Source organism: Malus domestica, chromosome 04, assembly GCF_042453785.1.
Source record: "Malus domestica chromosome 04, GDT2T_hap1".
In the NCBI taxonomy this organism is placed as follows: Eukaryota; Viridiplantae; Streptophyta; class Magnoliopsida; order Rosales; family Rosaceae; genus Malus; species Malus domestica.
The window spans coordinates 30,542,081-30,611,229 of NC_091664.1; the positions used below are offsets into that span (position 1 = coordinate 30,542,081).

At 37.9% G+C, this 69,149-nt stretch overlaps 9 protein-coding genes across 12 annotated transcripts in view; 4 read left to right on the forward strand and 5 right to left on the reverse strand.

The window, feature by feature from the left end:
* Positions 1-2,176: 2,176 nt before the first annotated feature.
* Positions 2,177-4,273, reverse strand: LOC114821188 (uncharacterized). The gene is made up of 3 exons (XM_029093153.2): positions 3,733-4,273; positions 3,171-3,646; positions 2,177-3,090 (listed from the first exon to the last, which is right to left on the reverse strand). The coding sequence occupies exons 1-3, from the start codon at positions 4,208-4,210 to the stop codon at positions 2,437-2,439; spliced, it is 1,608 nt and encodes a 535-aa protein (XP_028948986.2). The 5' UTR covers positions 4,211-4,273; the 3' UTR covers positions 2,177-2,436.
* Positions 4,274-5,744: 1,471 nt separating this feature from the next.
* On the reverse strand, positions 5,745-7,654 carry LOC103434221 (uncharacterized). Its single transcript, XM_008372538.4, has one exon. It carries the CDS (start codon positions 7,336-7,338, stop codon positions 6,130-6,132), a length of 1,209 nt encoding a protein of 402 aa, XP_008370760.1. The 5' UTR covers positions 7,339-7,654; the 3' UTR covers positions 5,745-6,129.
* A 1,515-nt stretch (positions 7,655-9,169) lies between these two features.
* Positions 9,170-11,323, forward strand: LOC103434220 (plasmodesmata-located protein 3-like). Its single transcript, XM_029101583.2, has 2 exons — positions 9,170-10,031; positions 11,048-11,323. Exons 1-2 carry the CDS (start codon positions 9,266-9,268, stop codon positions 11,197-11,199), a joined length of 918 nt encoding a protein of 305 aa, XP_028957416.2. The 5' UTR covers positions 9,170-9,265; the 3' UTR covers positions 11,200-11,323.
* Positions 11,324-12,082: 759 nt separating this feature from the next.
* Positions 12,083-22,572, forward strand: LOC103434219 (protein CHROMATIN REMODELING 20-like). Of its 2 annotated transcripts, none has more exons than XM_070820076.1 (24): positions 12,083-12,337; positions 12,933-13,110; positions 13,287-13,349; positions 13,445-13,540; positions 13,621-13,713; positions 14,189-14,379; positions 14,460-14,817; positions 15,431-15,514; positions 16,043-16,552; positions 16,815-17,104; positions 17,282-17,372; positions 17,451-17,666; positions 18,064-18,183; positions 18,403-18,569; positions 18,797-18,938; positions 19,230-19,379; positions 19,466-19,521; positions 19,610-19,913; positions 20,153-20,288; positions 20,387-20,439; positions 20,654-20,880; positions 21,069-21,272; positions 21,501-21,833; positions 21,966-22,572. In XM_070820076.1, exons 2-24 carry the CDS (start codon positions 12,937-12,939, stop codon positions 22,342-22,344), a joined length of 4,437 nt encoding a protein of 1,478 aa, XP_070676177.1. In that variant the 5' UTR covers positions 12,083-12,337; positions 12,933-12,936; the 3' UTR covers positions 22,345-22,572. The 2 variants fall into 2 exon arrangements, with proteins under 2 accessions (XP_070676177.1, XP_070676179.1); XM_070820078.1 differs by having other exon boundaries at positions 12,087-12,337; positions 16,043-16,558.
* A 124-nt stretch (positions 22,573-22,696) lies between these two features.
* On the reverse strand, positions 22,697-26,461 carry LOC103434218 (hypothetical protein At1g04090). The gene is made up of 2 exons (XM_008372534.4): positions 26,052-26,461; positions 22,697-24,676 (listed from the first exon to the last, which is right to left on the reverse strand). Exons 1-2 carry the CDS (start codon positions 26,158-26,160, stop codon positions 23,094-23,096), a joined length of 1,692 nt encoding a protein of 563 aa, XP_008370756.3. The 5' UTR covers positions 26,161-26,461; the 3' UTR covers positions 22,697-23,093.
* A 3,146-nt stretch (positions 26,462-29,607) lies between these two features.
* Positions 29,608-37,527, forward strand: LOC103427749 (probable inactive ATP-dependent zinc metalloprotease FTSHI 5, chloroplastic). Of its 2 annotated transcripts, none has more exons than XM_008365820.4 (19): positions 29,608-30,623; positions 30,971-31,436; positions 31,582-31,782; positions 31,861-32,154; positions 32,246-32,515; positions 33,037-33,126; positions 33,215-33,346; positions 33,691-33,864; positions 33,973-34,094; positions 34,288-34,489; positions 34,664-34,792; positions 35,227-35,409; positions 35,501-35,620; positions 35,881-36,066; positions 36,180-36,254; positions 36,427-36,486; positions 36,575-36,682; positions 36,871-36,951; positions 37,174-37,527. In XM_008365820.4, exons 1-19 carry the CDS (start codon positions 29,740-29,742, stop codon positions 37,240-37,242), a joined length of 3,846 nt encoding a protein of 1,281 aa, XP_008364042.3. In that variant the 5' UTR covers positions 29,608-29,739; the 3' UTR covers positions 37,243-37,527. The 2 variants fall into 2 exon arrangements, with proteins under 2 accessions (XP_008364042.3, XP_028957418.2); XM_029101585.2 differs by having other exon boundaries at positions 29,637-30,623; positions 31,017-31,436.
* Positions 37,528-37,666: 139 nt separating this feature from the next.
* On the reverse strand, positions 37,667-41,217 carry LOC103427750 (leucine-rich repeat receptor-like protein kinase PXL1). Its single transcript, XM_008365822.4, has 2 exons — positions 38,317-41,217; positions 37,667-38,228 (listed from the first exon to the last, which is right to left on the reverse strand). Exons 1-2 carry the CDS (start codon positions 40,949-40,951, stop codon positions 37,819-37,821), a joined length of 3,045 nt encoding a protein of 1,014 aa, XP_008364044.3. The 5' UTR covers positions 40,952-41,217; the 3' UTR covers positions 37,667-37,818.
* Positions 41,218-48,786: 7,569 nt separating this feature from the next.
* LOC103434222 (inositol phosphorylceramide glucuronosyltransferase 1) lies at positions 48,787-55,126 on the forward strand. Its single transcript, XM_070820079.1, has 12 exons — positions 48,787-48,882; positions 50,455-50,572; positions 51,090-51,519; positions 51,835-51,955; positions 52,084-52,269; positions 52,766-52,929; positions 53,437-53,544; positions 53,664-53,801; positions 53,874-54,011; positions 54,186-54,453; positions 54,572-54,695; positions 54,806-55,126. The coding sequence occupies exons 3-12, from the start codon at positions 51,259-51,261 to the stop codon at positions 54,945-54,947; spliced, it is 1,650 nt and encodes a 549-aa protein (XP_070676180.1). The 5' UTR covers positions 48,787-48,882; positions 50,455-50,572; positions 51,090-51,258; the 3' UTR covers positions 54,948-55,126.
* Positions 55,127-64,191: 9,065 nt separating this feature from the next.
* LOC139195381 (protein ANTAGONIST OF LIKE HETEROCHROMATIN PROTEIN 1-like) overlaps positions 64,192-69,149 on the reverse strand; it is a 5,769-nt gene continuing 811 nt past the window's right edge. The window contains exons 2-5 of one of the 2 annotated variants that reach the window (XM_070820901.1): positions 67,207-67,255; positions 66,474-66,985; positions 66,154-66,379; positions 65,452-66,059 (exon numbers count right to left, since the gene is read on the reverse strand). In XM_070820901.1, coding sequence (XP_070677002.1) covers positions 65,602-66,059; positions 66,154-66,379; positions 66,474-66,983 — 1,194 coding nt within the window. In that variant the 5' untranslated portion in view covers positions 66,984-66,985; positions 67,207-67,255 and the 3' untranslated portion in view covers positions 65,452-65,601. Of the gene's footprint in view, positions 64,948-65,044; positions 65,404-65,451; positions 66,060-66,153; positions 66,380-66,473; positions 66,986-67,206; positions 67,256-69,149 lie in introns of those variants that run through there. The other variant, XM_070820902.1, reaches the window with a different exon arrangement.

Genomic DNA, 69,149 nt, shown 5'->3' on the forward strand with positions numbered 1-69,149 from the left:
ATACTCCAACATTGAGAAATTAGCTCTAGCATTGGTCATGTCTGCTCGGAAACTTCGCCCTTATTTCCAAGCACACGCCATCATCGTGCTTACCAATCACCCTCTTCGACAGATACTCCAGAGTCCTGACACGTCTGGGCGAATGATCAAATGGGCGATAGCATTGGGTGAGTTTGACATCTCCTACCAACCAAAACCAGCCGAAAAAGGTCAAGCAGTAGCAGATTTCATTGCCGACTTCACATATCCGGTTGACATTGCTTCTACACCTGAAGCAGTGGCTTCATTACCCCCGGAAGCTCAGAAGGTAGAATCAACGACCTCAGCTTGGAGTCTGTATGTTGATGGCTCATCCAACCAACAGGGCTGTGGAGCGGGACTAGTCTTGACTACGCCCGACAAGGTAGCAATGGAGTATGCTCTTCGTTTCAAATTCAAGGCATCAAACAATGAGGCCGAGTATGAAGCCCTTCTGGCAGGATTACGTTTGGCCAAACACCTCGGGGTTAAACAAATTGATATTTTCAGTGACTCCCAATTAGTGGTCAACCAGGTTACCAACAACTTTGATGCTAAGGACAGCTCCATGGCAGCATATCTTGCGCAAACACAACTTTTGCTCAAGCACTTCCACTACCATATCACCCAAGTTCCTCGAGCGGCAAACAGTCATGCAGACGCCCTGGCTCGCCTCGCCTCAGCTGTGGAAGACAAGATTGGAAGAAAAATTCATGTCGAACTGTTAGCAACACCAAGCACCATGGCCGCAGAAGTATGCAACTTACAACAGGGGGATAGTTGGATCACCCCGATCTATAATTTCCTTGCTCATGGCACCCTCCCAAATGATAAAGTCCAGGCTAAGCAAATTCGATACAAGTCTACCCGCTACCTGATCATCAATGATCAACTCTATAAGCGAGGTTTTAGCCTGCCATACTTAAGGTGTCTTACGCCTGCCGAGGCGGAAATCGTCCTTCGGGAAATACATGAGGGAGTCTGTGGAGATCATGCTGGATCTCGGTCCCTAGCACACAAGACTTTTCGCCAAGGATATTACTGGCCAACACTCCACCAGGATGCCATCAAAGTATCCCGCTCATGTGACAAATGTCAACGATATGCAACTATTCCTCATTCCCCTCCAGAGCCTCTTACTCCTATGATCAGCCCTTGGCCCTTCGCCCAGTGGGGACTTGATTTGATCGGCCCAATGCCGGCAGGGAAGGGCAAAGTCTGTTACGCAGTCGTTGCAGTGGACTACTTCACAAAGTGGGCCGAAGTAGAACCCTTGGCAACCATTACTGAGGCAAAGATAGAAGACTTTGTGTGGAAGAACATCCTTTGTAGATTCGGCATTCCCAATGCGATAGTCACTGACAATGGGCGACAGTTTGACAACAAGAAGTTCAGGTTGTTCTGCTCTAAGTTCAACATCAACTTATGCTTTGCCTCTCCAGCTCATCCCCAGTCTAATGGACAAGTTGAAGCCATCAACAAAATAATCAAGCGCACTTTGAAAACCAGCTTGGACAAAGCTAAAGGCTGTTGGCCAGAATTTGTACCCCAAGTTCTTTGGTCATATCGCACTTCATATCGGACTTCAACAGGAGAAACTCCATTCTCACTTGCCTTTGGCACAGAGGCGGTTGTCCCTGTTGAGCTCGAGCAAGCAACATTCCGAGTCCAGAACTACATTCAAAGTGAAAATGACAAACAACTCACCCTCAACTTGGATTTAGTCGAGGAACACAGAAACCAAGCTCACTTGAGGAATGTCGCCTACAAGCAGCGCATCTCTAACTATTATGACTCTAGGGTCAAGCTTCGTTCTTTCAAAATAGGAGACTGGGTCTTAAAGAAAAGATTACTCTGCGACAGAGTCCCGAGTGAAGGCACACTTAGTCCAAACTGGGATGGACCGTATGAAGTCATTGGCATCAGTCGCCCTGGCTCTTACACACTTAGAAGCTCCGATGGCAAGACCCTTGGCCATCCATGGAACGCTGATCACTTGAAGTACTACTACAAATAGACTCACGATGTACAAGTGTTGAGCTATAGCCGTTCGGCATCCTATGTAATGAAGGCCATTTGGCAATGAATTCAATAAAGAGGTAATTTAGCCAACTCAGCCCTCACTCTTTTACATTCCTAGCAAGGGAACACTCAAGTGTTGAAACCTCAAAGCAGATATATCCAACACGAAACAAAATCTAAGTATGTGTCGACAAGACTATACAAAGAAAGGAACAACCAAACAATGGCTTATATCCAAACAATAGATCTATTCATACATAGCCAAACATGCATTAATAATAGTGCAAACACTCATAAACACCTTAAATCCAAAACTCTCAAGCTTATAACATGGGCACATGTTATACACACATCAGACTACTACATCCAGAATACATGCAGATAGTAAAGACACTGCTATTCATTCTCATCTGAAGCCGAACCCCTGGCAGTATCATTCCGCGTCCTACCATCATCCTCTGCATCCCCAAGATCCTCTTCACCATGCTGAGTCTGTGCATCAGCACTACCTTCATTATCAGACTCATCTTCGCTGCTAGGATCAACAGCAAGGACAAATGTCTCGCCCTTTCGATGATGCTCATCTATATCTTCGTGGTATTTTCGAAGAATGCTCCCATCATCATAACGATCAAGGACGGCCATCCATTTCCTTTTTTCAAAGCGAGCTTCTTGAGCACAGTAGGGTTTAATAGCAAGATGAAAGGTCGAAGAACTTAAGTATTCTTGCACAGCAGCCTCCCTTTCAGTTGGAATGCTCTTCTCCAGTTCAGAAATCTCAACTAAGGCACCATCCAATTCTCCCTTAACCTTGGATACTTCCAAGGTAGCCACCTCCAACTGTTTTTTAGTTGCCTCAAACAATTTCTTAAGCCTTAGGTTCTCACCATTTCGCCTTTTCAAGCTCTCCATGGTTTCATCCTTCAGTTGGAGAGCCTGAGTCAAAAGTCCCTTATTCCTTCGGGCCTCGTCCACAAGCTGCTTATTCTCCTTCAGTTTTGCCTTGTACCGCTCAACCTCTTGCAGTCTGTCGTGATACTCGGCCATGACCTGCATGGCAAAACGATCATCACTACCTAAATAATGATAATAAAGAGGAAAAAGTAAGGAAATGACAAAGTAACACTCACATATGAAGACAGCTTCAACATCCGGTCGCAATCCGATTCATCCTTAGCTAAGGGCTCTCCGAGCTCATCGAAGGCGAATCGACGCCCTGCCAAGCAATTGTTGATATCCCCAAAATCCTTTGGCCGCGTGGCAACCCTCAAGTCCTTCCACGGGACACTGCCAGCTCTTTCCTTGCCTTTCCCCTCATGGCGGGAACCAGGATCACTTTCCTGGACAGTGTGCTCCATAGTAAGAGGATGAGGCAACAGTCGGCTCCCTTCTCCTACAACTACGGCAGTAGCATCATCAACGGTCTCGACTCCAGTCTTCCTAAAGGCAGGCCCCTTAAGGACCCCATCTTGGGACTTAGGTCTAACGGATGGTTCCCCTCGGAACTTATGAATTTTCTTATGCGGTAGGATGTCTTCCGAAGGAACTAACACTGGTGCTTTCCTTTTATGGGTGCTAGTCCCTGTTTTCTTGCTTACCTTCTCCACTGCATAAGGAAAATCAAAATAAGAAATACAACTTTCCAAATAAAGTAAGAAATTGAGCTAAGTTTACATGAAGGATACAACTTACTCGATCGTCCCTGGCTCTCGGAAACTAAGGGTTGAAAACCGTACCGACGAAATAAGGGTCGTAGCTTGCTTAAGTGTCTATCCTCTTTGGGCACCCTCAACACCTTCTCTATGTCAGATAGCTCCTGCCCAAACAGTTGGATGGTGCCCCGCGTCACTACATGAAGCAAAGTGTTAGAAGCAAGAAAAGACCACAACAAATAGCAAATAGTACGAACGGTTGATACGTTACAACCTACAGTCTGGAAGTGAGTAAGCACACGTCGCTCAGGCGTGACACCCTTATCATACTCCCAATCATTATACAGAAAGCACCAACGGTTTTTCCATGTGTAGTATGCCTTTTTCTTACCATACACAATACGCTCTCTCTCACTCCGACATGCACACTCGGCATAACCAGTGCATGATTTTGCTGGGCGCATCTTGTAACAGTAACGCCACTGATGGAAGGAAGGCTCACACAACCCACACTCCATCCAAATGATATAAAATCCAATCAAAGTATCCCAGAAACCAGGATTGAGTTGCCCAGGTGCATATCCGATCAAAGATAACATCTTTTGCAACCACAGATGTAAAGGTAGTGCTCCCCAAATTGGTGGCCGGCTTGGGCCGTGGCAGGGGACCATCATAAACTCAGTATATTATCTGATTCAAACCAATTAACTAGGATAAGTGTCAGGGGACCCCTATTGGTAATGTCAAGCCAATTAACTAGGATAAGTGTCATAGCCCATATTTCTAAAAGATGCAACTTTATGGGACCATCATAAACTCAATCTCAAATATATATTGTCTCATTCAAAAAAACTTTAGGACTCGTTTGATGGGTTGTATGAGATTGGTTCTTAAGAATAAGATTTAATTGGCAACGATTAGTTAGGAATGACTTGCAATATGTGTATATGAATAGGTTAGATAATCCACACATTCACTATATTATCTGATTTACCCGACCACCATAACGGATGTGTCTACCCCTTTATATAGGCATTTCCTTCTTGAGGTCTCCTAAACTGCCACTTGTACTAGCTTACTGACAACTTTCCACCTATTCGGACAGACCTTCATCGACGAAGATGTTTTAGCAATCAGATGGCGCGTCTTTTAAGGTTTAGGTGGTCCGATTGTCTTGCTCAAACCTCGGTTACTATGCATGTCGTCGTACAGTTGAGTAGTTATGTGCTTGGAGACTTATGCCATAAAGCTGTCAGCTCGTTCACATATTCACTTGGTTGGGTAGTTTTTCGTCTCAGTTGAACTAAGTACTCAGGTTGGTCCTCTTATAACCCATTGGGCCTTGTGATTATTGGTCTTTCCTTGGGCTTATGTCGTTGCATAGACCTAATGGGCCTAGCGTTAGCAGGATTCATAACCATCATGTTTTGGTCATGTCTATCTCACATTTTGATACAACAAACAATGGACTGGACTCAAGTTTATTTTAAGGGAACTTTAACGAAAAGCACCTGGTACTGTTCGCTTTAACGAAAAACCACATTTTTACACTAAAAAGTCAATCCTGGTACTATTCACTTTATCCTTTATTTTGTCCTTATCATTAAAACTCAAAGTTTTCAAGCCATTTTCATTAGTTTTCCTTTATTTTAATTGGTCACAACCTATCCCAACCAACCCACCAAATATGCTATTAGGGCCCGTTTGGTTTGCCTGATTGGATTAAACTTTAGGGATAAGATTGAATTGGCAGGGATTGGTTATGCATGACTTGTAACCCATGTATACGAGTCTTGTCTACCTCACATTTTAGCACAACAAACAGCAAATTGGATTAGAGTTCATTTTAAATGGTTACAACCTATCCTAACTGGCCTACCAAATAGGCCCTTATGATTCACTCACCTACCGAATGAGCTCTAATAATTATACTAGATAACATCATTTAGCTCACTCTCTCATCCTGTTAGTGTAAATAATATCGTTTGTTAAAAAAAAAAATACTATACATATTGGTATATTTTATTTAATTTTTTAGAAGATACATGTATGTTGAAATTGAAAAAAAATAGTTACATTGTTGAAATCCATAAAAATAAACATTTACAATTCAGTAGTTGAAATTGAAAAGAATCCTATTCAATCTCCCCAATCACAAACGTAAAAGTTGAAGAAAAAAAAAAATTAAAAAGGAGGACGGTTGTTTGTTTGTTTTTCACATCACACCCTCTATTCCTCTCTAATTCTAAAACGCACCAACAATAATTTTCTCCATCCAAACGACCCAATGTTCTTCCAATTCATCAACTCCAAAATAACTACAAATCTTAATTTCATTTTAAAAGGGAGATCCAATAAAACCAGTGTCGTTTTTTACCTCATCAACCCCCCCAAGAAATTTGGAAAACGTGAAACGGTGGCGTTTTGTAACGTTGACCTACCGTATGTACGAGTCGTCGTCGAAAGTTAAATCGGACGGGCTGAGGTGCACTTTCCCGCTCTTCTTGTTAATCTTCGGTTTGCTCCCGCAAGAGATCGAAATCTCGCAACCCAACGCGAAGCAGGAGAACAATCCTTTGCCACTGCTGCGGCTCCGCCGCGTCTTCTGACTGCTGGGACGGCGGTGGGACGATTGGAGTGGCTTCTGAATATGGGAACTCTTTGCGTTGTTCTTGGCGCAGTCGTACACCGGCGGCAGCTCCGTCCGCCACCGTTCTATCTTGGTCTTTAACCCTTCCACGCTGTCCTGGTCCGCCCACTCGTCCAGCAACGAGCTCCCGGCATCATCGGGCGACGGCGCGCGGGCTCCTGTGTACGGCAACGGGTAGATTCCCTTGGCGATTGCGGCCGCAACCACAGAGGGCGAAGGACCGACGTCAGAGCAGAGGGACCCGTTCACGTTACCTTTCTTTTGCCCTGTGCTGAGCTCAGATCCGTTCACGATCGAGCTATTGCAAAAGGAGGCTTGAGTTTTGGGCTTGTAGGCGGCGGCATTGCAGGTGGAGTTCGACGGCCTGATTTTTGTGACGCCATCGCAGATGGAGGATGCGGGCCTGGATTTCGAGAATCCAGAATCGCTGCCGGTCCGATCGCTCTGAGATCGTTGGAAGATGACGAATTTGTCTTGATCCTTGGAGTTGAGGCCGCTGCTCTTCTGGTTACCGGTTTTTCCCTCCATCAGATCCCAGTACCCGACGGCGGAGGAGCTGAGCTCGCTGTAGAGCGGCATGCTCCGCATTGTGCTGTCTAGGAGGCCGAGCCCGATGTTCAGAATCCCCTGCGGGCGGCCGGATGGGCGGCGGAGCTGGATCGCCATGAACCGCATCTTGGACTTGTTCTGCAAATTGTTCACCACCACCGCGGCGGTTCCGATCAGGACGTCTCGGAGCCATGCGGAGGCGTAGATCTCGATCATGATCTTCGACGTGTCGTGGCGGAGGAAGTCGTCGTCAACTCGGAAGACGAACTTCTCGTTCCACGTCGGGTTGGTGTGGCCGGTCTGGTCGAAACGCGTCGTCAGCTTCCGCTTGGGGTTGACCCACGCGACGGCGAACGTCCGCATCGCCTTCGACGCCGGCGTCAGGTCCTGCGCCGAGATCAGGTTGATCTCCAGCAGCTGGAAGGAGGAGCCGAACGGCCGTGGCATGATTTGTAATTAACTCGGAAAACTTAATTACTTAATTTCTTAAATTCTTAATTAATTAATTGCTGCAGCAATCACAGTAATTAAATAAAGTAATTGTTGCAGGCAGCTAATTAACAAAAAGAAAATAAGGCAAATTTGTGAATGGAATTGGTTTGGATTTACGTATTTGTCTCCTGGATTAATTCATGTACGTACTCGTACGGACCGTAACGATAACCCGACTAACTAACCGACTGACGGTCGCTACGGCCGGCCGCCGGAGACGCGTAATCTACTAGGGAAGAGAAGGATGTGCTGCCGTGAGGAATGGTTTGTGGAGATTTGAGGGTTTTTATTGAAGGCTTTTTGCCAGGAAAGTTTGTTACACTTGAATGGTTTTTACAACCGTAATTTTTCTTAACAAATCTAAAATTGTAAAAATATAGACACATCAAACGGGATAAAAACAAAGTAAATAGTGAAATAAACATAGTAATTATTTATTTATTTTTGCTAAGAATAAAATGTGCATAGTTATATTTACTATTTATCGAAAGAGGATCCTCTCTTGAGTTTAGGATGGGGATCTTCCTTACCAGCCAATATAAGCCGTTCAAATTTAATCAAACGGCTCCAAACAGGGAAACCTTCTAAAAGTTATAATAATTGTAACCGTTGAATTAAATTTAAACAGCCCAGATGGGCTGGTCAGAAGGATCCTCATCCTGGGATCCTCTTCCCTATTTATCTGTTATTTACCTTTTTACTTTTTACTTTGTCCGATGACGACGGGGCCAGCTTTCTCTTTGTTGACCACCTTCAAATTAAGAGGTAAATTAGAAGCTTCCTAATACCTCAACACCGAATAATTCTATTGACTTTGTTAATTTAGTTTACATATATAAACATATAGTTACAAGTGCTTGAAAGTACATTACTATTTGGAAACTGATCAACCACTCTCAACCATGATGAATCAACGTCAGTTCGATCGCACTAATGTCATTAATTTATAATACGTGGATTTATTTTATTGTAATCCCACCATGTAATAACACAAATGTTGTCAATGATGGATGGAAATATTTTTTTACGAAATAGCAGGTAAATTGGCATTTTATTGAGCCTTGGTAGGCGTAATGTTATTTGCCCAAGTCATATTGTACACTTATTGACATATGTCAAGAGCTTCAGAGAGAGTATGTCGACTGATGTCAATAGTTTTTGAGTGAGCACGCAAACATATGCTAACCTATGCTGTGAGCCTATTGACATACGCCCATAGCAATGCATACAAATGCATGAAGCTAGTAGCTACCTAGCCAGTGTTCATAAAGGCAATTTGTTGAGCAGTTGAAGAGTAGCTTTTAAGGTCATCTCATATTTTCAAAGGGCAACACCTAAATCTTCCATAGAGAATTTATGAGCTTGATAGGGACAGCTGACCCATGTCACCTTGCTCAAGATGGATCCGCCCATGTACATAGCTTAGTAATGCCATACAATTGATGGTATGACCGTTATCGGATGGTTCTTGCCTAAAGAACATTAATATTATATGAGAGCTTCATACTTCTTGTTTTACATTATATTATCCGATAACTATTATTGACACTTTTAAAAAGTTATTCCGCCTTATTTGAACTTTTAAAGTGTAATTTCTCTTGTATACTTTGATCAAAGCAAATGATCTTTGTTCATGTAACTTACGCAAACTTTACATAATTAATTCTACAACAAGACACCTAACTATATATGTTTTTCTTTGCTGCTGATTTGAAAAACTTGTAACCTCTCTGGTGAAGAAATTCACAAGTCTTCACCAACGTTAGACAGAAGTGGGCAGGAAAAAAACGCTAAATCTCAACTTCCCATATCCCAAAACACAAAAAGAAAACCAAAAAATTGAAAAGTGCAATCTCATTGCACTGCTGATCTTAAAACCCTAATGGATTCAACTTTTCTCCGTTTTGCATCGCTACTACTTCTACTTTCTCTCGCATCATCTGCAAACCCTAATTCCGACTACAACAGTTTGGTATACAAGAAATGTGCAAATCAAACATTTACAACTCTCTCAACTAAATCGCAAGTCCAGCAACAAACCCTTTCATCTTTTTTTCAACAACTAGCATCACACTCCTCCCAATCAAAGTTCTATAAGCACGCCGAAGCCAGCGGAGACAATAACGAGGCGGGTATTTCCGGCCTCTTCCAGTGCCGGCAGGATATCAGCAACGAGGAGTGTCACACCTGCGTGAAAACTCTTCGTAACTTATCGAACGCCTTGTGTAAAGAGTCGGTTTCGGCTCGTGTTCAGCTGCATGGGTGCTACGTGCACTACGAGCTCGATGGAGTCGACTCAAAGCCTTCTAGCCATAGATTAATGCAGAAGACTTGTGGGAAGGATTTGGCAAATGGGGTGGCGGCAGGGTTTGAGAAAATGAGAGCTGAGGCGTTTGCTGCCTTGGAGAGCGGCGTTGCGGACGGTGGTGGGTTTTGCCAAACGAGTTATGAGGCGGTGCAAGTTATGGCTCAGTGTGTCGGGGGCTTGGGGGGTTGCGTGTGTGGAGAGTGTGTGAGTAGGGCGGTACAAACTGCTGAAGAGGAATGTGGTGGTGCTGTTTCTGGGCAGATTTATTTGGAGGAGTGCTTCTTGAGCTATAGTTATCATCCAGATGGGATACCTGCAGATGACCACCCACATGATCGAGGTGAGTTTTTTTTTGGTCAAACGATGTATTTTGTTAGATTAAATGTTAGAATAGTCACCGACGAAGTTTGAACCTACACCGTTATGCAAGCGCTAAATACCTTTATACCATTGTGGTAAACGACCACTTGCATGATCCAAGTGATTGAATTTGAGAATTATTTTTCATATTTTAATAAGTTTTTAATTGGTTAGTATTTTTCATACTCTCCTAAACTTTTTCTTTTGTTAATGTTTTTTTATGATTTATATTCAGTCCAAAAACTAGAAAAAAAAAAAGGAGTAACGACAAAAAAAAAAGTGCGGAAATCACAATTTTTTTTACACTATGTTTGGATAAGGGAAATAAATTTGAAATTTGGTTAAAAGTCATAATTTATAAATTCAATTTTACCAATTCTTTTGTTTGGATTAATAAACATAGAAATTTTTGAATTTCCGACGGTAAAAAAAAAACTTAGAATTTGGGATCTTCAATTTCCAAGTTTAAATTCCATGTAAATAGGTATTGTTTCCTAATTTCTATGATTGAGATTTTAAAAATAATAAATTTCGTATTCAATTCCATTGTTCTTATAGGTTAACCAAATAAGAAAATTCACAAATTATAAAAAATAAAATCTCATCATTTCAATTTCCGTCATTTTAAAATTTATTAGTAATCTTAAATTTCTTCATCCAAATATAGTGTTAAGTGATGGGAAATGTTTTATTTTTAAACATAATAATGCTATTTACACACTCATTTTTAACTTTCGCACACCTTTATTAATTTTTTGTCATTTATCTTATTCAATTCATTCAATCCGACAACTCAAAATTAAGAAAGTGTGAGAAGTGGGTGTGTAGATAGCATCACCCTTTAGATAATTACGTAAATTGTCATGCATTTCTACCTTTTTCACATGAAAATGCACGATTAACTTGAGATTACGTCACAACGAAACTCCTGATACATATATAATTATAAACTTAATTGTTAATTTAATGTTCCCAATTAATTGTTTTTATTTGCAGAAAACAAAGGCGGAGGAAATGGAGGAAATGGAGGAAATGGGGGAAATGGGAAAAAGGTGGCAATTGTTGTGGGAGGAGCAGCTGCTTTGGTTTTTGCCTTCATTTTTCTCTTGTTTGTCAGGTCTTGGTCAAAGAAAGAAGATGATGACTGAAGTAAAATTGGTCCAATTGGATCGACCCGATTTTAGACATTTATGATTTGGGCCGGGTTGCTTAAATTGGTCCAATTGGATCTTCTTTTTCGACCCGATTTCGGACATTTACTATATTTAGGTTTTTTTAAGCTTTTGTTTTTTTGGTTTTTTTTTCAACAGAAAATATATTGCCATTATTTCACTTGGATGACGGACTCATTGTAAAAATACTGCAAACGCTTTTGGTTGGTCTACAAAATAGTGCATGTATGACTTGTATACAAATTTACGACCTCATTTATTATCGAAAAAAGAAATACTTGTAGATTAGAAGTTTGTTGGTATATGACGGCAATTTGAAAATAAAAGCAATGAAGAATTTATAGTTATTGAATCTTTTTGGATATTGAAACTACTAATCAATATCTTGGAGCATTTGAGAGTCATTTTATTAAAAAACAACATTTCGTTATAAAATGAAATTGTTTGCTCTAATCATTAAAACAATCAATAAGTACTTTGAATCTTAAACCATGAAAACAATAAAATTCTTGCTCAATAAAATAAATGTTGACGTGGATCCTCAAGATATGATTTTATTTCAACGTAATTTTGTATTTAGAAAAAAATTGTGGCTAATTATATTTTATAAGTTTCATAAATTCTTATTTTATCTTAAGTACGATAATAATGTGCTTTTTTTAGTTAAATATATAAAAATCTCAAGAGTAGTGACTTTTAATTTTTCAAAGTTACCAATACAATTACAAATTAACCAAATAATCCTCACTTTAAAAACATTTCCAATGGTTTTGTTTAGAGGGTGAACAGTGTCAAAAAATTTGCACGAATCAATGGTTGACATTAAACGCAAAATCGAAAACCCTAGATCTTGAAATTACACAAAATTTGGGGGACCAAAAGAGAAACAAATAGCCACCTGCCTTCTTCCAATATTTTTTTTTTCCGTTTTTTTTTGGGAAAATCAACCATTTCTTTCCTCCCCGTTCAATTCGATTCAAACAGATTCAAACATCAGACACAGTACTACAAAGTACACGGGGCATATTCTGCTCTGCACACACAGAGGAGAGAGAGAGAGAGAGAGAGAGAGAGAGAGAGAGAGAGAGAGAACGTGGGCTTTCTTCCCCTTCCGGTAAGTTGCTTAAGGTTCACTGCTTTTGCTTCATCTTCTTCTTGTTTTTGTTGGGTGCTGTCTGCTGTGAACGCAGAGGGGCTTGGTTTTCTGGAAACAGCACGAAACTTTGATCGTTTGGCTATTTGGGGAAGATAGAAATGTGGTGTTTTGGTTTGCCCAAATGAAAAGTTTTGGTTTTTATGCAAGTTGGAATGTGGGTTTTACTTTGTTGAATCGAAAATCGTCTTGAAAACTTTGATTCTTATTAACCAATTATCCCGTAAAGGTAAATCAATTTGATGAAATCGTAAAGGATGAAGTTTTGGTATGAACTCATATGCCATTTTTGCCTGGACTGTTGGAGATTTATGTGTTTTCAATTTGAGAGTTGGATTAGAATTGCACCAGTTCTCAGCACTCAGCTTATTAAATTGGTTATAATGGTGATGTTATCATTTGGGTTTGTTTTTAATTTCGTTATAGGAGGGTAGGCCGGTTTTAGGTGAGAGCAACTCAGCATTACGAAGTATTAAGTGAGCTGTTTTTTGGCCTTCTTATGTACTTGTTTTGAGGCTTGCTTTTGAGTTTTATGTGCATTGGTCTTGTTGGGCAGTAAAATGGAGGAAAGCCATGAGCAAATGGAGGCAAATGGCGAGCAAGTGGAGGAAAGCCATGAGCAAGTGGAAAATATTGGGAGTGCTTCTAGTGGCAGTGATAGTGATTCTTTTATAGATGATTCAGAAGTTGATGAAGTATCGATATCCGGAGAAGATGAAAAATTGAAGCCAGAGGCAATTCCTCACTCATGATAGTTTTTTATTAGTCGTAATATATTTTCTCAAGGAAGCTATGAACCAATTAGATACTGTTGTCGCATTCTATTGCTATTATCTAATATTTGGAACTTGAAGCCTTTTTTTTTAAATTTTATTTCCAAAAGTATGACGATTTGATCTTTGTTATGCAGGAACCATTATCTGATAAAGAAATAGAGGAACTCATTGCTGAATTTTTGGAGGTTGAGAGTAAGGTATCTATTTTTTCTTTACACACAAATACACATTTATATATGTTTTATGTGCAAGCTGCTTAATTTGTTGGTTTTTTCTTTGATGCTCAATATAGGCTGCCGAGGCTCAAGAGGCACTTGAGAAAGAGTCTCTTGCCAAAGTGGAGAGTGAAGTTAGAAAGGAGTTGGCACAAACTCTTCATGGGGACAATGTTAGTTTCTTCCTCCAAATTCTTCCTTCTCGATTACATTGTCTTTATCAATCATTTATGCATTTTTTTCTTGTCTATAGTTGGAAGCGGCTGTTGCAGAAGAAATGGATACTTTGATAGAAGAGTGGCAAGCTGAGCTTGATGAACTTGAGATTGAGAGTGCTCATTTGTTGGTCTGCTTCTTTCTTCAACCTGAGTAAATCTTTGGTTCCTAATGCATTGTTTAGGGCTCACATGTATTTTGAATCTGATATGATAAATTTATACCGAAAATATAAATCAGGAGAGAGAAAGATTTGCTTCTTCTTGTGACTTATACAAGTTGGACACGAATTTGGCTAATTACCCCTCATTTGGTTATGAGTTCTGTATTTATATTGACGAAAACTCCAAATGATTAGATGATTGGGATTTTAGCACACCTGTCATTTGTTATTGTGGACAATCCATGCAACCTCTTTGTTTATTTATGTTTATTAAAATACGGTTGCAAGTAAAATATATTGCGCCTTTTGAATTAATCAGGTTGCCAAGGGATTGTAACCGCCTTCTTTCTGTAATTCTTTTGCCTTTTTTGATAGCATCATATAAACAAGTGAAGTGTATTTTTATTTTCTGACCTCTTTTATTATATGCTTCTGTAAATAGGAACAACTTGATGGGGCTGGCATTGAGCTACCGAGCCTTTATAAGTGCATTGAAAGTCAGGCTCCTAATGGTTGCTGCACTGAAGCTTGGAAAAGACGGATACACTGGATAGGGTCTCAAGAGACTGGAGAATTTACCAAGTCAAGGGCTGATGCGGAGCAGTATCTCCAAACCCACAGACCTGTGAGAAGGTACAGTTCTTTCCTTTTAGCATTATTGATTATGCAAGGTATGAAGTTGATGGTACATAATTCTGTTTTTGTGGACTTAGGCGACACGGTAAACTATTGGAGGATGGCGCTAGTGGATTTCTGCAGAAAAAACTAGCCATAGATGGAAGCAAGGATGCTGTGACAGCTGATGTTGACTACTGGGGTTCTTTCAACAAATTATTTTCTGATGGTGCAACTGCGGGTGATGCTTCGTTTGGCAGTAAGCACTGGGCTTCTGTTTATTTGGCCAGTACGCCACAGCAAGCTGCTGAGATGGGACTTAAGTTCCCTGGGGTCGATGAGGTAGAGGAGATTGATGATATTGATGGCAATTCTGGTGATCCATTTGTTGCAGCCGCTGTTGCAAACGAAAGAGAACTGGATCTCACTGAAGAACAAAAGAAAAATTATAGGAAGGTATGGTTGTGCTGTCCCAACGTCATATTTAAATATATTTTCATGTTACAATTACACACTAAAGAATTTGGCTACATTTACTTATTTTGTTTTCAGTTTGCATGTAACTTTTGTGATAAAATAAAATTTGTTTTCTTATATAAAACTACAAATTAACATGGAAAGGACTGTAACAGTGTAAGTCATATTAGTCGGGAGATATTTAAGGCTTTTTCACTACTGTCTGGGGTTGTAGACATTCATATAGAAATCCTCTAATAAACCCTCTGTTGGTTTTTCAGTCTCTGTATAAACGTGCAATATTTGCATGAATATTATGTGGTCTTACTTGTTGGACCTAACATTGTGGTTACTGGTATTTGATTAGATGTCTTTCTGTCTAATCATCTGATGTCTATCTTCTTGTTGCTTGCAAACTTTTTTTGGGTACAATGTTGCTTACAAATTGATTCACCTTTTTAGTATAGGAATATGTCAATATGTTTTTTACTTTTTTCACCAGTTGATAATTAATCCTATGTTGCTATTAGATTTAACATAGACACATGTTCTTTTTAACACCCAGTTGAGTTTTACTTAAGTTGATAGTATTTCTGTACTTTTTCATTGAAAGGTCAAAGAAGAAGATGATTTAAATGTTGATCGGAAGCTTCAAATTCGTTTGAAACGGAGGAGACATCGAATGAGAAGTAAACAGGTATCATGTGCTTGCATTGCCCTTTATTTCGCTCCTCAAATTTCAAGTTGCAGTTTTTATAACTTTATAGAGTTTATCCTCGTGCTATTGCAGTTTGAGACAAGTTGTACATGACCAGTACAATTTGTGTTCTTGTAATTAACTCTATTTAAGACATCCTATGGCTTTTCATTTATGGAGCCCTGCTATATTTTATTTCAATTTGTAATTGTTGGGAATTGAACTAGTAAGAGAGAACTGGCAGTCATATTATAGTAGACTTACTTTAATACGAATAAAGGAACAAAAAGCAACGGTCTCTTTGATGGTTTTAAGTGTCAGGGCCTTTTCTGTAGAAGTCACGATTCATGAATGTGTCCAACATTTAGGCATACATTTAACATTCATTAATATCGATGTGTTTTTACTGTTATCTAATTAGGATGTTGCAGGAAGAAGTTTGTCTAGTTGAATCAGGACGTGGATATGTTGTGCATTTCTCCATAAATTTAACATTCATTGATATTGTTTTATTTTTTATCAAATCAGGATGCTGGCCGGAAAGATTTTTGCTTAGTTGATCGGGAGATAGGAAGCAACATGGACCTGTCTTCGTCTATGCTTGACTCTTCTATCAGTATCTCAAATGGGAAAATTGATGAAGATCTGGAAACCGCTAATAACATTGACCAAGAAAGCATAACGAGTAATGGTTCTTCTCCAGTGACTAGTTCCAGTGAAGCAAGAGGCTCGAAGCGTCTGAGTGAGGATGAGGAGCTAAACATTGATAATAAGAGGAGTCGAACTGTGATTATAGATAGCGATGATGAAACTCCACTGAAAGATAATTCAGACTGCAATGCGATAAAATCTGAGGACCAGTCATATGTGGAAGAGAATATCTGCATAGCTGCCACCGGTGGTCTCCCTTCACAGAGTCTGAATGATAAGCTCTACTGCACTGCTTGTAGTAAGCATGCTGTTGAAGTGTGCTCACATCCACTTCTGAAGGTGATTATTTGTGCAGATTGCAGATGCTTATTGGAAAAAAAGATGCAGGTAAAGGTATGGCCATGAGTAACCTTTATGGTTTCTGTAATCTTTATTCAAATATTTTGTGTAACGTTTCATGATAGTGCAGGTAATTAAATGAATTGGCCATGAACAGATATTTTCAGTTAGAAGTATTCTGCGTCTCTATTTATCATATTAATGAATTATAGTGTTACATGATTTTTTTTCTGCATTATTTAATGCTAATACTTCATTTATTTATTTCAAGTAAATGCTAGATCTTTTATTGACCTAAGAAGGTGTGCAGGATCCTGATTGCTCCGAGTGTTATTGTGGGTGGTGTGGACAAAGCAAGGACCTAGTAAATTGTAAATCTTGCAAGACATTGGTTTGTGCAACTTGTATAAAGAGGAATATTGGAGAAGAATGCTTATCTGATGCCCAGACCTCTGGCTGGCAATGTTGTTTCTGTTGCCCAAGTCTTCTAAAGACATTGACATCACAATTAGAGCAAGCAATAAGTTCTCAGGATTTGATAGTATCTAGCTCTGATAGTGATTCAGATAGTTCAGATTCAGAGATAGATGTTGCCATAAGGTATATTTAGTATACTGCTCTCTCTCTCTCTCTCTCTCTCTCTCTCTCTCTCTCTCTCTCTCGTTGCTGAGGTATGTAGCTATTGAATAGGAAGTGGTGAACTTTATTCTTTAGCATTAGATACTTTCGGTTTACTCAGGTTGTTGTGTTTCTGAACATATTTTGTCTTTGTGTCAGTTCTAAGAGGAGGAGAAAGAAGAAAATTCGAAGGATCATTGATGATACTGAATTAGGAGAAGAAACCAGAAGGAAAATTGCAATTGAAAAGGTACCATCTAGTGCTGATTTGTAATCTAAAAAAGATGTTCTGGTACCAGAATTTTTTTCATAAATTTTTCTTCTGTAGGAACGTCAAGAACGCTTGATGTCTTTGCAAGTACAATTTTCTGCCAAATCTAAGATGAAGAGCTTTGCAACTTGTAACGGGAGATTACCCGAAGGTGCCAGCGCTGAAGTGCTGGGCGATGCATCAGCTGGTTATATAGTGAATGTTGTGAGGGAAAAAGGTGAAGAAGCAGTTAGAATTCCTCCAAGCATCTCAGCGAAATTGAAGGCTCATCAGGTTTGCTTGATCTGTTAACTATTTGTTTGTTGGATTTTCTTCTACAAATTCCCTTGTGCTATGTTTGGATAAGGAACTGTCAAGCTGATGTTATGACTTTTTCATATCTGTTATTTTCAGCTATTGAAAAACTGGCAGTGTATTGTTTACCTAGTGTCATGTCAGGACACATTTGATAAGATTTCCACGGCTCACCCTTTTCACTTGAAGTTCATTGTCATGTTCTGTTAAACCTATTGTTGTTTCACATGTTTATCTAATTTGACCTCCTTCACTGAGGGCACTAAGCATCTTCTGTTATTGCTTTATGTGTCATTAACTTTTAATGATTTAGTGCTGTTATCTTGTCATTGTTACAACTTGTAGCATGAAGTAAAGGTCTGATTCATTATTACAGATCACGGGTGTGAGATTTATATGGGAGAATATCATACAGTCAGTCAGAAAAGTGAAGGCTGGGGATAAGGGTCTTGGTTGCATTCTAGCTCACATGATGGGCCTTGGTAAAACTTTCCAGGTAGTATTCTGTCTCTTGAAAACTCTTCCCAAGAACTTTGAGTGTTTATTTAGATGTGCTGGATTCGTTTTGAAATAGGTGTCAGTGCATGTGGAATGACCCTGCAGCCTAGTCGAATAGCAATCGTGCAAAATGCAAGGCGGTTTCTTATATTGTTTTGCAGGTCTTTTAAGTAGTTGAATTATATACTTTGCATAACTTGTCAATTTGCTTTCGCAGGTCATAGCTTTTCTGTACACTGCAATGAGAAGTATTGATTTGGGATTAAATACTGCACTTATTGTCACCCCTGTGAATGTGCTGCACAATTGGCGTCAAGAGTTCATGAAGTGGAGGCCTTCAGAACTGAAGCCCCTTCGCATCTTCATGCTAGAAGATGTGTCAAGGTTTGGTTAAATATTTCTATATTGTCTTATTCCATTTTCATCACTAGAAAACATTTGGTCTAATAGATCGTTGAAGAAATGCCAACGACCTAAGATAATGGCATTACAAAGTGAAGTTGTTCTTTTGACGGCTGTCTTCCATTCATTACATAGACTAATTGTAGCTCATTTCCGATTGGGGAGATGGTGACACCAAGATGCTGACCTGTTTCTCCCTTGTTTGTCAGGGATAGAAGAGCAGAATTGCTTGCAAAGTGGAGAAGGAAGGGTGGTGTTTTTTTAATTGGCTACTCGGCTTTTAGAAACTTATCCTTTGGAAAGAATGTGAAGGATAGGCAGATAGCTACAGAAATTTGTCATGCCTTGCAGGTTGGTTGATGTTAATTGTTAACCTCTGTATTTGTCTTTAACGTCATGCTTTTCAACTATGCATTACAATGTGAATTATTTCTTCTTCAATTTGTTGGACTTGAACCAAACTTTTAGGATTAATCTTATTCTTGTCTAGTTGTTACATAGGTTGCTCTGGTGCAAGTTATGAAATAACTTATTTCGTAAGCTGTTAAACAAATAATGTCATTAGCACACGTCAATACTTTAGCATGATCCAATCGATTTTTTTTAAAGCTTCTTTCCTATTGTTACATTTCCAACTGTCAGGATGGAACAGATATACTTGTTTGTGATGAGGCCCATGTTATTAAGAATACCAGGGCCGATGTAACCCAAGCCTTAAAACAAGTGAAATGCCAGAGAAGGATAGCATTAACTGGATCACCACTTCAGAACAATCTCATGGAATATTACTGTGTGAGTTACTCAAAAGCTATTCATTTTGCTATTTCTTACGCACCTACCTACTGCCTTGATTCATTTAAAATTTTAATCTTTTACAGATGGTTGATTTTGTAAGGGAAGGTTTTCTTGGAAGCAGCCATGAGTTTCGGAATCGGTAAAACTTCATCATTTAAACCCTGTTTTCTGTCTAATTTCTTTTTGTTGTTTTCATGTATCTTAAAATTGCCTCCCATTGCATGCAGATTCCAAAATCCCATAGAGTATGGTCAACATACTAATTCAACTGTGGATGATGTGAAAATCATGAACCAACGGTCTCATATTCTTTATGAAGAGTTGAAAGGATTTGTTCAGAGAATGGACATGAATGTGGTAAAGAAGGACTTACCACCAAAAACTGTGTTTGTAATAGCTGTGAAACTTTCAACCTTACAGAGGAAATTATACAAGAGATTTCTTGTTGCCCACGGATTCACCAAGGACAAGGATTATAATGAAAAGATAGGGAAGAGAAGTTTTTTTGCCGGCTACCAAGCCTTAGCTCAGGTATATCTTAGCAATCTTGTTAAGTTCTCAACTTCCGTTATTCATTATAGACTTACGGCAACATGCACTCACTCACGCACACATCCATGCATGCATGATCGCAAAAGCATACACTCCTAAGTGTTTCGTTAACCTTTATTGGCATTATATGTAATGATAATGATCGTCTTCTAGTCTATTGTGCGTCTATCTCTGTCTTTCATGAGAGTTGTAATATATGAGCTTTATGTTGCTAGTAGATATGGAACCATCCAGGGATCTTGCAACTAAGAAAAGATGACAAAGACTATGAGAGACGTGGAGATGCTGTTGAGAATTTTCTTGCAGATGACAGCTCTAGTGATGAAAACATTGATTATAATTTAGGTTTTGGAGGTATTATATACAATATCAATTTGGGTGAATGCATATTCACGTGTTTGGCAGCAGTTTCTTATAAGTATATAACAAGGGTAACATATTGTGCTTTGCAGAGAAAAATGTGAATGAAATTTTGCCAGGAAAAAAAGATGACATTTTTCGAAAGGTATGGATATGAACAAACTATAATGTTGCTTTGTATTCATGTTTCACTTCTTTACTATTTCTTTTACAGTCTATTTGGCTTAATTTGAAATGCTCCATTGTTTGTATTTTAGTAGGAAAGCTAATAAGAATAAAGGCTTTACTTTGTAGTTTGTGTTGCTATTGTTGTTTTTGTGGAGCGTAATGCTGACCAGTGACCATTTATCACTTTTCAGGATTGGTGGAATGATCTTCTTCATGAAAATGACTATAAAGAGCTTGATTACAGTGGCAAAATGGTACTCCTGCTTGACATTCTAGCTATGAGTTCTGATGTGGGGGATAAGGCATTGGTATTTAGCCAGAGCATACCAACCCTTGACCTCATCGAACTTTATCTTTCAAGGCTACCTCGACATGGGAACAAAGGGAAGTCTTGGAAGAAAGGAAAAGATTGGTACAGGTTGGTACATATTACCAAGAACAATTTACAGTTTGACAGACAGCTTAGATTTTCTTCTCAGCTTCGGTGTTGCCCCAAACCATATATCCTTTTTCTGACTCTATTTCCTGCATATGTAGCTGCAGTGTCTTCTGTATAAAAGTTTTATTTGGGTTACGTTGTTTTTACTAGATTCTTTATTGCTTCAGGCTAGATGGGAGAACAGAGGGCTCAGAAAGGCAAAAGCTGGTGGAACGCTTTAATGATCCCCTGAATAAGAGGGTGAAATGTGTTATAATTTCCACCAGAGCTGGATCGTTAGGGATAAATCTCTATGCTGCTAATCGTGTAATAATAGTTGATGGTTCTTGGAATCCAACATACGATCTTCAGGCTATATATCGTGCTTGGAGGTGAGCTTCAATTCTGTTGCAGTCCTTAACTCAGCTTTTGTGTAGAAAATGTGCCTTGATAAGTGTAGTTTAGGGGCTATATAGCATTGGGGAGGGTTTGTTTTTAGAATTGCCATACAACTTCGAATGTGCCAGACAGCAAGCCTGACGATTATTCCTCCTTTACCAAGCCAACTCTCCATTCTCCGGTATGGCACATTGTAAGTGATATGTTATTTCCATTTTCAGGTATGGCCAAACAAAGCCAGTGTTTGCTTACAGATTGATGGCACATGGAACTATGGAAGAAAAAATTTATAAGCGTCAGGTAACGAAGGAGGGCCTGGCTGCAAGGGTTGTTGATCGACAACAGGTACATAGGACAATATCTAAGGAAGAGATGTTGCATCTTTTTGAATTTGGTGATGATGAGAATCATGTGCTTGACCAAGATAGCGTATTCTTGAACGACAATGTGACTGGTAAAGTGGAAATTTTGCCGAAACACGTAGTGCCTCTTTCTCAAGGAAGTTGCTTTTCTGACAAGCTCATGGAAAGTTTACTTGGCAAGCATTCTCCAAGGTACATTCCCGTTCTATGTTCTCATTTTCTTTAGCATCTGTCGGTAATGGTAATTGCCGGTTACTCTGCCGCAATTGGCAACTCATACCTCCCTCCCTCCGTCCGCTTACGTATGAACTACCTTGTTTTCAGGTGGATCGCAAATTTCCACGAACATGAGACCCTTTTACAAGAGAACGAAGAAGAAAAGCTCACAAAGGAGGAGCAAGACATGGCTTGGGAAGTATACCGGAAGTCATTTGGATGGGAGGAAGTGCAGAGAGTTCCTCTCAATGAATCTGCAGTCGACCAAAAACCAGCTGTATCAAATACTGCCTCATCTGCACCAACGAAGAGCATCCTTGCAGAATCCACGGCGAAGAATGCTTTTGTACAGCGGAAGTGCACTAATCTTTCGCATTTGCTGACGCTAAGAAGTCAGGGCACGAAACAGGGCTGCACCACCGTGTGTGGGGAATGTGGCCGCGAGCTGAGCTGGGAGGAGCACAGTCGAGATAGCAGGCTCAGGTAAACGATATTTCCTTCCGATTTGTTCTCGTAGTTTAGTCCGATGTAAAGTTCCGATTGTATATCCCATTTGCTGTGAGTTCATTGAGTTCATTGCCAGAGAAACAGGCTTGTGTAAATCAAAGCTACAACAATGAAATGAGCAATCAAAATCTTGTAAGTTTTTCCCTTCCATGAATTTGTTGTGATTTTTTCTCAATTAATTAATTAATGTGTAATTATTCTGCACACATTTCTTTATTTGTCCATGCTCTTTTGTTTAATTCAATGCAAAGGCGAGAAAAAGAAAGTACGGAGGAGAAAATTGAATTTTTGAGGATGTAAAAAGAAGAGAGAAAAACAAAATACGTCGTGAATTTTCTAATTCGTAAAAAATTTATAGCGAATTTAGCCAATTTGATCACCGTGTTTCATAATCTTTACAATATCGGTTTCTTTCCAATCTGTCCGATTTCGGAGTAACGTATAAACTTCAGCAGCGTTTAATGCCATTTGTTGCAACTCGTTTGACATGGAAATTGGACTTCCGTACAACGACCTTTGCAAATAGCCGATCGAGTTCCTTCGCTCCTCTCCCGGAAGAGATTATCGGGACCCCTACTGGACTTATTTTTTCCGACGATAACAAATACATCTTGCATGGTTCGACTAATGGAACAAACCTTTCGTAGTAGGGCGGGTCGCGTTACTTCCCGCTTCACGCTATATGCTTGTTACCCAAGTTGGTTACAACATTCTTTCACACAAAAGTAGTTATCTTTCATCTCCTAACCAATTGTCCTTCTCCTTAGGGCCAGTTGGTCCTTCCTCCCCGTAGAGTTGCGTTGGAAACAACTCGATTAAGTTCTCGACCGAGAATCGAACAAAGAAGGGAAGACGATCAATCAACTTATCTAGCTCCTCTCGTCCATCATACACAATGGTCGGACCCCAGTCTCGCATATACTGCAACCAACATGGTTCGGATATAACGCCCTTGCCAAGGTACTCGGCCGCGACAATTTGATACTTGGTGCTCGAATCAATGAAAAACTTGCTCCGACCAGCGTCATTCCTTACCCCTATGTCAAACTTCGATGAACCCTGGATGTAAGTCCCCGGATGAGCGTAGCTGCTATGACCGTGTTTTGAAGAATACACAATCGGCTTATTGCCTTCAATGAACTCCAAGTCAAAAGCATCCACCCATCTGCCACCACTGTGCTCTGAGAAGTACACTTGCCAGAGTTCTCCGGTGAAGTTGTTCACTCGGAGAGTGAAGTGCTCCCAGTCACCGACATGTTCGCCTATCTTGTTCAATGCAAAACTTACCAAACCAATTTTAATGGCGGATGGTCCGTTGAAGGGGCAGAACACCCACATGGCAATATCTGTAAAAGTTCCTCCCAGTGCTGGTTTTACATGAACGTAAAGCTCCGCGCTGTCTATGTTTCCAGCCTTGAGAAGAATTTTAGCTTCATCATCATTTGGCAAATCTATCCAAAAATCACTGTCATCTTTCCCTCCACCAGGCAAATTGGAGCCTCTGTGATCAATCGGTTCACCATTTCCAGTGTCTTCCCGGTACAAAAGTGCCCCATTTTTGAAAAACCATTGTACCGAAGATGGCATATAAACCTCATTAGGATGGAAGAACACTGTGGGACCGTAGTGCTCAATTAGCGAATGAATCTGGTTCAGATTTGGCATTGCGTGCAAGGACGAATCAAAATTCTTCAAGCAAGAAACTTGTAGCTCTTCATTAGAATCCAAGTAGGTACTGCAAAAGAATGTACCAACCGAAACACCAGTGCAGAACATACCTCGTTTGCAGGGTCGTGTATTCCACACCTCAAATTTTGAATCCATTGCAAGTATCCGATCACATGTTTCACAAGTCTCTGTAAGATCTTCTCGTACGCATCTAACTTCTTCGGGGCTGGGTTCCTCAGGCATGTCAGTGACCACAAAACCCATGGCCTTATAACCAACAGGTGGGTTTGGCAACCAAATATAACCACAACCATTTTCACTTAAATCCGCATTGCAGACTAACGAGTAGTTAACCGGTTTTTCTAAAGCTGGTAACTCTAATGCTGAGTCCCTGGTACAACCATCTTCCGCCCTTCTGGCAACTGTTTCACGAGCCACAAGAACATACCCTTGCAATGGCTGGTCATTGGGCTGGCAGTAGTAACCGAGGCAAAAGAAGCCATCAGGGATACCTGCAGGTCTATAAAATGTGACACCCTTTGATTTTCCACGCGACAGATTGCAGCTCCAGATGCTCTCAAACTTGGTTATTTGGGTAACTTCAATTTCTCCGAGGCGTATTCTTCCGGTAGCAAATCCTTCGCCTGAAGAAATGACGGTACACATTGTTCAGGAAATGAGCTCATAATAACACATCAACATTTATCCGACAACAGTAAAATCTTAGCATGACATTGGTGTTCTAGGTTTATTAGTTATAATCTTTACTTTCCTCTTGGACCTGAGTATACACAGAAAAATCAACCTATGCAAATATCAACGAAACTCGAAATCAAGCTCCTACGATGCAGTTTGGAGGCAAGCTTCAAACAGTTTACATTAACCTTCGGTCAAGGAAGAATTTAGAACTTTAGAGATACCTTAAAAATTTGACATAAGAACACCAAAAGTTTATGGGCTCATTTGTAAGTGCTTTTAAAATAAGTAAAAGCGCTTTTGGTGAAAGTAAGCATAGCAAGAAATGTTCTTCTCATGGACATGTATGGCAGAAACACAAAGACAAATCACATAAAAATTCAAAGTTCTCCATGAAAAAAAAAAGACAAAGCACATGCATGAAAGGAATATAGCAGCTATATATGTCCAGACGTATGTTCAAATATGAAAAAGAAACCAACGTGACACAGATGGATTACCAAATAACATAAAGAACAAAAAATAATCTATGTGATACACACATTGGTTTGTTTTGAAGTGCTTCCTGCGCTTCAAGTATTTTTCTAGAATTTACTTGCATATTTACTAAAATTTAGATCCAAAAGCACTCTCATAAAAAACACTTTCAATCATTTTAAAAGTATTTTCCAACGAGCCCTAGCATTGACCTTTTTTTTTTTTGGTAAAAAGAACATTGAAGCTTTCAAACTCCAAGAACTTCAATTTCTATGGCTTTTCAGAGTCTTTCAAGTATTGACCAAGTTCATGAAATTGAGTGCATTTTTAAGTACTCTCACATGATTGATTGCCGTTATATGAGTGTGATATGATCTATTTACTCCACAAATTTTAAAAATACAGACTCATCTAACGATAATAAATGCGGTGACCACAGTTACCACCGCTAATTAAGGGTGACGAGCAAAAATATTTCCGAGGTAAACATTAATTTATTTAAATAAAACAAAGTTGGACCACCAAAATATTGAAATTTTTTTTTGGAGAGAAATGCATATGGGATCAAAGAAATCATGAGTCCAAAAGGATATCGGAGCAATTAGAAGTGAAATCATTTATTATCCATCCTATTATGTTTACATTCTTCAACAAATACAAATTAGCAAATTTCATGACTTCAAGTTGCTGAAAAAAATGAGCTAAAACAAGACAGAAAGCCTTCAATTCTTGAAGAAACGGAGAAAAAGAAAGAAACCCATCAAAAAAGCAGTTGCGAGAGATAAGTGATTAACTGCAAAAGTGCTTCTTGTTTAGGAAAGAATGGATCTTGGTGGGAAATATTACCTTGAGGCCAGTGTGGAAGAGGTGAAGGCAGAGAGAAGGACTGTGGCTCTGAGTAATCGTACAGTTGGTAGTCACGGCTGCTCCACCACCAACACTCACACCCCAACATCTTCACCCTCTCAAATTCAAAAACCCACCAAAGCACTTCCAAGATTTCTGCTTTTCACTCACCCTCTCAAGTTTCTCTGTCCATCCATGTTTCTGAAATATTTTAGAGAGAGAAATAAAGAAAGAACGCTCTTTCCTTTCTCTCTCTACACTTTAGGCTTCAGAGAGAGAGAGAGAGTTGACAAAGAAATGAAAAAGAGGTTGAGTGAATTCAGAGGATGCTTAGAGAGAGAAAGAGAGGGGAAAAGGCAAGGAGCTTATGGATGTTGGTTTGGTTTACTTTGTTGTCTGCTTTTGCGTAAGAGCTTTATAATTGAAAGGCGTTGGTTTCAAGCTTCTTCCTTTTTCTTCGTTAATTTTTCGGAAGCCTTTTATTAATGAGGATATTTATAATTCGAAAACAACTTATATGATACAGATAAACTATCATATATTGTCTCGTGTCGATCAAACAAAAAGATAAGAAAAAAAATTAACATATCTTTATTTTACCAACATGAGTCCTTCTCCTCACTCTCTCCGCTCATGCTCACTATTCATCTTTTGAGATAGGAATTCATCTAGTCACTCTTAAATATGAAGAAGGAAAAAGAAGCTTTTAATTTAAATAATTAATTTTTATTAGCTAATTATTGACGGATAGTTACTCTTAAAAGTTGAGAGTATGATTAGAGTACAACTTTTTTAAAGAGATCATAAATTAACTTTTCGATAATCTTAACGGAATTTTTTTACTTAAATTAAATAGTATGATTGGAAATGATCTAACCATTTTATGATGTTTAGAGACCAAGATTACTCCAATTAATTTAGGGGTAGAAGTTGTAATAAATCAAAGTATCTGATTTTTTGTTAAAGTGAACAGTACCGGGAGCTTTTCATTAAAGTCTTCTATTCTCAAATGAATGTTTTTGCATATTATGTGCAACAAATCATAAACTTTTATAACTTTTACATAACCATTTATATCTCGGTACGCTTAAAATTATTGTAACAATACCCTCAGATGACTTGTAAAAATAAATTTTTAGGAATATCCTCCAGGTGGCAGAATATTCTTTATTTTTTGTGCATTTTACAGATTTTTTTTTAGAGCATAAAAAATTACAAAATTTTATAAAATAAAGTCGAGAGGTGACCCAACCTCATCAGACAAAATGGAGAGTGAGGATATAGAATGATGAGTCATAACTTGAATGGTCGCCGACTCACCGCTTTATTGGGATTTTTTAAGAAAAACTAATGAAAAGGGTTTCAATACTTTAAGTTTGAACGAAAATGATAAAATAAATGATAAAGTTAATAGTACAAGAATTGATTTTTTAGTGTTAAAATATAATTTTTTGTTAAAATGAATAGTACTGAGAGTTTTTCGTTAAAGTTTCAAAATTTTTAATTTATTTAGAATACAACCAGTACATAATATGTCGTAATATACGTAAAAAGACAGTACAAGATATTTGTTTCTCCGTTTGTGTTATGACACGGTCTACTCCTAATTTTAATCAAGCTTTTGTTCTATTTCTCATCCACAATCATAAACAACTCAAAGGCATTCAATATATAATGATTGACACCTAATTTATATACGGATAATAATGTAGTAGTTGATAATTAGATTATTATTTAAATATTAATTAACGTGCTTCTTTTCATTGATGACACATCAATTGATTTACAAATTTAGTTTAAAAATTTGGTCTTTCAATCATTATTTTTTACATACAAGTTTTTGTAATACTACCAAACCAAGCTTTTCAAATAGCACTTATGTGCATGTTAAATATTGTTTGGTTGGTTTGTAAGCGCTTTTGATGAAATTTTATTTGAATCTTATATTTAGTAAAAATTCAAATGAATCATCGAAAACACTTTAAATGTTTCTTGTAAGAAACACATATTTGATGTTTCTTTAAAAAAAAAACACTGCTTTTAAAATCAACCCTTTATTTCAACTAAGGCCATAGATAAGATAAGCACTAACTTATACGTGAAGATGCTTTTTCTTTTGGCGACAAAGATTGGTGCTTTTGGCTTTTGCTTGAGGGTTGCCCTTTACCTTCATGCTATCCTATCAAATCGGGTCCATTTTTAAGTTCAACACTATTATTTCTTGCCTACCAACATTATTATTTGTCTTCCAAATATCTAATGACATCCCTATCTTCAATTCCAAACCACGTGTCAAACATGTACTTGTCAAATGTCTTAGGATGTTTCAAAGTGGGTTCATTTCTGCTCACGATCTTAAGTGGTGGAGAGATTTTTCAGTTTGGCAAATGCGTTGACACATCACATATCATTGTATTATAATATAAGTGGAGGAATACTTGAAAAATAAAACTTCTCTCCCCTTAATATGTGGGGTGTACCATCCTCTATTTCGAGCACACTTGAAAATTTTCTCCAAGTGGTGGTAGTACACATCACTCGTTAGGAAGTGCTTTTCAAATAATTGAAAGCGTTTTTTATGAGAATATTTTGAAACCAACCCTTAATAAAATCCAAGTGGATCATGGAAAAACACTTGAAGTGCTTATTGCAAGAAACACATATATGATGATTCTTTCAAAAAACACATAAAGTGCTTAGACCTAAAATCAATTTCACCAAAATCGTTAAATCAACTTCACAAAAAATTATTTTCAGTCATTTAAAAACATTTTTAAACGAGTTTAGAAGATAATGTGAAAAATATTTCATTTGGCGTGGAATTGGCACGAAATAATTTAATTGATTAAAAGTCTAAACCCGCCAATCGGACTTCAAATATTGAAAAGTAATATAAGTTGCCGAAAAACGTTACACAATATGTCATGGTCGGCATAAGTTTGATATTGATTCCACCACCAACAAATAATGGAGGATTTTAGCAATGCTTCATGTATTTTCTTTTGATTTGTTTCTTCAACTTTTAATTTGGTTTTGAGACTCCGTATTTTTTGAAACTGATCAATTTATAATATATCATCAAATTTGTCGATTGAGATTATTTTCGTTTATTTAAGAAGAAAAAAAGAGAGCATATAATGTGAAAATTTCGTCTTTTAAGGAGAAACTCACACTTCTTATAAGATTAGGATTGCTCAAAATCAAACTTGAGATCGACCGGACATATCCGCAGAAGGTTACGAGATCCAGGAACTTAGATAAAGTTTTCTCGTTTTTACCACAAATAAGGATATTCTTACGAAATTTAACATGATAAATTTGGTAAATGACGCTTTACTGCAATAGCAGAAAACAATTATGCCTATGCATCTTGGTGCAGATCCAATCCTCACTCATTATTCTCTCTGTAACAACTAATTATTTGACTCACTATTTCTATTGTGCTACCAAAAAAATGACAAAATTGATTATATTGGGCCTTATTTGTCCGGGACAAAATTTGGGCTTATGACCCAAATACTTGTGGGCCGTTGACCCAAACTTGAAACCCTCTTTCAGTTGTCACTCCTCACTCCAGCTTCCTCTGCATTTTCTAGTCAATCCATTTCCCACCGGAAAAACCAACACCAACAAACAATGGCTTCCACCTCCAGCTCCAACTTCACTCCTTTCCGATAGCCGCGTCACCATGGACTCCGTTCTCGCCCTCCGCTCCCTCCCCAGCTGCTTCGCGCCGTCCCGAAATCCCCGCTTCTCAAACTTCGCCGCAAACCGCCGCATCAAAATCCAAACTTTCGCTTCGAAATTCCCGAAAACACCGCGAATTCCACTCTCGATTCCGCGCAATACCCGCCTTTTTAGCCTTCTAGAAGCTTCCAGAAGTGTCGGCTCTGGGGAAGAAGAAAGGCCGGCTCTTTCCGCCGAACGCATTGCCAGGCAGGTAGTGTTGGGGCTGTTCTGCTTTGTTTTCGGGTTTGCGCAGTTTCGGGCGGGTCGGGGTGTTGCGGTCGCGGCGCCGCTGGTTTCGGAGGCGGTTTTGGATAAGGAGGAGGTGAAATATGAGTACTCGGAGTATACGAAGAGGCTGCTGGAGACGGTGGGTGTGTTGCTGAAGAGTGTAGATGAGGTTAGAGGAGGAAATGGGGATGTGAAGCTCGTCGAGGCGGCATGGAAAGCGGTGAGGGGGAAGAAGGATGAGTTGCAGGACGAGATATTGGGTAGGCTCCATGGGGAGCTGCGAGAGTTGAGGAGGGAGAAGGAGGGGCTGGTGAAGCGGTCCGACGAGGTTGTGGCCGAGGTGGTGAAGGTGAAGAGGGAATTGGAGAAGTTGGCGGGCAATGCGGGTGAGGAGAAGTCTAAGGAGATGGAGGAGAGGATGGAAGAGAGGCTGGGGAGTCTGGAGGAGGAGTATAATGGGATTTGGGAGAAGGTTGGAGAGATTGAGGATCGGATTTTGAGGAGAGAGACGGCGGCATTGAGTTATGGAGTGAGGGAACTTTGTTTTATTGAGAGGGAATGTGAGCAGTTGGTTCAGAGTTTTACCCGCCAAATGAGGAGGAAGAATGTTGAGAGGTATTCATTACACAGTCATATTTATGTTCATGAATTCGAATTGGACTGGAAGTCGTATAATGTTTGATCCTGTAAATTAGTAATTCTTGGTGAAATATGATGTCGAAAGTGATTAACTTAATCGAAGTTTAGTTGATATCTTAGTTGATGTACTGCTCACTGTCTGTATGCATAATTCTTTGCTGGTGGTTTTGATAAAATTGCACACTAATTCATATTTTTCTCATTTCGCAATGTTTTGCTTGATTGGATGCTTTTTTTTCAACTTTGAAAGCAATATCTTTTGGGAAAAAGAAAAATTAGTAATCAATTTCGTCGTGTGAGTATCAATTGTTATGTGGTTGCAGTGTGCCAAAAGACTCGGTTACCAAGCTTTCTAAATCTGATATACAGAAAGACTTGGAAAATGCACAAAGAAATAATTTGGAGCAAATGATTCTGCCAAATGTTGTGGAAGTTGATGATCCGGGACCCCTCTTTAATTCGACGGATTTTGCTAAACGTATAAAACAAGGCCTTAAAGAATCAAGGGAGCTGCAAAAAAAGACTGAGGCTCAAATAAGGAAAAATATGAAGAAGTTCGGCAGCGAAAAGCGTTTTCTTGTAAAAACACCAGAGGATGAGGTGGTGAAGGGATTTCCGGAAGTTGAATTGAAGTGGATGTTTGGAGATAAGGAGGTTGTGGTTCCGAAAGCTGCTGGCCTCCATTTGTTCCATGGGTGGAAGAAGTGGCGTGAAGATGCTAAGGCAGACCTTAAAAGAAATCTATTAGAAGATGTTGATTTTGGTAAACAGTATGTGGCCCAGAGACAGGTAGCTTTTGCATCCTCTTCATTGTTGTCATTTTTTTCGTAAATTTTTCTGAGTTAACGTAAAGGTTGACTAACTTTCATGTGAAGTTATATGGTATAGTTTGATAGACTAATGTTATATGCTGTTTATCAAATGTCGATTTCAGGAACTTATTCTTCTGGACCGCGACAGGGTGGTGTCGAAGACGTGGTACAATGAGGAAAAGAATAGATGGGAAATGGATCCAGTAGCTGTTCCTTTCTCCGTGTCAAAGAAACTAGTGGAGCATGCCCGAATTAGGCATGATTGGGGTGCCATGTATATTGCACTCAAGGGCGACGACAAGGAATATTATGTTGACATTAAGGTAATGCAACGCTTTGTTAAATTTTTCGTGCTGTTTGCTATTTTAATTATGTTTCTAATCTTTAAATTCTCATACCAGGAATTTGAAATGCTATTTGAAGATTTTGGAGGGTTTGATGGGCTGTACATGAAAATGCTTGCCTGTGGTATTCCAACTGCTGTTCACCTGATGTGGATTCCTCTTTCTGAGTTGGATATCCGTCAACAATTTCTCTTGCCCGTAAGGCTGTCTCATCAATTGTTTAATGCATTGTGGAAGACTAGAGCAGTATCGTATACAAGAGATTGGGTTCTTCAGAAGTTCAAAAATATAAATGACGACATAATGATGACAATAGTTTTTCCTCTTGTGGAGATTATACTACCCTACTCTGTATGTTCATTTCTCACCTGTTTAGTTGCTTTTTTTTTTTTTTACTAACGTGATTATGATTCTTTGTTTCTATCTTTTTTTCTTATAACAGGTAAGAATACAGTTAGGGATGGCATGGCCCGAGGAAATTGATCAAGCTGTTGACTCAACATGGTACTTGAAATGGCAATCTGAGGCAGAAATGAATCATAAATCCAGAAGAACAGATGACATCCAATGGTATTTTTGGTTTCTCGTGAGAAGCGCCATATATGGATATGTTTTATTTCATCTCTTTCGTTTTATGAAGAGAAAAATTCCCAGATTTCTTGGTTACGGGCCATTACGCAGAGATCCAAACATGCGGAAATTGCAGAGAGTGGTATTGCCTGCTTCCTTTTTCTGTTAACAACTTTACATTTGATGGTTATGACAATCAAACTGTTGCTTGTGTGTTGGAGCATTGTACTATTGTTTCTTGCCATTTACAATCTTATTTTATTTTGCGTTATTTGAGGCTAGGCTATACATATTTCTTAATAGCACCAGCAATTACGTTTTCATAATCTTAATGACTTGCAAAGCTGTGTTTCAAATACTTTGTGAACCTTAATGTTGTATAATATTTTAATGTCTTGAATATATTGTTGAACTAAAGCATCAGATTCTTTTGGGGGTCTGAGTAGTCTCTATGAATCCTATGTTTTCATTTTTAGATTGTGAAAGAAAATGGGATACAACTTAGGTGACCATTGATGATCAATATTTTTTTAAAAGCAGCAATTTTTGGTTTCTTATTTCTTGACATGGAAGTGGTATTCATATCAAGATCTTTAACCATAATGTTTAGCTTCATAGTTGTGCATCCTTTAGTTGATCCCCTCTTTTGCTCATCTCTTGCAGAAATATTATCTTAATTACCGGGTGAGGACAATTAAAGGTAACAAAAAGGCTGGTGTTGATCCTATAACAAGGGCTTTCGATCAAATGAAGGTTCATACTTGGAACTTAAAGTTCTTCTGTGTGTTATAACTAAATGAGTTTTGATAAATTAAATGGTGAGATCTATGGCTGGTTGCAGAGGGTGAAGAATCCACCAATACCGTTGAAGGACTTCGCCAGTATTGAATCCATGAAAGAGGAAATTAACGAAGTTGTGGCATTTCTGAAAAATCCTGGTGCATTTCAAGAAATGGGTGCCCGTGCACCTCGGGTATGTTATATAATTTGTAGTTATTTCGAGAATGTTCTGTAATGTATTCTATATAATTTACATTAAAAAGGTTGTTATAGGTAACTAGCTTTTCAAACTTTGTTTTAGAATTTTTCTTTGTCATGTTTGTTTTAGAATTTTTCAGCATGTTAGTTTTGCTGAATGCATAGCCATAGTACATGATATTTGAATGTTACCTTGGTGCTACGAGCATCTGTTGATCTTTCTTCTTTTTATTTTTCTTCAATTTTTCAATAGAGGATCTGCTTGTTGACACTGTGGGTACTGGGTACTAGTTAAGAGGTCGATCAGCTCCTGAGATTGTTTATTCTTTATATTTGCAGGGGGTTCTGATTGTAGGGGAGAGGGGAACAGGAAAGACATCTCTAGCACTGGCTATAGCTGCTCAAGCTAAGGTGCCTGTTGTTAACATTAAAGCTCAAGAGTTGGAGGCTGGACTGTGGGTTGGGCAAAGTGCATCAAATGTTAGGGAGCTGTTTCAAACAGCGAGAGAACTGGTAGCCGTCTATCTATCTAGCTGAGTCACTTTGCATGGATTATGAAGGAAATTTCCTGTATCTTTCTATGTTTAAATCTTTTGCTGAGGCACTTTATGTCATTTTCAGGCACCTGTAATCATATTTGTGGAGGATTTTGACCTCTTTGCTGGTGTACGTGGAAAATTTATCCACACTAAAAATCAGGATCACGAGGCTTTTATTAATCAACTGCTTGTGGAACTTGATGGGTAACTCTCAGCTCTTATTTTATTTATTGGACTAACAGTCCTTGATTAGCATTCTTTTATGGGCTTTTGTAGGGTTATATATATAATTCTTTATGGGTATTTTGTATACAGTTGAGTGTCCTTTTTGCATGACGTGAACTGTGTTCATAGTAATTTTAGGAACGATCTGCAATTTATTCTACACTTTCTGCAGGTTTGAGAAACAAGATGGGGTTGTATTGATGGCTACTACTGGTAATCTCAAGCAAATTGATGAGGCCTTACAGCGCCCTGGTCGCATGGATAGAGTATTTCATCTTCAAAGGCCAACTCAAGCAGAAAGGGAGAAGATATTACATATGGCTGCAAAAGAAACAATGGATAGTGAACTAATTGATTTTGTAGACTGGAGAAAGGTAATTGCTGAATCAGTTTCTTATCTTATTTGTTCTCACACTAAAGCCATTGTTAAAGTGGATAAGTTTCCTTTGTGGGTTGGGAACTTGTTACCTTATTATATGCCATCATATTTATTCTTAAATCCTTTTCTAGTAATTTGCACTTTACATTTCAACATTCTCTGCCTTCAGGTTGCTGAAAAGACAGGTCTTTTGCGACCTATAGAATTAAAGCTGGTGCCTGCATCCTTGGAAGGTAGCGCTTTTAGGAGCAAATTTCTTGATACAGATGAACTTCTGAGCTACTGTAGTTGGTTTGCGGTAAGAATCAATTGATACCGTTCTCTCATTGTCTTTGACAGAAAGCACGCATGTATCATCTGGTTGACTGTGTATTGACCACATGCTTTATATTGTCTCCTGTTTTGTCTATTTATCTTTGTTTTACTATTACTCAATTTTTGTCTGTAGGGTGGCGTTCTGGTATCATTTATTTCTTAATATCACTCAAGGCTTTGTTGTTGTTTGTATCAACTCAAGGCCTAGAGTACTTATTACTCACGCTACAAAAGCAAGGGGGCATCACCCCTCAGGATCTTTTCTCGTGTTTCTATAAGAGAAGGGATCTACTGGGCTGGGCCACCTTTGGTTATGCGTTTCAGTTTTAGTTGTTTTAGTGGTGGGGGCGGATGGCAATTCATGTCATTTTCATATGCAGTTTCCTAATGAAATGGTGTTATTGCTTGTTCTTGCAGACTTTCAGCACTTTCATTCCTGAATGGGCGAGGAAAACCAAAATTGGCAAAAAGCTAAGCAAAATGCTGGTGAATCATCTAGGGCTAGCATTGACTAAAGAAGATCTGCAGAGTGTGGTTGATCTGATGGAGCCATATGGTCAGATAACCAATGGAATCGAACTTCTAAACCCTCCTCTTGAGGTACCTAATTATATAAGTTCATTGTTTATCTTTGATGGAAGCTTGTATTTATATATAAGAGTAAAATAATATATGTTAATTGGTTTTCCAGTGGACAAGGGATACCAAGTTCCCACATGCTGTTTGGGCTGCTGGTCGTGGTCTCATTGCCCTTCTATTGCCAAACTTCGATGTAGTCGATAATATATGGCTGGAGCCATTGTCTTGGCAGGTTTGTCCTGTTAATCATCATGATTTTAGATCTCTCAATGAATGTTTGCATCTATTGTTAATTGATGTATTAGTTACAGGCAACTTACTTAATCTGAGTGAAGGTGTTGCTACTTGATTTTGTATGTTTTATTAAATGACTCCTCCTCATATATGGTGAATTTATATGCTATAGTTGTAGTTACTTGAAAAACAAAAGTTGTTCAACTTACGGAATTCGACCTGGGAAAACTGTGGAGAAATTTAAGCTTCTTTTTACAGGGAATCGGATGCACAAAAATAACCAAGGTGAAAAATGAAGGGTCCGGGAGCGCGAATTCTGAATCAAGATCATATCTTGAAAAGAAGCTTGTATTTTGTTTTGGTTCACATGTTGCATCACAAATGCTACTGCCTTTTGGGGAAGAGAACTTTCTTTCTTCCTCAGAGTTAACGCAGTCACAGGAGGTTGGTTTTTTCTCTGCTTTGTGCTTCTCAATCTGTACTAAGCAAAAACTATCTCTAGGATATGCAACCATAACTCACTTTTCTGTTTTTTGTCTTCCCTCCTTTTGCAACAGATAGCTACACGGATGGTCATTCAGTATGGTTGGGGGCCTGATGATAGTCCGGCAATATATTATCGCACGAATGCGGTATTCTTCTTTCTTTAAATTTAGAAGTTGGTCATGTGATATAGAATGAGGTAGCAAGTGGCGATATTTTCTTCGCACTTCTAAAAATCCCATTATTTAAGCCCTAATTGTTTTTATCTGCTTTAAGGGTTTGATAGGCTTTTTGATATGTTACATGTTTTCATTGGCTTAGTCTACTGCTTTAAGCATGGGGAACAACCATGAGTATGAGATGGCAGCTAAAGTTGAAAAGGTATGAACGACCGTAACTCTTATTGCTTACTAATCAATTAGTGATGTATTGGCTGGTCTAACTTACTAGAATTATATTCTTCTTACAGATATACGATTTAGCATATTATAAAGCGCAAGAAATGCTTCACAAAAATCGTCGAGTTCTTGAAAAAATAGTTGATGAGTTGCTTGAGTTTGAAATCTTGACTGGAAAGGTAAAATATCTGTATTGATTTTCAATTGGCATCTCTCTTAATTCGACTGGTAGTCGAGTCTCCTTTTATCCAGTAAATTTAATCTCCATATATCTTTATTCGTTGACTTTGTTGTATGATATCTTCAAACTATGAGTGACATCTATTTATTGCTTCATTTTGAGATAGACTCTTCTTGGCAATGGCAGGATTTGCAAAGAATTTTTGAAGAAAATGGAGGTGTTCGGGAAAAAGAGCCCTTTTTCCTTTCTGGATCTCATGATAGGGAGGTATATCTACTCTGTTAGTAGTTACGTGCTTCTGATGGTGCAAGTTTTGAATTTCCTTTTCGCTTATTGTATGAAGTTTTTGTCTGTCAAATTCGTCGTTAGAAGTTCTGCTCATTTATAATACCTAAATAAAGAGTTTTCTGAAAATCTAAAAACACTAACGTCTTATAAAACCTAACGAGTCTCTCTCCTTCATTTTGTTATTGTCTTCGTTCTTTCCAGCCACTGTCTGGCAGCTTTCTCGAAGGTGGGAGTGCATCAGGAACAGCTCTTTTAAGCGCAGCAGAATAGATTTCCGAGGAATAGATAGCTGTAGAACCAATTCCTATTTTTGGCTCGAAGGTAACATCCGTCCTATTTACAATGAGATTCGCTGCTTGTTTGCGGTGCAATGTGGCCTTTATTGTCCTCACGTTTCATGCCCTTCGTTTTCTGTTTTTTCGGTATGGGAGATGTAAGCCAGTTATAGAGGAAATAGTTATAGCTTGGGAAGAGGCAAACATTTTTCCTTCTCAACCACCATTTTTCATTAGTATGTGATTATAATTGTTAATAGAATGATACATTTCGAAAGCATGTCTTCGGTTTGTTATTGTGTTTATCCGTCAGGACAACGAACATATGTGAGCTCATGTATACCCCCTCTTTCGAACCTTGAATTAACGCAAACTGCATAAAGGTACCGCTTGGTTGCAATTGCTGGAGGTACGTAGAATTTTCGATTTAACACAATGTAATTCTTTTTCGTTGAATGTTCATCGTTGTATCTTGCTATGAATGCGCAGTATAAATTAGTCGAAAGAACAGAAAAAATACATTTACACGAACGAAAATAAAACACGAAGAAAACTCCTGCAGAACGAGTTCCTACAGAAGACCCATGACTGGTGAGGTGCTGAATATAGGCTTCTCCTTGCCAATTTTCTGGCTTCTACTCTCACAAATGCTTTTCCTCCTCGGTTTCGCCTCTCCGAGCATTGTTATTATGTCTCTCATGGAAGGCCTGTCTTTCGGGAGCTTTGCCGTACAGACAAGTGCGATTCGGAGGACGAGAAGCATTTCTTCTTGAACATGCATGCATTCACCGGCTATGCTAGGATCCAGTGTTTCTTCTAAGGCTCTCTTGGTCCTCATCTTCCTTCGAACCCACTCCACGATATCCACAGATTCCCCGAACGCAGGGTCTACCGGCATCTTTCCAGTTAGAAGCTCTAACAGAACTACGCCGTAGCTGTAGATGTCAGTCTTTTCGTCTACCTTCAATGCGTATCCGTATTCTGTTAACAATAGAAGAGAGAATAAAGTTCATATTAACATGGTTAACTAGTTTTTGACAGTAAAACCGTATTCTGGTAATTAACATACCAGGTGCAATGTATCCGTAAGATCCCGCCACCATTGAAACTGTCTCGTTCTTGTGGATCATCATCCTTGCTAGCCCGAAATCCGCCACTCTGGCGTCAAGGTTTGCATCCAGCAGAATGTTGTTCGATTTGATATCTCGGTGAATAACTGGCGGCTGACAGTCGTGGTGGAGATAGTTCAGACCTTGTGCAACACCCACTGCTATGTTATACCTCGAAACCCAGTCGACCAGCAACTTTCCGGCTTGATTTCCATGCAATGCAGTCCCGAGGTTCCCGTTCGGCATGAACTCGTATATCATCACAACGTCGCTTTCGTTATGAAGGTACCCTAGCAACCGAACAATATTTCTATGCCGGAGCCTGCCGAGGAGGTTCACTTCACCAAACAGATCATCACCACTTTCAACGTCTGTCCCCGGTCTCCATAGCTTCTTAACTGCTACAACCGAGTGGGGTCGATGGATTTCCGCCTTGTAAACAACTCCGCTCCCGCCCATGCCAATGATATTCGATTCTTGTATGCAAGCCAGAATGTCAGCACTTGTGAAGTTAATTCTCTGAAATGCTACTAACCTCCAAGGCCACTCTTGATTGGTCTTGTTAAACCAACTGTCGAAGCTGTTATATAAGTACCATTTCCGATACATCCATCTCCCTGCGAGAAATGCGGTTCCCACAGTCAAAATTACTGAGATTCCAACGATGAATCCAGTAAGGATGTGTTTGATGTGCATATTCCGAATAGGAGCTGCTGTTGCGGCTAAACTGTGAGAGCACGGTGGAAGTATGCCTCCGCAAAGACCGGCATTGCCTAGGAGATCGTTAGGGTTTAGGGTCATTAGGATACCATTTGCAGGTACTGGACCTTCAAGCCTGTTGTAAGACAAGTTAAGCATCTCCAAGGCTGGTGAGCTTCCGAAACTTTCCGGGATTTGACCTACCAAAGAATTGTTGGACAGGTCGAGAACTGACAATGTATGCATTGTCGCTATTGATTGAGGGATTTCCCCGTTGAACTGGTTGTTTCTGAGGTTCAGGTTCACCAGCTTCTCGCAAGAAGCTATGCTCTCTGGAATTTTTCCGGAGATGTGGTTGTTTGAAATGTCGAGGACTGAGAGTGACGGACAGTCTTGGAACTGGTCCGGCAGCTTGCCTTGCAAGTTGTTATTGGAAGCCATGAAGGTTTGAAGATTAGGAAGCGAAAGGATACTCGAAGGAAGATATGATTCGAGGCGGTTCCAAGAGACATCGATGAAGGAAAGAGACGCAGACAGAGTAATGTCAGCAGGAATTTGGCCAGTAAGATTGTTTTTCGCCAATTCTAGCCTCTGAAGAATTGGAAGATTTCCCAGACCAACTGGAATGGATCCCGAAATAAGATTGTTTTGCATACGAACACGAACCAATGACAAACATGTCGAAAGCCTTACTGGGATTGGACCGGAGAAGGAGTTGTTGAACAGGATGAGTTTAGTGAGATTGCCGGAATCACACAAACCTGGTGGGAGATCACCCGACAATGAGTTCGATGACACGTCTAACCATTGCAACGGGGAATTCCTTCCAAGGTTTCTTGGCAGAGGACCTGTCAACGAGTTCTTCCACAGCTCAAGTACCTGTAACTTGGTTAACTTGCCGAGGTTGGCAGGAACTGAACCTGTGAGCTTATTGCACATTAAGTTCAGAAGCTGCAGATTCGTCAATTGTGCAAGCTCTGCAGGAATCTCTCCGGAAATCTGATTATCGGAGAGATCCAAGAACGCTAGCGATGTAATGTTACCGAAATCTGGTGGGATTTTTCCTGTGAAATTGTTTTTGTACAAATAAACTGTGGTGAGTTTTTGCAGTCTACTCAATTCAGGTGGAATTTGGCCGCTGAGACTGCCAACTGCCAAGTCAAGATACTGAAGATTGGTGAGGTTGCCAAACTCCGCTGGGATTTCGCCTTCAAAAGCGTTGTATCCGAGAATAATAGTCTCTAGTGATGAAAGCTGCCCGAATTCTCTTGGAAGGTTTCCGGTGAGATTGTTGCCAGATAGGCCAAGAAACTTCAGCTTCTGCAGGTTCTTGTAAGATGTAGGGATCGAACCTTCAAGGAAGCTCCCTCTGAAATCCAGGATTTCGAGAGATGTTGCGTAACCAAGATCATCAGGAAGAAATCCTGAGAAGTTGTTGCTCGATGCATTGACTGATGTGAGTCCTGAAGCCCTTCCGAAACCCGTTGGAAACTCGCCAACAAAGTTGTTTTGGCTCACGTCAATGCTCTTCAGCGACGTAAGATTGGTTATCAGCCTTGGCAACGATGTTTCAAACGCGTTGCAAGATATGTTGAGGATCGAAAGACTGCGCAAGCCTTGAATGTGATCGGAAACATGGCCGCTGAGGTTCATGTTGGAGATGTCCAGCTTCTCTACGAACCCTTTTGAGTTGCACCAAACTCCGGTCCAGTTGCAATGTGGCGAACCTCCCTCAACTGCGTTGCTCGGCATTTTCCAACCATTGAGGCCGCCGGTTGGATCAACGAGACTAGCTTTGATCGAAAGTAAGGTCGACCACTCCACATTCTGCCCGGTTTGAGCAAAAACAAGAGTGGTGGCAGCGAAACAGTAGAAGAACACCAAGAGGGTTGACATTTTTGTTGTTCTTCTATATGTTCCGTTCCTCCTCTTATCAGAACGGTGGCATTTTCTCAGGGAGTAAGAGAGTGTCAAGAAATTCGTTTTGGATTTGATTAACTAATGACAGATGGGGGATTAACTTATTGTGAATGCGTGGGTTCTTGGGATCTACAGCAGCTAAATTATATGGAGTTCTTGGAAGCTAATGAGTGAATGACTGTCGAGGTTTGGAGGTATTGGAAATCTCCCAGACAGCAAAACATGGAGAGAATGTGTTTTACAGATGATACTTACTTCCATTATTCTTCTTATAATTCGTCATTAGTCAACTCGACAGGCATTATTTATTAATTATTAACTATAATTTTTCTCGAAAATTTGTACTTTGATCTTCTGTTAAGTTTAGGAAACAGTTCGTTTTTTTTTTCATGATTACTTGGCAAATCATGACATTATTCATTTGCTTTGTAGTATTTTAATTCCTAGTTTGTTTCACGAATCTGTTTGTGAAAAATAAGTAACTTTCGTACCTTCTTATGCTATTATACATTTGGACTGAATGAATGAAAAGAGAATCAGCTAATCACTACAGCGTGAGCTAATAGTTAGGGACGAATTACAGGTTCATATCCCACACAACACGTCTTAAGTTCAATTCCTGAGGTTAGAGCAACACACAATGGTGCTAAGGGGAGATTGAAATGCCTTAGTGAGTCTTCCAACCCTTTAGAGAGTGGACTGCCGCAACAAAGCCACCAGTTGGTCCCCTTTATAAAAAAGAAGAAAAATAAGGAAATGAAAAGAGAATCAGCTGATAAAAATAAAGAGATGAGTATAGAAGTGGAAAACGGGAGTGCGAAAATCACTAAACTATGAAATTAAGGGTTGAATTAATATTATTTATGGGTTAAATGATTAATGAAATAGAGAATGAAGTGAGTTGTTTAATTGGTAATGGACATGATTAATTTGAGCATATGAGAATCTCTCCATGTTAAAAAGGTGCAAAAACATTAGAAGATAGACAACTTGGAACTTTCTTCATCTCCAGAGAGAGAAAGAGAGAGGAGAGAGAGGGAGAGGGACCTCCAAATTCCAGTCACTTCCATAACTTCACATGCATTCATCTGGCTGATTGCAATTATTTAATCATAAATCTAAAAAAATAAAAATAAATAATTGAATTGCAATTGTGGGATGGAAGAAGATAGATAATAATTGAAGAAGCATAAAAACATGACGAGGCTGGAGGCCATGTGAAAAGAAAAGGATTTAATTCAATCAAATTATTTGTCATATTATTATTGACACAGAAATCAGAAAATATGAGTCCTAAAATAATAAGGGAGAGAGGGTGCATGATTACAAAGTTAGGTGCCCCCACATGCTGATATGCCAAAAAACAAAAGCCACTAAAGCTAAAGCGCCACCGCCACGGCCGCCGCCACCACCACTAATCATTCATCCATCCATTTTATCAAATCAAGATGGAGGAGGGAATCAATGAAATTGTGGGCATCACACTGCATGAATCGAGATATGGAATTATAGTAGTTCTTAGTCAGTAAGTAGGTTGATACGATATTTTAGTGGTTGATGACAAATTTCAGGTTCGTATTCGATATGACACGTTCTGTGTCCGATTTCTAGCGTTGGTGAATAACACAATGGTGGCCATGAAAGGTTGAAATGTATATGTGAGTTTTCACAATCCCTGAAAAGATGGATTGCCGTGGTGATGCCACTTGTTGATCCTTTTTTTTTAAACAAAAATACGAATATTAACTATTTATTTAAGATCGCTTCACGATATGTGAAATAATGAAATGTTCACGACAAAAATTAAAATAGCTAAATGATTTTTTATTTGAGATTAGGGTGATTTTTTGCTAAGATATTTTTTTATACGAAGTTATGTTTACATTAAGGAGGCGGGAGAATAAATTAGTTGCGGCCTCATTGTTTATGAGATTCGAACATACTCACAAGTGAAGAAGAATATTACTAAATTATAGTACTAAATGACCTGCTAAGATTATCTTTGAAGAAAAACTCAAATATGAATTGCATATTATAATTAAATTATGGAGTGAACTCAAATAAGCGGTGAACAATGTATTAACTTACAAATTAGTTAGCACTTAACGCTGACATACAATTTCACACCATGGTAGATAAGTTTGGTTGATTCTGGACCTTTGGGCTTGAAGTAAAAGGTCCAAGGAAAATCAGGACCAAAGTGGACAGACCTAACAAACTTCTACTGTGGTGGTGTGCCCAATTCTGCTCTGGTTATCCCAATACTCGGTCACAACACGACTACAGAGCCCAACGTAGTGAAACTCAAAACTTGTCATCTGTCGACTTCTCTACTCGATCAATCAGTACAGCCGGAGGCTATAATTTTATAATTTTACAATCCACCAGTATATGTGATGCACTTGTGTTTTGGATGATTGAAATTTTTTAACAGAAGGATGATAATGGATTAGGCGAATCAAACTACACATAAGGTTTGATCATCAGACTACAATAATAGCCTTATGTTTAGTTCTAAAACCGCACAAGGTGATTAGAAAGAACTAAGACTCGGAGATTAGTCATCAACTACAAAGTATGCTACTTTGTTCTCGCTTAGATTAATTCAGAAGGGCTAAGTCCATGATAAACGATCCCGACATCCCCTAACTCCGAAAGAATGACTAAATTTATATGGTTGAATCTTGACAATCTTAATTTAGTTGTTTAGAGACTTGTACATACTATATACCGATGCATATGCACCGGATAAACTCCCTTCCACTTCCATGAATCATGGTTCTTTCTTAGTATCTTGATTCATGGAAATATGAGCTCCTAATTGTTTTCAATGTCATTTTGTACATAAGTCACATGTCAAACTATGTGATATTAAAATGTATTAACTATTAAGCTTAGCATTACGGATAAAATCGAGTTGCTTAGAACAAGTGTCAAGTTAAAAAAAATAATAATAATCTCGATAAGGAGATGCTAAAGTATGAATGTCCTCATTTGCAATCCCCAGTTATATTTGGGATTGGAGATTGGAAAACAAACAAGAGTTACACATTAATCATAATCATAAGCTAATAGAGAATAACGAAATATAAATATGTAATATATGTCAATTTAACTTCATGAGAAAATAAGTTTATTTATTTATTTATTTTTACAAATAATATTATTTATGCTAAAGGAGAGAGAGGTGGGCTTAGCCTCATAATGAGCTAGCAAAAATGTGGTTTAAATTCGCATTTGACGAGAATCGAACCTAAGATCTTATACTTACAAGTGAAGAGGAATATACTAGACCGCAGTATCATGAACAAACATTTATTAAACAACTCTAATTGTTGGAACCGAGTAATAGCATTCTAAATCCTTGGAACCGAGTCCCAAAAGAAAGAAGTGAAAGTCCTAAAGACCTTGTGCGCTAATATATATAATATATAAGTGTTAGCAATGTTCTAAAAAGTTCCGTCTAAGGTCGCTTGGGCTAGGTGCTAGGCGGTTGGTGCTGTCACTCATTATATTCTGTTATGTATATTTTTAAGTATAAGTAGACAGTTATTTATTCGATATATAATTAATGTAGTAAAAATTAAAAAAAAAAACCATATAGGCATTAGGTCCCTATTCACTGCCTGACTAGTGCCTAGTGACTTTTAGCATTACGGTCGAGTAATCTCCACTTGTAAGTAAAAAGTAAATTAAATTTGACTTTCATAAATAATGAGTTTAATATTAAATTATTGCGAGTTCATTTGATGGCTTATATATCCTATGCCCCTACCCCTATATTGTTGTATAACAATAAATAATTATGGCACTAATCTAGGTTCTAATAGAAGCTAAACATTCAAATATTATAATTAGGTTATCCTTTTCAAAAGAACAAAGAAATTACAGTGACTGGAAAGTAATGGTTAATTCATAATTCAGAAAGGGAAAAAAGACATGAACTGATGAGAATATAAAGTTGGAGTTTGGATCCCCATGTGTTGGGGAGATATGGAAGAGCACAACAAAGAAATTAATTAAATAAAAAGTAATTATTATGAGCCAAGGACCAGACTTGCCGGGACGTTACATCTTTTCCTTCTTTTTTCCTCTTCATCCCCTTTACTTTGGTTGCCTTTTATGCCCATGTCTCTCTGATGAGCTTGAGCAGTAGTACTTCGCCATTGCAGCTGAAAGTTCAGGCATATAGGATATACTGGAGCATAGTAGAATTCTCGGTCTAACCTTCTTTCTTTTCATGGAAGCTGAAGATGATGAGTCTTTGAAGTACATGATTCTACAGATGAAGTTGATCGAGTTCTTCTGCTGATCAACTATCTAAGTTGGCATGACCCTCTCTTCCTCTTCCTCTTCCTCTTTCGGTGTTTGCTTGGCAACAAAACGTTCTTGGTACTTTATATTTGTGTTCTTAGTGGTAAGTGTGGAATTGTTGGCTAGCTGTATATTGGTGGGGTTAGAGAGGGAGAGAGAGAGAGGAGGAGAGAGAGCAGAGGGGGTGGGGGTAAGAATTTCTTTGGTTTGGTATATGACAAGTCCCAAAGGGTATGGATCGAAATAAAATAATATATAATATTTATGTTTTTTGAGTTAGAGAACGAAACAGTAACACCACTTTATTCCAGTAATACAATGTTATGTTAAAAATTATCTACACATGACATTGTATATGACACAAAACACCACAATAGTTTTGCGATTCTGCAATATAAGTTGCTATCAATATATAGTGAACCTTTGAAATTAGGGTTTTTGAGTCTTAAATGTATACCAACTTTTGTAGGCCCATGAGAAAGCTTCGTATCCTCTAAGACCATCTCCAACCCTTGGGCTAAAAGCCAATTTTTTTAGCCCGGAAAATTTAGCTTTTAGCCCAGAAACATCTTTTCTGCTCCAACCCTTCTGCCCTAAAATTTTAGCCCGGAATTATTAAAGAATGAACTTAGGCTAATTTTTTTCTTAAATCAATTTAAAAAAAAAAATATATGTAGATTATTGTAAATTAATTTTATGAACATTTTAATCTAAAAAAATTTAAATTCCGATAAACATTTGGCATTTAGCCCGGAGGGAAAGCTGGAGGGGGTATTTGGCCCAGAAATAGCATTTGGCATTTAGCCTAAAATTTTAACATGGGTTGGAGAGTGTTTGGGGGTAATTTGGCTTTTAGCCCAGGGTTGGAGATGGTGTAAGCCCGCCATCTGTATTCTATACAAGTGCTTGGTGCATATTTGTTGGGTGCGAATTGACCACTATTCAGAAAATTAATGCCCTAAACAATTAAATCTTATCATGGGATGCAATCTCTACTTTTTCTTTCTTTTATACAGACCCAGTTGGTTGAGTGCTACACATATTTTTAATCTTCGATAATGCTAAGGAGACTAAATTTGTAAATTAAATGATGTGTCACCAATAAGAATAAGCACGTTTCTCAACGTGTAAGTAATAAACCAATTATCAACTTTCATGTCCTTTAGTTTTCAAAACTTTGTCCACAAATTTAGTTTTCCTAGCATTACTCTTTCAATCTTATAATTAAGCTTACGGCTTAAAACCAAGATTTTCTATATTGGGTAATGCTAAAGTGACTATTTACTTAAAACATTATGCATCAATTGTTGGTTAGATTCCTTATTAAATCACTAAAGAAGCTATCTAACTATCAACCGTTACATCATGTAGTCTGTAAAATATAGTCAAAAAACACGTTCCCCCAATATTTTTCATATCATAATGCTTATGACCACTAAGATTGTGATGATGATATTAATTAATAGTCTTGAATATACTAAGTTTCTATGCCACCAATAACCCACAGCTACTTGAACAATTGATGAATCTTGTTTTTTATTACCCAATTTCTTGCTGTCTCTCAATAGTCCTTTATAAAGTGGGGGGGGGGGATAAAGTTTGTGACATGTCTTGTTAACAAAAAAGGAACTAAAAGAGGGAGGGAAAAAAAGTTCCAATCACAAAAGGAGGACGATGACCCTTCAACCTTTTGACCCTTTAATCTTCAAGTTTTAGTAATGTATAAGGTCTTTCTTTGGGATGAAGAATGATCTTTGGTTTGGCTTTGTAAACAATTTATCTAAATTTTCCACACAAATATTGGTTCAAGATCATCCAGAACAAACTAAGAAATGGAAGGATGGAGACGAATGATAAGAATTAATTAGTAATCCCTATGTCGTTTAATGCACACCAAATATTGACTTAAGCGTGCTATGTCATGCAATGAGAGAGAAATTATTCATGAGCGGTAACACTCGAGAATCCCTCTAAAAGCTAAATGATCCAAATGTTTATATTTAATTTTTTTCAAAAAACGAATGATTCAAACTTAGGTGTAAAGAGTAGAGTTTTTGTTCAACCAAAAAAAAGCATCAAATCAAATCAAAGCAACAGCAGAAATAATGAGTTTGCAGCTTCTCAAGTCCCAAATGAAATCAGTATTCCCAAATGCCAGAAGTGATGTTGGTGCAAATACTTTCAAGACTGTGCCTCCCAAATCTCCGATGCGATTTAACATTTAAGTAAGCGTCCTTTAGTCAATGGTATGCCCTAATTGACAATCTTGAGTCTGATGCGATTACAACAAAATCTCCTCTCCTCTTCCACCTGCTCCTCCTCCTCCTCTTCCTCCACCTGCATCCTTTCCAAGCGTGTGGTTTAAATCTAAGTGAAACCAACAACGAAGATGTTGTATTTTCATTCCTTTATCTTGACAACGGCACTACTCATCATGAAGTGGTGACGATGTATTTTACCTACATGCATCCTCCTCCTGTTGTTGTTGACGACATCAAGTTTCCACCTTCCATGCGACTCCAAAGACTAGGGGACAACTCAATGAGATCGTACCGTTTCCTATGTTAGAGATAAACATTTTAGGTCCTTGTTTTCTACAATATCCGGGAATCAACGAGTTCAAGTTTGTCCCCGATTCGGTGCTACTAGACTTAATTTAGGTGTGATATAGAGGTTTTTGGATTCGGCCATGATCGCAAATCTAAAAATTACATACTCGTCACTCGTCGGCCTTGCAGTTCTTGATGACGAACAACTCGATGATCATGGCTGCATTTGCCATCGTCTTAGGGCGCTGCGCGGTGTACACTCTGGGCACTGCTTGAAGTTGAAGGGAGATCAACAATAATTATTCGGAATTAGGAACCAGTTTCATAATTGTTCCCTTATTGGTACCAGACCAACTTCAAGGGCAAGATTTCGTTGGGATACGAAAAGTATAAGGGTATGGGAGTTTCGACGAGCACCAACAACGTAGCAATTGGATACATTACGTCCAACACAAGTAATCAAGTGTTTCATATTGCAGGGATTCCTGAATGTTTTTCGCAGTGTGGAATGAATCTGTTGCTTTTTAGCCATTACGACGGCCATAATCTTGATCGTCAACTTTTCATTTTTTTTTGTTTGTCAAATGATAGATCTTATTAAATTCTAATTGAAAGGTTTACATCCGTTGCTAGAATATTGAAAATAAACGTAATATTTTAAGAATGTTGCTAAGCTCACCTCATTGTCTTATTTTTTCACCCACTTGGAAATAATAATTTTGTTGACAAATTTATCCTTGTGTAAAATGACCTCCAAAGACCTAAAGACTAACCAGCCAAGTTTTGCCACATAATTATTAGTTATATACTTTGAAGTTTTGAAACCTAAAACATCATAGTGAGAAGTTGGCGATTGTGCTTTCGCCTTAATGAACATTCCTGAGGGTGTACCGGAAAGGGTGATGAAGAATTTGCGGGTTTGCATTGATTGTCATGTTGCTATTAAGTACATATCGCTAAAAAAAAAAACCGAGAGATCATAGTACATGAAGCTAGTAGATTTCATCACTTTAAAGATGGGAATTGTTCTTGTGGAGATTACTTGTAAGGCTTAAGTGTTCTTCATCTGATTTATGAATGTTTTTAACATTTATTTTCAATTTATTGTAGCACAAGGTTCAGAAATATTCATAGCGTGCGTACGGATTGGAATTCTTTAAATAAATCACGGTGTTAATACAAATAACCTGAGTTCAATGCAATGAAAAATCCTTGTCAGGATATGTATTTGTATGGTCATTGCAATAGGATCTGGTGGTTTTGGTTTCCCCATCCTTGCATTTACTGGTTTCATATTCTTTGGTTGCCAAGGAACCAAAGTGGAGGAAGGCGAACACAATATTGAGTGAGTTGTCAGAATTTTTGTCATGAGGTTTTCATAGAGGATTTTATGGAAGATTTCATAGAAGATTTATATTAAAAAGGATAGTAATAGAGATTCTGCACCGGAGTGGTTTTAAGGCATGGTGGTATTGCGATGGTTGGTGACTGAGGCGGGGAACTGGGTGTCGGTGTGACGTGGTTTTGAGGGTGTTGGCACGTTTGAGATGGGGAAAAACGAGTATTAGGGGTGTAATATTAGATGCAGAAATAAAATTTTGTCTCTAATAGTATTCATTAGGGGCAAAGACATGCAATTGTCTCTATTAAAGTCATAGGGACAAACAATAAACCGCCTCTATTAATTTTATCACTTTTAGGGGCGGAAAAAAACTGCCTTTACTAAAATTAACTATTAGAGGCGAATTCAATTAGCCCCTAATTCAACTAATAATTATTTAAATTTCATTAGAGGCGGATTTTTTTGTACTTATTTATTTAATTTTTTGTTTGTATTTAAGACGGATATGTTTAATTACTAATTAATTTTTACAAAAAAAATAAAAATGAAGGATATTACTATTTACCAGAAAAAAACATTATTTATCTAAACCCTAATTCAAATACTTATAAACATTAATTATCTAAACCCTAATTCCAATACATACCCACTACTACCCTCATTTTTCGCTTTTCACTCTTCCAATGCCGCACAGTTCATCATTTTTCCCGTTTTCCTTCATTTTTCTTCCCATCCCTTCCTCTTGTGCATATTTAGGTCTGGTTTGGTATTGAAATAATTCTGAAAAAATGTGGGTATCAAAAAAAAACTGTAAACTTTTTTGTGTTTGGTAAACATTTAGCTTCAGTTTTTTTTCACAGTTTTGGGTGAAAAATGCCAAAAACATAAAGCTGCAAAACCCAGCTTTGAAAAATCGGTTTTTTTTCACATCTGTTTTACATAAAAGTTTACCAAGCACTATAATACTGTTTTTTTTTTTCAAAAGCACTTTTACAAAAAAGTTTATCAAACACTCTGCTGCTTTATTTTACAGTTACTTATTCTCACATCACAGCAGAATCAAATTTTTTTTTCAAAGCACAGTAATACCAAACCAGCCCTTAACCCCCCCCCCCCCCCCACTCTTTCTTTCATTCTTCATAATCTTTTGTTGTCTATTTTTTCCTTGCTATCCAAGATGACCGAAAGAAAGGTTTGTTAGAGAGAAGATAAATCTTGTTTCATTTGGTTTGATCGAAGCTTTTTTTTTCCATTCTGAATTTTTTGTTTTGCAGGTATACTTGAGGGGTTTTGAATAATTTAGAGTGGAAGAGAATTTCATGAATAGTTTGGAATAGAAATATCATTTGATTGATAGGGAGAAGGAGGTTCTCAAGAATTTTCATTGTAGAGGTAATTGCCTTGTGTTAATCTTTGTTTATTGATTTTTCTTCTACGTTTAATTGATTGTGAAATTCATGATTGATTTTTTCTGTTTGTTCGTATAAATTAGTAAACTATTTGGCTGGGGTGTAAAGAGATGATGAGAACAAATTCACGTCAGCGAAAATGTCACCCATCCTCTATTACGGAGTAACTAAAACCAAGGTCTTAATAATAATTTTCAAAGCCTGCTAATTTATTCATTTACTAGAGCAATCATATTTTTTTTCCTTTAACACTGAATATTCATTCAACGATTTTAAATCGAAATGAAAACTTATCACTCATAAAATAAAAATAAATACTACTAAATTTTAAAACCAAATAACGTGTATATGGTTTTTAAACTATCGTCAATATTTATGCATGAAACCAAAATATTAAAATTCACGAAAATCGAATCTAAAACTTTCTAAATGGTATCGTAGACCCAAGCGGACCCATGGGTATCTTTTTGTTCTACACTAGTTAGACTATCCTGAGCCAGGTCAGCGACGACAAACGCAACACAGAACACGCGCCCCATGGAAAAATGAAATCAAGCCCAAATTCGAACGAAAAACCCTCCCAATCCCAAACTCTTTGATTTTCTCGAGAAAATCCCCAATTTTCTCGAGAAAAAGCAAAATCAAACCAAACTCAAAGGGTCAATATTAATGAGACTCAAGGCGTGGTTTGTGCTCACGGCGCTTGTGCTCGCCGCCGCCGTGATTCAACAAAACGCCGCGTTTGATTCCTCGTCGTCGTCTTCCCGGCGCCAGACTTCGCCGGAGGCTTACGTCACGCTGCTGTACGGAGATGAGTTCCTATTGGGCGTTCGAGTCCTCGGGAAATCGATACGGGACACTGGATCGACCAAGGACATGGTGGCTCTGGTCTCTGATGGCGTCTCCAATTACGCCATGAAGCTTCTCCAGGTGATTAATATTTGTTCCAGTTTCTAATTAAGGAAATTAATTTGAGTTTAGGCTTTTAGTGGAGTTGATATTTCCTTTTGGAGAAGTGTTTTCAGAAAAAAAAGCTGCTTTTTCCTAAGTCGAGTTTTGGTTTTAGTGAAGTTGGATTTAAATGAATAGGGATTTACTGAATCGAAAAGTGATTTGGGAAAAAGCTGAAGTTTGGTGCTTTATCATGAATTGGTTATTTGATTGAGTGATGTTTGAGCTGCGAAAAACAACCCCTGAATCAGATTTTTTTGTAAGCTTGATTAGTTTTGGTGAATGACTGTGCAGGCTGATGGATGGATAGTGGAGAAGATTAGTTTATTGGCAAATCCTAATCAAGTTCGACCGACGAGGTTCTGGGGTGTCTACACAAAGCTCAAAATTTTTAACATGACAAACTACAAGAAAGGTAAAATCTTTGATTTCATAGTTCTCATGTGATATAACAAATCAAAGATGCAATATTTTTAGTTTTAAGAATTTGAAGTTTTACTCTTTTTTTGTGTGTTTCTTATCTCCGGGAGTTTGATTATGTAGTTGTGTATCTTGATGCGGATACTGTTGTTGTCAAGAGCATTGAGGATCTTTTCAAATGCAGTAAATTCTGTGCTAACTTGAAGCATTCTGAGAGGCTGAACTCTGGGGTGATGGTAGTGGAACCATCGGAAACTCTTTTTAATGACATGATGAGACAAGTGACCACTTTGCCTTCTTACACTGGAGGTAACGTAACTCTTCATGTAATTTTAATCACTTTGCAATACCTGCTAGTTCTTTCAGTATAATTCTTTCTCCATCTGTATATGGTATAGAAAACTGTTCTGTACTGTTGGACAGAGTTTAAATGAATTGTCAAACTCAAAGTGAGAAAAAAGTCTGAGCTTTCAAGTCAAGTTTATGTTTAGGAAAAGGAATTTAGTTCAACTTTATTGATATGGTTTTGTAGAAACTGATTTCAGATTAAATTAGATTGCACTGTTGACGTCAATGGCTCAAATAATTTCTGATACATACATGTCACTTTGTCAAAAGGAATTCCGTGGTATCAAGAGTTCCTTGATATCCCTAGTTAAATACTCAAGTGCATGCTTAGTGTCAAGTTGATTGTTATAATGTGTATTACATGTTTCTCAGGCATTAGGTATTCTTTGGAGAAAGCTCTAATCCATTATAGTTGTCCTTCTCTCTAAACTTTTATGTGCCTCATTATTTATTACAGGAGATCAGGGGTTTCTGAATTCATATTATTCTGATTTTCCAAACGCCCATGTCTTTGAGCCAAATTTATCACAAGAGGTGCGAAAGTCTAGACCAGTTCCTAAAATGGAGCGACTTTCCACTTTATACAATGCAGATGTCGGTCTTTATATGCTGGCAAACAAGGTACGTATCAGTAGCTATTCAACATGTTATAGTAATGCTGATCGATTAGTTTGCATGTCTCCACTACCATGCTTCTCGTTAAAGGAGATAATATTTATATTGTGTACTCGTTAGGATTAAGTTTTGGCATTGGAGATGTTATTGGATTTTCAATAGTGAAACCTCAGGGGTGGAACCCAAGTACAACCTTTATACGAGAGTCTAAAGATAAAATAAAAGCAACTCTTTAAGTGGTGCATGTGAAGCTAATTGGATAAAAAAACTGCTAAGAATATCACAGGTTCTGTGGTGCTACTTTCCGACCCATGTATATGGTTGAAGAGGGAACTCCAAATTCGACCAGTAACGGTGTCTTATTTCTACATTTTAGATTAGAATTTTCTTTAGTTTGTCCTTTTGAGCAATAAGGTGATGACACATATGAAGTGGCTAAATGGGAGTGGACCTTTGATTTCTATTTTTTATGCCAATTAAGGTGTCTAATCTGTTTATGTTTTATAATCTCAGTGGATGGTAGATGAAAGTGAACTCCATGTCATTCACTATACACTGGGCCCCCTCAAACCTTGGGATTGGTGGACTTCTTGGCTTTTGAAGCCGGTCGATGTCTGGCAGGTATTGCTTTGAATTCAATTTTCTAGTTATCTATGGTTGTCTGATTTTCCATTTTAATATTATACTGTAACTTTTGCATTCAAAGAGGTTGTAAACAATGACCGTCATTTATACTGCAGAATGTTAGGGTACAGCTTAGGGAAACCCTTCCAGGAACTGGAGGTGGCGGAAATCCAAATGATGCTTTTCTTGTGAAGTTTCTTTTCCTGCTACCATTTTGTGCTCTACTATTTTGTTACTATCGGTCTTGTGTTCAGGTTAGTAATTACATGATCAATTTGGCCTAAATTTTGTTTTCTGGATATCAAGGTGTGTCAATTTTGGTGCAGACAAAGGATTACTTTGGCTCATTGTGTAGAAATTCATTGTATGATCAAATCAAACACATTTACTACAAAATTAGATCTATGGGGACGCTTAATTATACTGTTGTTTCTACATCATCCTCCATCAATCCCAATCATCAGGTTAGATCTTTTGTCTCAATTTTGTTTGTTGAATTGGCCCAATTTTCTTTGACATTCAAGTTCATATATAAGATAAATTCTTCTTTACATTCCAAATTTACTATGTTCTATTGTCATTAGAAATTATTTTTTTGTAAAGACTTATGCTGTGAAACAATCCTTAATGTGTTGCAGACCAAGGTGCCGGTGTACTTGGGTGGGATCTCTATTGTTGTCTGTTTCATGGCTGCCCTGGTGGCCCTTGCCCTTTCTCTTGCAATTGTGCCTCGACAAGTTATGCCATGGACTGGTTTACTATTGATGTACGAGTGGACATTCACAATCTTCTTTATATTATTTGGAGGGTATCTGCATCTAATTTATCAGTGGGGAAAGACAACAGCAGTGCAAGCAGGAACCTCGCCTTCTGGTCCTGAATCAGTTGATTATGACTCTGGAAAAGGTAAGTTGGCTTGGATTAATCCGGTGCCGACATTCACAACCAAGTTCAGCTAATTAGTTCCTTGTTTGATTGTTTATTTGTTTTCCAACTCAAACAACGGTTATTGGATTTGTGATAGGTCATCAACGGCAAGCATCTTTGTGCGATAATGCTACATTCTATTATGGGCTAGGAATGGCTTTTCTGGCCGTTGCTGCGCCATCTTTGCCATGTCTTTTTGGGATAACAGCTCTATTTTTACGGTAATTTGCTTGACCATTCATAGTTTCCTGTGTTACTTTTTCATCTTTGAAAAGAATGCGATTCAAAGAGAACGATGAATGACAATATGTATTACTACGACATTTAACAGGCTGGGTTTGATGGTCGTCGGAGGCCTAGTTTTGGCATCGTTCATGACTTATGCTTCAGAGCACCTTGCAACTAGGTCGTTTTTGAGAGGCTTCGAAGACCGAGATGCTACTAGAAGTAGGAGCTTGTGTTTGTTTTGTTGACCGGCGAGCAAACCGAGTTTGTGTAAACATGTAACTGTAACCAGTGTTTGATTCCTTCTGTTGTAACCTGTTTCACATGGAACTCCCTACGATTAGCTTGTAAAGTATTGCAGAAAGTTTGTTGATTTAAGAATTTTGTTTTGGCTTTCCATGCAAGAAATTTTGTTACATTCACCTAACCTAGCTACTATTTGAATCATTCAAAATGCGCCTCATTTGTGGACAAAATTTAAAGGGTGTGCATAGCACTACCCTTCAAAATACTCCCACTTTGTTAAAGAGTTCTATGTTATGATACGAGCAGACGATGAGGTTGGTATACTATGAATTTAAAATATAATATAAAAATAAGTTAATAATGTGTTATAAGATGGTTGAATTAAGCTACTCAGTACTACGGTCTGGTGGGATTTCTCTTCATTTAAAAGTGAGAGGTCTTAGGTTCGAATGTTGTGGATGACGAATTCGATACCAAATTAGGTTGCCCGTTGTGTGGCTTTACCGAACTCCCTTTCCCCTTAGTGTAAAAATATGGATGTACTAAAAAAAAAAAGATGGCTGAATTAACAAATATCAAGTGTTGTGGTCTATAATTGAATTGAATTGGAGAAAAGTTTTAGTAAGGTAACTTGATCATGTAGTTGGTTAGGCTACTCTGATGAGAATGAGATTTTGTGTCTCATGGATTGTGCTTTCATGGAGAAAAGCTTTAGTAGGGATTGTATTTACGACCTACATTGAATTGCTTTCGAGAAAAGCTTTAGGGTTAGTTTAGGATTGTTGTGTTTTTTTTTTAACTGCTTCTATAGTACTGTGAGAATAAACAGATGTAAAAAAAGTAGGTAAGTGTTTGGTAACTATAATGCTTAAAGTTGGTATTGTTCACATGCTCCAATGAAAAAAAAAACGTTTTTTTGAGAAGCATGTATAGAGTTGCTTTTGCTTTTTGCTATTTTGAACCAATGATTTTGAAAAATAAATATTTATTTTTTCATTTTCCAAACAACTTTTCTAAGAAGTTGCGTTAAAAAAAATTTAAGTAACCCCAAACCGATCTTGTGCTTAGCGGAGTGTACGTATGTGGAGCAATGTATTACTTAAACATAGAGGAGCTTGCTTTTTGAGAGAGTGGCTTTTAACAACTCTTGATCAGATTGTCCTAATAAAGCCTTTCTCTCATATGGAATTGCAGAGGTGGAATCATCTTAACGGAAAAATGTGGAGGTGTTCACTATATGCTTTAACAGTTAAAAAATTAATAAATAAAAAAAGTCTCCCACCATTAGCCGTCGCCGGCCCCTCCACTGATGGAAACACACCTTTTGAATTCAATCAATCCATACGTTTGGATTCAAAAATCTCTTTGAACCAATCCAACTCGCTGAATTTAATAAACCCTAAAGTTGTACGGACAACCCCCCAACAATGTGATTGTTCACCAAGATGCAATATTTCTATGCATAATGGTTCATCATTGTTTTGCCACTTTGAAGGGAAAAAAAGGAGATGCCAAGTCAAAGCTACAACAAGAGTTTTGATTTGGTCCTGGAAGTTGGTCTGTCTTCTCTGATTTGCTCATGGGATTCTGTATCTCAATCAGCTTAAAAGAGTTCAAATATTTTGTATTTATTTTGTATGTTGCAGCTTTGTGCTTTTATTATCAATTGACATGTCTTAATAAACTTAATTTTTTTTAAATTTATTGTTATAAACTTAACACGTATTAATCAATAATAGAGACCACATAAATGTCACACTCAAAATAGGTGCAAAAAATTTGATCTCAGTTAAAAATGAACAGTTATTTATTTCATTTTATTTTTTTATTAGCTTTGTCACTGAGTCTATGATGAGTCACGGACCAATAGAAAAATCAAATTGAATTTGTCTTTTTATTCTTCTTTTTCTTTTGTAGTTGTATATCATTTGGCACTAGGTGACACACATGGTGACTAACTCAACATTTAAATAATGAAAAGGAAAAAAGAAGAGGAAATATGATGGAGGGTTTAGACTTTACTAGTGATCCCTCGTCGTCCTTATCCAAAGTGTATGTATTAGTGGATAAGCATGTACTATAAATATTAACATGAAAAAAAGATGCAGAAAAAGCTACAAATTCATATCCCCCCACATCCCACCCCCACCCAATGTTATGGCTTTTACAATGTGAAAGATGTTGGAGTACCAAAAGATTCCATCTTTCCCATGAAGGTTCAACTTAAAGGGATTGAGATCCTCTTCGGATCTCTTTGTTTGGAGCATGTAAATTGAGAGATTTGGACCGCTTAATTTCAATATCTACGATCCCCATTAGATCATCACACTGACCTCCATCACAAAAACTCAAAAAATTTAACAGTTGGATCTCTTTCTCTTTCTCTTGAATGATCCGAATCTCTCGATCTCTGATAACAAACATAGAGATCCGGAGTGGATCTCATTCGAGAGTGTCCTTTTTTTCATGTAGATAAGTGTTTAATGTAGAGAACATTTTATATTGTTTTACCATTTTTGTGTACCGTCACAGTTGCATTTCTAGCTCTCTTTCAAACATATATAGCTAAAGAAACAGGGATAGATATGAACTAGGAAAGAGGGAGAGGGAGCGAGGAAGGGTTTACAAACATGGCAACGAAATAGGAGGTGTGGCTGGGGAGGAGACCTCTCATTTATACAATGAGAAAGAAATAACCTAAAACACAATCATTTAGCCATGGCATTACTATGCCTCAAATAAAAACGGATAGCTTGCTATGTGTATTCAAGGGACCTATAAGGCACTCACCGACCCCACATGCCCTAAAACCACCTGATTCCCAAAACCATATATTAGCCTTGACTCTCAAATTACTTCTTTGCTATTGCATCATTGGGAAAGAAATCCCTATCCTCCAATCATTCCTTTTTTTTCCCCTCATTTTCTTTTAGGATTCTTCAACAATTCTAAGTTTGTATTGGTAAAGGGTCTACGAATCCATACTAGATTTTGTTCAGCGTGATACGAATTTGCGTTTTTACTATATTATCAATGCACTATACATACACAAATACCGTTAACGAAATTACGTGGCGTTTTATTATTGATGTAAACAAAGCACTCACCTAGAGTAAACGCATGCAACATTTTCCAAATTTCTATAAAATGTAGATATTTTGCATATTGACTAGCATTCCATGTTAGTCCACATTATATGTTACCCAAACATAGAATGCCTAGATATACTGGTACCATCGCATCTGCAGTAGTCCACTTTGCATGTTATATACTAAAGAGGAGTTTAATACATCATCCAAGGTGTTTTCTTCTTCTTTTTTTCCCAACTATTTGGAGCTTGCCCTGCCATATATACCAGGTATACTTCGTCAACATTTTATCATGTCTGCTGGCCCTTCACTTTTTGAGAGATCTCAAATCTTCTTTATTCTTGTGCCCTAGCTAGACATGTGCCGGGGAACAATGGTAGGGGTCACATATTTTAGTCACAAACTAGAAAGTCCTTACTACATCATCTTCTGGTTCAATCTTCCTTCACGTTATCTAGTGATATAAAACTAATCAAGACCCTTGATCATTTTAAAGACGTACACACATAGTTCGTTCTCAGAAATGCTCGAATGTTGTATAAAAATCTGGATGTGAAGATTTCAGATGGGGATATATATATTAATAAATTTGAGAATTTGGATTCCAGCATTTCATTCATTTACCGAAGTTTTTAGGTTTTTGAGATGTTGAAAGATTAAGACTGCTGCTGCCATTCCAGTTAACTGGAAGATGGACAGCTAAAAAACCAGGCAGCCAATCATTCAACGGAATATATATACATGTATATATATTTGTGTGTGTGTGTGTGTGTGTGTGTGTATAGCGTGAAGTTATTCTTTGGAACGAATCAAAACGAAGGAGCCTTTTCATCCAACCACGTACTAAGATTCTATCCTCGACCCTGATCGGCTGATCATGTACGTACAAATTATAGCATTTGGACATCAAGGATTCCAGTTCAGATAAGTATGTAGCGCTTATATAATATGAGAAATAGGAAAAAATAATATAGCAATTGTGAGGTGTCAAGTAGTCAATGATTCATTAATCAATAAGATCTTACTCTCACGGAAAATACAAGCAAATCTTTTAGTAAATGCATAAAGATAGAGAAAAACAAAAGAAACCACAAAATTATATCTATTTTCTGTTCAACCTGCTACAGGAGCTAACATATTGCCATAATTTATTTCAGTAATTCCTCCATAAATTATTTTCCTGGCAACCAAGCCGAGAATCAGGAGAAAAGGTCATTCATCCGGTGAAAAGAAAGGAAAGAAAGAGGTCAGGGAATATTAAGGATGATATAGTAACTATTTTATATATATCATATATGATAAGCCAAGAATATCAGACTTGCCTGAGTTTACATTTCCTCAAGTTCATCACCTTTCTTTACTGCTGTAAATTAGGTCATGGCTGAAAGATGATGAAAACCCTAAATCCTCCTCTCACCGTCCTCCTCCTCCTCCTCCTCCTCCTCCTCCGGCCCCCAACTTTTCGACATCGAAGACTGATAATCTCCTCTTGATGACATTCCTCTCAGCTTTTGAAGCACCATCGCCATCTTTCCTTGGACAAATTCAGTGACACCAAAAGAAAGAAATTGAACGACGACAGAGACTGATCCTGTGAATTCCTTCAGAAACTGGTCACTTAGGTAGAAGTTAGAATTAAGGTGTAGAGAGAGAGAGAGAGAGAGAGAGAGGGTGAAGCCATACAATTTGGCGTGGTTGGTCATGCTTATATAATGAGACGGATGAAACAAAGGTGTGAAAATGATATAATTTAGGCCACGTACGTACATGGGGAGGACCTACTTCACATGTCCTCGATGTGTTTATAGATAATAGGAATATCCATTAAGTAAAGAAGCACCCCCTCCCTTATAATTTAAAGTTGGAATCTGAGGTGACCTATCCAGTTTGGATCCACGTACCAAACATTAATTAAAACAAAAACAATATTCATTTTTGAGCTTTAGTTGGCCAAAACCTACGAGAGATTTTTTAGCGTGACTGTTACACGAGGTGGTACATCATGTGTCTTTATATAAATGGTGAGTTATGTATGTTAAAAAGTTAATAACTTAAAAATTAAAAAATTTCACCACTTACATAAAAACAGGTGGTGTACCATCTGTATTCCATTTACAACTAAAAATTTCTCCTATTGAACAACCTAAACTGGCCTCTAATTAAGTCAATCACTAGGGTTTTAATAACAATAACAATAACACAAGATAGATCTCGGTTGTTTCATCTAATTGAGACATTCTATATAAGAATTGGCAGCATTAGTTTGGTTGCTTATGTAATTGTTCTAGAGGTTCTTGTAGTTTTCCCTCTTTGACTTTGCGAGCCATCCTCGAGCGTCTTCCGGTGATGGAATCGGGTCCGGCACGCGGATGTTGTCTCCCACTTATCAATTAAGCTTTGAACTAGTAAATGGTGGGTGTCCTATTAAAAGAAAAAGAACTTCTTCAATTTCAACGAACTTATAACTTTTTTTTTTAACTTTTATTAGATTAAATGGAGTAAGCGTTGTGACTTGTGTCAATGGTCTTCAACTCTTCAATCTCAATTGTTGAAAGGATTAGTTTTTTAGTACATCATTTATATTTGATTGTTGTGTCCTCAATCTTTAACGGCGTCAATTTTTAATTTTGATCAGTTCAACAATTGAGATTTAATTTTTGATCATTTTAACAAGTTTTCTTTAAATCCATTTCAATTAGGTTAAATTCGTCATTTTCATGATGCATTATGAAAGAAACATAGGGATGCTTATGTCCATAATAGGTGTGTCATGCATGACAAAGAGTCACATTATCGACTCATTCTTTTTTATCTGTCGTGTCATAATAATTTAGAATCATTATTCCAAGGTAGGCATGGTATAAACTTTTAGTATTGCTTAAGGTCTCATAAAAGATAATCAACCTTGTTTCTTTAGCTAATAATTATATAAAAATCTAATCTAATTTATCATGCATATACACTTTCATCCTCCTTTGTTTGATCACATTTTGAAGGAACCGAATCTTAAACCTTAAATCCTAACTCATTATGTCAATTTTTCTCATTACTTTCCAATTCAACTTTTCTCACCATTTGAACTAGCCGAGAGGACTTAGTACCCTCCATCCGTTTTAATGAAGATACAACAATAACAATAAAGTTTTATTTTACTAAGTGGGATCAGCTGCATGAATCCTAAAAAACTACTATGTTCAGTTTTGCATCAAATATTCTGTTAGCTTTACGTACTCTATATCTTTTGTTAATGGAGATAGATACCATTAATTTGTAAGGACTCGTTAGTGGGGAGGGTTTACTGTAAACATGTGGTTTGAATAATTAACAAGGATTAAGGACAAGAGTTAACAAAGTCAAGGGCACGTCTGTTGGATTTGTTCAGATTGATTGGTGGATGTTTCAAGTAAAGTGCGGGACTTTTTATTAATTAAAACCTAATTTTGGGTTGGACGGGACGAAACTGGATCCCCTCCGGACCTAAAGGAACTGAACCCACTCATTAAATGATTCAGACCATTGAAATTTGATCCAACTGCTACAAACAAGGGTTCCTCTAAAAGTTATAATAATTATAGCCGTTTGATCAAATTTCAATAGTCCGGATCATTTGATTATTGGGTTCAGTTCCTTTGGGTCCAGAGGGGATCCGGTTCCCGGACCAAATGCTAATCTAATCAACCCTACAAATGCAACTGAAAAAACTCACGAACCAATCGGATTTCGGAACATGTCGAAACACACAGAGGTTAAGTGCATCAGAATTCAGAACCTAAAAGCTACAACCCAACTCGAAAGTTTGCTTTAAAAAAAGGAAAAGAAACTCAACTTAATAATGATTTTATGAAATCTTCAGAACGAAGCACATCATTAACTGTGACGATGATGGTTTAATCCTAAACAGTTTTTAAACAACAATCTCGTACAACTGGGCAAACTACCCCACCATATATCACGATTTCCACCAAACAAAATTTTCTACCTTGACACCGTTAAAAAAGAAAAAGGAAAGAAAATTGAATTTCTAGGAAGCCAAATTCTTCTAAATTTAATGCACAAGGACAAACATCTCTAATCATGCTCTGTAGTCTCGAGTCAAATTTTAATTGAAGGGTTGTGATTGTCACACACCCTTAATTACTTTTTCCACACCCCTTCCTATATTTTTTTTAGTACTTAATTGGTATCCTCCTATTTAATCTTCCATATATACCCCTCCCTATTTAATCTTTCATTAATTACCATAAAAAAATAGGAAGGGTATATATGGAAGATTAAATAGTAGGATACCAATTAACTATTAAAAAATAGGAAGGGGTGTGGGAAAAGTAGTTAAGGATGTGTGAAAATCACAACCCTAATTGAAAAGTTACTTTAAGAGCTCCTTGTAAATTTCAACTCCAATTATACTCTCTAATTTAGGGAGTCATAATAATTGTGAACCAATAGGATTAAATTTTTTATTTAAAATTAATATTGTAATAATTAATGCTAGGAGCTCCTTTCTCACTCCATAGATTAGGAGCTCCTAGAAGTTTGGCTATACTAGGAGCATGATAGGAAGTGTGATTCAAGAAAATTTTCAACTTTTTTTAATATTTTGGTGAGCTAGCTCATTTAGAGGACCCATTGAAGATGTTTTAAGCGTGATATGTGAAAAAGTAGGAATTGTTAGTTAAAAGAAAAGGGGAAGTTTCTATTAGGGTTAGCTCAGTAGTGAGAGGGAGTAAGAATGAAGGGTAAGAGTACGTTAGACTTAGAGTTGAAAACTCTCTAATGTGACCAAAGAAAATACAAGGTTTTTTAACATGTCGATGTTATAAACCACCCATGTGTTGGGGAATGAGATCGAGCACACAACTATGGCCTAACGGTGTCCAATTTTCACTTCATTAGAAGAGGCTTCAGATTTAATTCGTATGGATATGAAAACGATATATATTTGTATTGAGTTAAATCAAAGACGGAGTTAGAAACTTTATAGGTGTGGGTTAATATATTCTGTGTTGGAGCATGAAGTGTATGTTATATATAGGGTGGGGCAAAAAATTTGTATTTCACAAATTTATGCTACATATTAGTAGCTTATTCTATTTTTTTTTTCCAAGAATTGCACTAGGTTATTGCCCCTGAGATGAGAGCCTATAAATAGCTCCGTCCTTGGGTTCAAATACTAAATTGTGATTCACTGTTAAGTATCGTTGTAACTTGTCGTATCTTATCATTCATAAAATAAAAAATAAATAAAAAAAGAACAAACAAAGTAGAGAGTTCAGATGTAAAGATGGACACACTACTATTAATCAACTGTCTAAGCCTTCCTTACATGGAATCGATTATCATCCTTGTTTTATTAGTTCAAAACATAAACAAATGACAAGATGTAGTGGTCAACCTGTCTTTACTTCACTCATTTATCCATTTGTTCACTATACACTATAGAATTATTAGAGAGTTTTTGTTTCATATTTCTTCCCCTCCAATTGCTTTGACATTGATGTTGGACTTGTTATGACTCCACTTGTCGAAACACAAGACTCACGTGGCCGTCTAAGAGCTTTTTTTGAAAGTGCTTTGAGACAACTAAAAGTACTTTCGACTAGTTTGACAGAAAAAAGTGAAATGTTTTTTTTTAAATTTTTTTATATAACGATGTTCATCATTATCATTTATTCATGTGAGTCAACTTGAGTTATCTCACTTACAAGTGAAGAAAAATATCATTAAACCGTAATACTAGTTTGTACAATAGGGGTGCGTTTGTTGCGCCGGACTGTCTCGGACTGGACTAGCTGCCGGGACTAAGCTGGACTGGCTTAGACTGGACTAAGCTGGACTAACTTAGTGAAGCGTTTGGTGCAGTCTCGGACTAAGAAGCAGGATAAGAAAAACAATATTGTTCACCAGATTTGTGTTTGCTTAGACTAGGACTACAAATTTTTGTCATTGTGTAATAGAGTAATGCTACAAATCTCATGATATGGGTTAATTGGAGCATATTTTTGCCATGTATATTATGAATCTTAAAAAAAATTGACAATTGTTTTGTTTCTATTACCTGCTAATAGAATTGGGTTTAATTTGCAAATGTAGCTTGATTTAAACTCTATCACCCAACAGAAGAAAAATAATAGTGGCCAATACATGCAACTTCAACAAATACAAGTACATAAGATCTCCATAATTTAGAAAATCCTAGTTAACATTAGTTAACATTAGCCAAAATAGATCTCCATAATTTACAAAATGGCTAGTAAACATAAGCCAAAATACTAGTGCAAAGCTAAGTTATAAGTCATAACATAAGACTGTATGATTAATAAAATACATCCATGTTAACGTTAATAAAATACATCCATGTTAACATTAGCCAAAATCCTCATCCGCTTGCGTTGTCTCTTAAAAGTCTTTGGACGAACACTTTCTTGAGTTCCGGTTTGATTGCCCTGAACACTCCCACATTTTTTGGTTTATCCAAAATAAGAGACAATGCATCAATTTGATCCATAGGAGAGAGACCCATTGCTTCAAGTTCATTAGCTATGTCAGTATGATCTGCAGTACCTTGAACTAAAGCTTCAGTTACCATTTGCATCCTCTTCCCACTTTCAACATAAAAATCTTTCAGTCCACTGATAATTGCCTCGGTTCCATCACTTGAACTTCCCACAGCTCTTTTCCTCTTTCTTTGGCTATTTTCAGATGGGGTGCTTTGTTGGCTTTGTTGGTTCATTGAAGAAACAAAATTATCACCTCCAATATCACTTTCACCAACATGATCATGACTTTGTTCCTCCACCATTTGAGCAGGGGTTTCGGCTACATTACCCGTAGCCCGATCTTTTCCAAATATATATGCAAATCTATCAAACAGTGGAAAAGGTTTGCTTCTCCATCCATCGGCTTCTTTATTTCTCTAAGATTATATCAACATAGCAAAACTAAAATTTAGCATGCGTAACAAATATAGGAGCAAGAATATAACTAATGCATAAATAAAATAGGATATGAACCTGCACATAAGTTTGCCATGCGTCATCACTGTCAACTTCAACGCACTTTTTGACATCATTCCATGCAAATCCACTTGTGTTTATCATGTCAACGACCATACTATATGTTTTTTTCCATTTCTTCAACTTGGACTCAATATGTGGATTTGCCTTTATATTTGAATGAGGACATAAAACATTGACAGCTTTTGCTATTTCAACCAAAGTACCTTGTTTGAAAGCACCGGTGTCACACCGTTGCTTCCGAGCAACAAAATCCTCAAGAACTCCTAGTAATACTTCTTCCTCAAATGCTTCCCATTTACGCCTTCTTCCTTTTGGCTCTTGAGTAGCATTCAAAATATTTTCGTTATCCATACCTAAACAAAAAATATTTTAATGAAGGAAAATACCATACAAATAATCAATTTGCATAATATCCAATCAACTTGCATAATATCCAATCAACTTGCATAATATCCAATTAATTTGCATACCATCCAATCATTGTGCTAATATCTAACAAATGCATGATAAAAAGGAATACTAAAATAAAATGTTATCATTAAAACATATAGCTAGTTCGGTTGCTGGTTCCTAATTGCTCTCCACTCATTATACATTTCCTCAGCCATATCATTCCTCATTGCAGTCCACTGGTCCGATGATTGAACACTACCAACATATTCACCTTCTTCTGTATTTTGTCCATCTTCTATTATTGGCAAATTCTCCATTGGATCTACTAACATCTCTTGCCTAATAAGATTGTGTAGTAGGCAACAAGCGGTAATTATTCGACCTTGTGTCCTTATCGGATAGAAAGATGGACTCCTTAGTATCGACCACCTTCCTTTTAGCAAGCCAAAACAGCGTTCAATTACATTCCTTGCCTTAGAATGCTTCATGTTAAAATATTCTTCCTTATTAGAAGGTGTTCGTCCCTCCCATTCAGATAAATGATAAGGTATTCCTCTATAGGGTGCAAGGAATCCTTCACCATTTGTATAACCACCATCTACAAGGTAATAACAACCTAATGAAAAAAAAAACAGACCTTATTAGTGTTTTGTAGTTGACAAACAGAACTAAACCTAACTTAGAAAGTTGAGACTAAGTAATAATCTTACCCGCTGGTACCTTAAAACCATTAGGCCTACTAATTGCATCATGTAGCACTCTAGAGTCTGATGCGGAACCCTCCCACCCCGGAAACACATATATGAACTGCATATCTCCTGAACACACACCTAACACATTAGTTGCGACTCGACCCTTTCTTGTTCGGTATCTTGGTTTGTCAATTTCAGGTACATGCACATCAATGTGTGTTCCATCCAATGCTCCCAAGCAATTCTTAAAAATAAAAAATAAAAAACTTTTTGTTAATTTATACAAAGGGAATGAAGAGTTAAAGCTTAAGGAAAATGAAAAATATTTCTCATCATACCTTAAAACATCGCCACCTAGCATCTGTAGAATCAATAGGCACAGGCTGTGGGACTTTTAGTAGGAAACCTTGTAATCGCAAAATTCCTTGCAATACGCTATTGAAATACCTACTTATAGTCTCTCCCGACCTATAAAATCTACCGCCAACACTACGATTCTTAGTATGATGTGCTAATATTTGTAAAGTCATACACACCTGTTCCTCTACAGACACCAAACCATCAGTTTTTACCCTCCCATCTTGACGAAGTAAGTCGCATAATATGCCAAAAGTCCTTCTATCCATTCTCAATTCGTTAACACATTCAGTATCAGTATTCCCTATTATACCATTCAGATAACACAAACTAATCTCTCGTCTAATAAGTGAACGGTTAGTCAATGTGGGTCGTTCAACATGTCTCTGTTTGCCACGTAGCATCATCACCACAAGAATCGTACAAATACAAATTGTTTCCAAATAAGACATCTCTAACAATAAGATCAATAAAAGCTTCCTTCGATCCATATCTATCCAAACAAAAAAAAAACAAAAAACAAATTAACTAAATCATTAACCCGAGGCAACAAATATACATATGGCGTTGAAAAAAAAAAGTTTTCATTAACCCGAGGCATCATATTCAAAATGTTCTACTCTTATACATCTATAAACATGTGTCTAAGAACACTAGTATGAGGATTGCTATCATTGCTAGGCATTGCATGTGAAAAGGGAAATTAAAGGACACCTGTAATGCAGTAGCCTTAGCCTTAGCCTTCCGTTTATGCTCCTCTTCTCTGCAACCAACAACCACAACAAATTGCAATTCAGCATCAACCCCACACAATACAAAACATTCACATTGTATACACAGTACATACATACACACTGCAAACACAGTACATACATACACACACTACATACACTGCATACACTACACACACTACATACACTACACACACTACATACACTACACACATACACTGCATACACTACACACACACCCTGCAAGTACACACACAGTGCATACATACATACACACACTGCATACACCCTGCATACACCCTGCATACATACACACTGCATACACAGTACACAAACACACACACACACTACATACACTACACTTACACACACACTGCATACACTACACACACACCCTGCATACACACTGCACACACACACACTCACACTCACACACTGCACACACACACACACACTGCATACATACTGCATACACACACACACACTGCATATATACACACACACTGCATACATACACACACACTCACACTTACACACACTGCATACATACTGCATACATACACATACACTGCATACATACTACATACATACACACACACACACTGCATACATACACACACACTCACACTTACACACACACTGCACACACACACACTCACACTCACACACTGCATATATACACACACACACACTGCGCACACACACACACACTGCACACACTGCATAGACACACACACACTGCACACACTGCATAGACACACACACATTGCATACACACTCACACACAAACTGCACACACACACACAAACTGCATACACACTCACACACACACTGCACACACACACACACACTGCATACACACACACACACTCACACTCACACACTAAACACAGTCACACACACACACACACTGGACACACACATACACACACTGCATATATACACACACACACAAACTGCACACACACACTGCATACACACACAAATTGCACACACACACAAACTGCACACACACACACTGCATACACACACAAACTGCACACACACACAAACTGCACACACACACACACTACATACACACACACACACTGCACACACACTCACACTCACACACACTCACACTCACACACTGAACACAGTGACACACACACACATACGGGGACAGAGTGCAACAAACTCTTACCCTCACACACACACTCTGTTTTTATACTCACACACACACACTGCATACATACTTGCATACACACACACTGCACACACACACACACACTGCACACACACACACACGCACACACACACACACACTGCATACATACTGCATACATACACACACACACACACTGCGCACACACACACACTGCACACACTGCATAGACACACACACACTGCACACACTACATACACACTCACACACACACTGCACACACACACACAAACTGCATACACACTCACACACACACTGCACACACACACACACACTGCATACACACACACACTGCACACACACTCACACTCACACACACTCACACTCACACTTACACTCACACTCACACACAAACACACACACACACTGCACACTTACACTCACACTCACACTCACACTCACACTCACACTCACACTTACACACACACTGCATACATACTGCATACATACACACACACACTGCATACATACTACATACATACACACACACACACAAACTGCACACACACACTGCATACACACTGAACACAGTCACACACACACACACACTGGACACACACATACACACACACACAAACTGCACACACACACTGCATACACACACAAATTGCACACACACACAAACTGCACACACACACACTGCATACACACACAAACTGCACACACACACAAACTGCACACACACACACACTACATACACACACACACTGCACACACACTCA

Excerpts from the sequence above, each read along its gene's own strand:
- LOC103434219 (XM_070820078.1), top strand. The coding sequence starts at position 12,937 with ATGGAGGAAAGCCATGAGCAAATGGAGGCAAATGGCGAGCAAGTGGAG. Across the intron at positions 15,515-16,042 it reads ATCGAATGAGAAGTAAACAG|GATGCTGGCCGGAAAGATTT; the intron begins GTATCATGTGCT and ends TTATCAAATCAG. Across the intron at positions 19,522-19,609 it reads AGCCATGAGTTTCGGAATCG|ATTCCAAAATCCCATAGAGT; the intron begins GTAAAACTTCAT and ends CATTGCATGCAG.
- LOC103434218 (XM_008372534.4), bottom strand. The coding sequence starts at position 26,160 with ATGTTGGGGTGTGAGTGTTGGTGGTGGAGCAGCCGTGACTACCAACTG. Across the intron at positions 24,677-26,051 it reads TCTTCCACACTGGCCTCAAG|GCGAAGGATTTGCTACCGGA; the intron begins GTAATATTTCCC and ends TCATTTCTTCAG.
- LOC103434220 (XM_029101583.2), top strand. The coding sequence starts at position 9,266 with ATGGATTCAACTTTTCTCCGTTTTGCATCGCTACTACTTCTACTTTCT. Across the intron at positions 10,032-11,047 it reads TGACCACCCACATGATCGAG|AAAACAAAGGCGGAGGAAAT; the intron begins GTGAGTTTTTTT and ends TTTTATTTGCAG.
- LOC114821188 (XM_029093153.2), bottom strand. The coding sequence starts at position 4,210 with ATGGAGTGTGGGTTGTGTGAGCCTTCCTTCCATCAGTGGCGTTACTGT. Across the intron at positions 3,647-3,732 it reads CGAGAGCCAGGGACGATCGA|TGGAGAAGGTAAGCAAGAAA; the intron begins GTAAGTTGTATC and ends TTCCTTATGCAG. Across the intron at positions 3,091-3,170 it reads TGTTGAAGCTGTCTTCATAT|GTCATGGCCGAGTATCACGA; the intron begins GTGAGTGTTACT and ends TTTGCCATGCAG.
- LOC103434221 (XM_008372538.4), bottom strand. The coding sequence starts at position 7,338 with ATGCCACGGCCGTTCGGCTCCTCCTTCCAGCTGCTGGAGATCAACCTG.
- LOC103427749 (XM_008365820.4), top strand. The coding sequence starts at position 29,740 with ATGGACTCCGTTCTCGCCCTCCGCTCCCTCCCCAGCTGCTTCGCGCCG. Across the intron at positions 33,865-33,972 it reads TTCAAACAGCGAGAGAACTG|GCACCTGTAATCATATTTGT; the intron begins GTAGCCGTCTAT and ends TGTCATTTTCAG. Across the intron at positions 36,952-37,173 it reads CTGGATCTCATGATAGGGAG|CCACTGTCTGGCAGCTTTCT; the intron begins GTATATCTACTC and ends CGTTCTTTCCAG.
- LOC103427750 (XM_008365822.4), bottom strand. The coding sequence starts at position 40,951 with ATGTCAACCCTCTTGGTGTTCTTCTACTGTTTCGCTGCCACCACTCTT. Across the intron at positions 38,229-38,316 it reads TTACGGATACATTGCACCTG|AATACGGATACGCATTGAAG; the intron begins GTATGTTAATTA and ends TATTGTTAACAG.
- LOC103434222 (XM_070820079.1), top strand. The coding sequence starts at position 51,259 with ATGAGACTCAAGGCGTGGTTTGTGCTCACGGCGCTTGTGCTCGCCGCC. Across the intron at positions 53,545-53,663 it reads AGCCGGTCGATGTCTGGCAG|AATGTTAGGGTACAGCTTAG; the intron begins GTATTGCTTTGA and ends TTTATACTGCAG. Across the intron at positions 53,802-53,873 it reads ACTATCGGTCTTGTGTTCAG|ACAAAGGATTACTTTGGCTC; the intron begins GTTAGTAATTAC and ends ATTTTGGTGCAG.